The sequence below is a fragment of the Erythrolamprus reginae genome, chromosome 5 (genome assembly GCF_031021105.1).
Source record: "Erythrolamprus reginae isolate rEryReg1 chromosome 5, rEryReg1.hap1, whole genome shotgun sequence".
Taxonomy (NCBI): Eukaryota; Metazoa; Chordata; class Lepidosauria; order Squamata; family Dipsadidae; genus Erythrolamprus; species Erythrolamprus reginae.
Genome location: NC_091954.1, coordinates 85,032,345 through 85,098,789, shown reverse-complemented (window position 1 = coordinate 85,098,789; position 66,445 = coordinate 85,032,345). Strand labels below are relative to the sequence as shown.

General features: G+C 36.6%; 1 protein-coding gene across 1 annotated transcript; it reads right to left on the bottom strand.

The window, feature by feature from the left end:
• Window positions 1-33,355: 33,355 nt before the first annotated feature.
• ATP1B3 (ATPase Na+/K+ transporting subunit beta 3) lies at window positions 33,356-61,181 on the bottom strand. Its single transcript, XM_070753348.1, has 7 exons — window positions 60,806-61,181; window positions 47,302-47,430; window positions 45,366-45,479; window positions 40,721-40,905; window positions 39,419-39,469; window positions 36,335-36,421; window positions 33,356-34,418 (listed from the first exon to the last, which is right to left on the bottom strand). The coding sequence occupies exons 1-7, from the start codon at window positions 60,912-60,914 to the stop codon at window positions 34,248-34,250; spliced, it is 846 nt and encodes a 281-aa protein (XP_070609449.1). The 5' UTR covers window positions 60,915-61,181; the 3' UTR covers window positions 33,356-34,247.
• Between the last annotated feature and the right edge of the window lie 5,264 nt (window positions 61,182-66,445).

Genomic DNA, 66,445 nt, shown 5'->3' with positions numbered 1-66,445 from the left:
ATATTTGCCTTCCAGTAGATCGGTGTGGTATGTGACATCAGCAAATAAAATACAGTGATACCTCGTCTTACGAACCCCTCGTCATACAAATGTTTCAAGATACGAACCTCTTCCGAACTATTTTCACCTTACGAACCCAAGCCGCTGCTGCTGGGAAACCCCACCTCCGGACTTCCATTGCCAGTGAAGCGCCTGTTTTTGTGCTGCTGGGATTCCCCAGAGGCTCCCCTCCATGGGAAACTCCACCTCCGGATTTCCTTGGTTTTGTGATGCTGCAGGGGAATCGCAGCAACACAAAAAAGGGTGCTTCGCTGGGAATGGAAGTCCAGAGGTGGGGTTTTCCAGCGAGGGGAGCCTCAGTGAAATCGCAGCATTGCAAAAACGGACATCCGGAGGTGGGGTTTTGAGGACTTTCTTGTTTTTGCGAAGCGCCCGTTTTTGCAGTGCTGCAATTTCGCTGAGGCTCCCCTCACTGGGAAACCTCACCTCTGGACTTCTGTTGCCACTGAAGCACCCGTTTTTGCGCTGCTGGGATTCCCCTGATGAGATTCCCCTGCAGCATTGCAAAAACACGGAAGTCCAGAGGTGAGGTTTCCCATGGAGGAGAGCCTAAGGGGAATCCCAGCAGCACAAAAACGGGCGCTTCGGCTGGCAAAAGGGGTGAGTTTTGCACGCATTAAACACTTTTCCATTGATTCCTATGGGAAACATTGTTTCGTCTTACAAACTTTTCACCTTACGAACCTCGTCCCAGAACCAATTAAGTTCGTAAGACAAGGTATCACTTGCAATCTGAGGGTGACAGGGATGTATAACTTGGGCCCCTTTCACACCAACCCTTCTCTCATGGTTAGGATATCCTTGTTATCATTAAGCCAGGGATTTCTAGGCAGGGCTGCCTTAAATATCTCACTCCACTCTTCCTGGCTTCAGCCACTCGACGGTCTGGCCTCTGGTGAGGATAGGGGCTACTAGTTCCCCATTTGAGATGAGAGTGCCTGCTTCTGCTTTTGATGAGGTGGGAATCACAGATTGGAACTCTTCTTCTCTTTGACTGTCATACTGCAGCTTCCTGGAGAATGCTAATAAGTTCTTCCCTGCAGGGATGGGCTTCAGTTCAAATTTGAACCTCCTAAAGCACTGCACCCATCGCATTTGCTGGGTTGAAAGTTTCCTAGGGGTCTTCAGGGCCTCGACGGTCTTATGGTCTGTCCATACTTCAAAAGATATCTTGGCCCCTTCTAGGAATTGCCTCCAGGTTAGTAGTGCCCAATGAACAGCAAAGGATTCTTTCTCCCAGATGGCCCATCTCCTTTCGGTTGCTGTCAGTTTTTTGGAGATGTAAGCACATCGCAGTAGGTGGCCTTCATTCTTTTGCAATCCCACCACCACTACAGCCATATCACTAGCATCTAACAGAATGATGAATTGTCATTCAGAGTCGGGATGTTGTAGGATTGGTTCCTGGGAAAAGTGCCACTTCAGCCTTTGAAGGCTTTCTTGCAATCCATTGTCCAACTGATTGGTTGGTTTGATTTTGGCTTGGTGACCATCAGGCCTGTTTTTAGCAGCTCTGTCAGCAGCAGGGCTACTTCAGCGAATGCCAGGATGAATTGCTTATAGAAGTCCGTGAAGCCCAGGAAGCTTTGCAATTGCTTGCGATTGCACGGGGGGCTGCCAATCAAGTACTGCTTTCACTTTCCCCAGATCCATCTCTATCCTGTCTTTGAGATACGGTATCCTAAATAATCCAGTCTTATAGAACTCTCATTTGGAAAGTTTTGCATATAATTTTGGGGCTAAACGTTTTTTCAAGATTTGTCATACCAGCTTCACATGTTCTTCCAGTGTCTCACGAATGATGAGAATGTAATCTAAATAGATGAGCACCACCCTTGTACATGTTGGGGTGGAGCTTCTCATTGATGTACTGCATGAAGACTGTGGGGGCTCCCTGCACTCCAAAGGGCATCACCTTGAATTGGAAACTTCCCAGTGGGCAGTTGAAGGCAGTTTTCTATTCATCCCCTTCCCTGATTTCTTAAATCTAGCTTGGTAAATATTTTGCCTTTGGATAAGTAGTCCACCAAGCCTTTCATGAGGGGAGGGGGTAGGTGTTCTGCATACACACCGCATTTATCCCCCAGAAGTCAACACATAATCTGACGCCCCATCTTTCTTCTTGAATAGCACAGGGTTGGCGACCCTCGATTTTGCTGGTTGGATGAACCCACTCTCCAAGTTGACATTTATATAGCTCCTCAATTCTTCCTGTTTCTTTGGGGACATGAACTACATCTTTGGCTTCGGGAATGTTGCACCTGGTTCAAATTCTATCACACAATCCGTCAGCTGGTGAGGGGGTAGCTCATTACATTCTTCCTTGCTAAACACCCCTCTAAATCTCAATATTCTCTTGACACCCTCTGGGACCCGGATGGAATGGCCTCCCTCACCAGGGCTGCCAATTGAGGATTGGTTACCTTGCCAGCCGCCATCTCATCCCGGTACTTCTAGCTTCCCAAAGGGGTGTCGGCCTGATATGGATGGTTAACTTCCAGTACCCATCCTCCCATCTTATGGTGGGTGTCCACTTGTCTAGCCACACCAGGCCTAGGATGATGGCTTCTGACATTTTGGGGCTACTATGAATTGAATAAATTCATGATGTCGCCCCATCCTTAACAATGGGCTCTGTAAGGAGAGTGGCAGGGACTCCCCTAATCAATTATCTGTCCAAATGTTGGAACCGGATGGGGCTTGCTAGGGCTCTGGTGCGAATCCCTAGCTTTTCCATTACTATTTTGCTGATCAGGCACCACAAATAACCCGTATCTATTATGACAACTACCTCTACTTCTTTCCCATTATAGGCACCATAATATTTGATTTTATTAGGAAAGAGTAAACAGCTTCACTCACCATTGGGTCATCTTTGTCACTTCCTCCTTCCCAGCAGGTTGCTGATTCCCCCATTGGCAATGTCTCATAGTTGTCCAGAGGGTGAGGGTGCCTCCTGGGCTCGCAGGGTGGCAGCATCGGTGCGGCTGGCGAGGCAACAGCCTGCTTTGGCCTCCCCCAACTTGACTCCCTCACTGCTTCCTCTGTTGGCCTAGGTGCCATGTAGCCCTGTCTTCAGGGAGGGGTCCACCTGCTTGTGAAGGAGCAGGTGTCCACATAACTTGACATCACTAGAGGGCAAAGTGAGGCAGAATAAAGAAAGAAGATCCACCGGGGCGAGGGGCACACGGGACAGTAGCACAAAGCCCAGTACTCTGGCACTACAAGAATAAGACACTTACACAAAAGAGGGTGAGGTGGTGGTGGTAGACATGGCAATGGAATACAGTACTGTAGTACAGAATGGGGCAAGTGAATTGGGGTGGCGAGAATTGAAGTAAATTGCACTTTATGCAGATCTGAGAAGGACCAAACCAGGAATGGTGTGGTTTAGAGTGGGTCCTTGCCTAATGATTGCATGGAATTTGATTAACAATGGCAGCCAGGATTGCTGATATTACTGCATTTTATAGGCAGTCCCCAATTTATAACCTTTTGTTTAATAAATATCTGAAATTATGATGGCTTCAGAAAGGGTATTGGGTGGCCCATAAAGCACTTCCAGCCATTGCAAAACATTGTGCCACCATCTCTGAAGCCACATGATCATAACCTGGGGTGCTTGGCAACCTGTTCACACTTACAACCATTTACCAAGTTCCCCATGATCATGTGATCACCATTTGCAACCTTCTGTGCCAGTTTTCTCAGAAGGTCAGTAGGAAAGAAGGAGAAGGTTGCAAGCTGCTACTGCCTGCCGAGGGAACTCACTCTCATGTCTGGAGGCTGGATAAAAGAGCTGCCTGCCCAGGCAACCTGAAATCATCTACTGGGGCTTAGAAATGAAGCTCAAATCCTGAAGATCTGAACTCTATTCCTCCACCTCACTGAAGGAGTTTCCGTCTATACATGGAGGAGAACTTAACTCCTTCGGTAGACAGCTCTTTCAACTAGTCTCCAGAGTCAAGAGGAAGCTCAAACTCAAACAGAGAGCAGAAAGGCAGCATGAGCCGGGGTGGCGCAGCAGGTAGAGTGCAGTACTGCAGGCCACTGAAGCTGACTGTAGATCTGCAGATCAGCGGTTCAAATCACCGGCTCAAGATTGACTCAGCCTTCCATCCTTCCGAGGTGGGTAAAATGAGGACCCGTATTGTGGGGGCAATAGCCTAGCTCTGTTCAAAAGTGCTATTGCTAACATGTAAGCCGCCCTGAGTCTAAGGAGAAGGGTGGCATAAAAATCGAATAAATAAATAAATAGTAAGGTAAAGAGTGTGGAGTGCTACAGTTGGGCAGGATAGCACAAGTCACATGTGAATGTTTTTGCTCAAGTCCTGGTTGGGTTTCAGCAGGGAGGAATTTCAGATTCTGGGTGGAGCTCCTCAAGTCTCCAACATCTCCCTGAGGTACCTCATGCTCCTTACCTGAGACTGATCATTTAACAAACCTGTGATATCGCTTATAAATTATGATCAGGAGTCCTGGGATTGCAGTCATTGAGTGATGTCTCACTTAAGCGCTTCACTCAATAACGAAGATTCCAATCCCAATTGACAGAAGTCAAGGATTGCCATATAAACACATTGCTTACTGATGGAAAGTCTAGTCCCAATTGCCATTGTTAACCGACAACTACCTGTAACTGAGGTATAATCAGTAATGGGCAGCCAAAATTTTTACTGCCACACTATGGGTGTGGCTTATTTTGTGGGTGTGGCTTGATGGTCATGAGACTGGGTAGGAGTAGCTTGACGACCATGTGACCAGGTGAGAGTGGCTTGAACGATCATCATTGTTCAAGTGAACTGTTAAGTCCTCGACTTACAACCTCACCAATGTCGCTCTCTGGGGTGACAATTTGCTTTGTGTTTCCCGCGCTCTCCTTCCTGAGTCGCCCCCTGTCTCAGGCTGGGTAGCTAGGCGAATGGGTGCCGATCAGCTGTTGAGAAAAGAGGGGGTAGGAAATGGGCCCCCTGCAAGTCCTGCTGGTGCTGGTCTCCCTGCCACTTTCCGGAGAGGAGGAAGAGGATGGGAGGGAGGAATAGTCAGCTGGAGCTGAGCACATAGCTTCATTTCCGCTGGTGAAACTGCGTTCCACCCCGTACTGCCTGCATAATTATAGTATAGTTGTTAGCTGAAAATAAGGCAACTTTCCTTTAAGTCGCATGTCTTTTACGATGTTTTCTTCAGATTCATTTCTGGTTATCATAGAGCACATATTATATATCATGTGATCAGATTTCTGCTTCTCCCTTGGTACAAGCAGTACTATAAAATGTTTGACTTAACAACTTGTACTTACAAGTGGGTTGCTTACTACTAAAAATTGTGTACGGTGTTCTTCCTTGAGCCAATGAATCACTGAAGCTATGCATTGTTTTTATGTTTCATAAAAACTGCTGAATATACAATCTGCTTTCAGTGTTTCACAAAAATACTGCACAATTTCAACTGTTTGTCAACTGGAAGATGGAGAATACCATTCCATTCGTAGTACTAGACAGGCTGCATGTAAATATGAGTTCTGTCTTAGCGATAAATTTGAGTTAAAGATAAACTTAACCTGGGGACTGTCTGTATCTTCCGTTGTCTGTTTCTTCTTGTACTCTACTGCAGTGTTTCCCAACCTTGGCAACTTGAAGATATCTGGACTTCAACTCCCAGAATTCTCCAGCCAGCATTCGCTGGCTGTGGAATTCTGGAAGTTGAAGTCCAAATATCTTCAAGTTGCCAAGGTTGGGAAACACTGCTCTATGTATGCCTTTTTAAATTCTCTACAAGATAGCTTACAATAGAAGTCTTAATTATGTTATCCCCACAACCTCTCTTGTGTTTGGAAGTATTTTGAATTATTTAAATATTAAAAAGTTGAAGGCCCCAAAGGTGTATTTCTTATTTTTGTCTTAAAATCTGTATAATACATGTTTCCCCTTTTTCTTTTCTTTTTTCACATAGTGTTCAGTGTTCAATGTTTTTCTTGTAAATATATATTAACAGCATATAATGAGAGTTTTGTCTAATAAGAGTCAATTAGGAAAGTTTTTTGTATATGCCAAAGCCAGAAGTAAGGAAAAAAAGTAAAACAATCCTCAGATTTTTTTTCTATATCCAGAGGCAAAATAGCTTTCTCTTAATAATTATTAATAAATACTTATAATGATGTTTATAACTATGTCAAACACATTCAGGTCTTTTGAGCATTCTGCCTGTAATTTCATCTAATTTTAATCCCAATCACTTGTCCTATTTATACAGCCTCTAAAAATAAAATATAAATTAGCATTTATCATTAGACACTTTATCTTGTTTGGGATACCAAAACAAATGATACATCATCTTTGATATATGTGATGAATCACAAAGCAACAAATCAACAATAATAACCATTGATGTGCAATAGGCTTTGTTTCATTAGACATGAGAAATGAGAGCTACACTTTATAATAGGTTACATCTCATTTCTCACCCAGGTTTATTTTTTAACATTGTCAACTTTAATCAAAGACTTCAGCCCTATTGTATGTATCCAATACAAAAGGCTAGTTTTGCACATCAAAAGAAATGGCTTTGGCTCAAAGGAAAAATATGATTTCCTGATCTTCAAAAGGAGGCACAGACTGCCATGCTAAAATGCTAATATCACTATTTATTTGTTTGTTTGTTTGTTTGTTTATCAATCATTTATTTATTTATTTATTTATTTATTTACTTATTTACTTATTTATTTATTTATTTATTTATTTATTTATTTATTTATTTATTTATTTATTTATTTATTTATTTATTTATGTGATTTATATGCCGCCCAACTCCCGGAGGACTCTGAGCGGCTTTTATTAAAATGTTGATAATAAAGAATAAAATTCTACATACCGATTATAGTCTACCGGTAGGTGCATAGTGCAAAAACTAATGTCAGCATTTTTTTAACTAAGGGATTTTTAGGTAATGTATTTTGTTTGACTGAAGAGCACATTTATTAAAGATCCAGTGTTCAACGTGCCTTATCTAAATTAGTATATATAACAACGCAAATTACTTGAGATCATAAGTAAACACTATTATCAGAAGCAGCTTACCATTCAGTAGCATTGTATGGGAAAGAGGAATAATATTACAAAGAGCCATTGAGCCTCCTTATGAAAAAAATGATTTCATTTAAAGTTTAGGTCCTAGTCTAATACTGTAGACCTTTAGGTTAATCCAGAGGATTTTCCTTATATTAATCTGTGAAAGGATTCTACTAGTTTGAATAGATAATGCTAAACTAGTCTAATTTGACTTAAATATTTGTTGGGTTTACCCAAATCCCTGATTTTATAAAATATACTGTAATCTTATGAATATTGTGTTTGAGCTTATGATGCTTTGAGGTAGCTTACATTCAAATCATAGTAATGATTGGTACAGTCCTTTTTAAATTGAAAATATTTTGATTTACTTAATTTCAGTTAAACTGATTAAATTCCAAAGCTGATACAGTATTTTGTACTTATACAGTACATCTATTTAGAAGATTAATGTGAATGTATAGCATTTATTGTAAACATGAGCATTATGTGAGCGTTTGTTTGTGTGTGTTTGTATGTATGTGTGGGGAGAAAGAGAGGGAGACAATTTGTTTTAATTTTTAGGCAGCCATTAGACATCTCAACATAATTTCATGCTATCAACAATAATCCTTCTGGGCTGGCTTTGAAAGTAGCAGAGGTGTGGTAGTAGGATGATTAGAGGCAATGAGCCATAGTAGTTCCATTCCTACCTGAATGACCGATTCCAATCAGCAGTTGTTGGGGAAGAGCAGTTGAGTGCATAGTTGATCCATTGGAAAGCATTGCAATGTTCAGTCCTCTCCCCATGTTACTTTAATATTTATTTGAAATCTTTGGAAGAGATAATGTCTACTATAGTAATGATACATAACTGTTCATTACTGTTGTGCAACAGATTGGAGATGCTTTGAAGCTCTTAAGCTGATGTTTGGAGGATATTGGACTGAATAGAGAAAAGCAAGGTCATATTGTTTTACTAGCAAAATGACATGCTGTTCATCATAAACCTCTTGGGTTCTCTGAAATGTTATAATTATATGTTTGAATCATACTACATGAAGGAGTCAATCCCTAAACAGTTCTCTGTATCTTTATAGCCTGAATAATAGATTGTTGATATGCTATCCTGCCTTCTGATTTCAGGCAATCCAACTTACTGGCAAAATTTTAAGCCAAATTAAACATAAGTGTGTTTTGAGTCAAAACTAATATTCTGTTTTAAGTGCTATGAATATTTTCTTGTCCATATAGGCCACAAGCCTAGACTTTGACTGAGTAAAACATACCTTGTAAGCAGAGATTCTGATTTTTAACAATAGCAGCAGCAGCAAAAGCTCTCCTTACATTTGTCTCATTTCCAGTGAAATAGGAAACATTTTAAAGCCAATTTGCATGTTGGTTAAATTGCTGGCCTAGAAACCCAGGAGACTGAGTTCATGTCCCACCTTAGGTATGAAAGCCAGCTGAGTGACTTTGGGCCATTCACTGTCAGCCCACCTATCTCATTGGTTAATTTAATTTATTTGACTTCTATGCCATCCAATCCCGTAGGACTCGGGGCAACTAACAATAAAAACAATACAATAGTACAATAATAAAAAAGAAGTCGAACAACAACAGTAAATAAAACCCCATGACCCTAACAACCCCTTAGAAACCCCAAGCCAATCTAACAAACACACATACCAAACGAACATAATTTGGGCAGGAAATTTCCTAGGAAATAGGAAGCAAGAGTATTATGTATATTTCTTCCCCTGAGCTGTATATTAAAATAATGGATAAAATACATAATGATTAAAATATAAATAATAATAACAGTGTATCAGGTTCTTTGGAAGGACTTGATAATTGTATACATATGCAAAATATGCAATGAGTTATAATAATAGTTATAGTTTATTGCATATTTATTTCTGTAGCAAACTTAGAAACAATTTATTTTAGTCACATTTTTCCTTCATGTTGCACACTAGAAAACTAACTAGACATACTGTATTAATCATAAAGTGGCTTTTAAATATATCATCATGAAAAAAAGAGTTTGCTATTTCATGTAATTATACTTGTAACTTTCATTTCAGGCCTTTCAATAGTTTTGTTATTTATAGTTATAGTGTGTTTATAATAGTTTTATGAAAGCTTATTTATATAATTATATTAAATGGCTTTTAACTATTTTAGGCATTTGTAATGAGCTGCTGATTTATTTATAACTAGTGTTTTTTTAAAAAAAAATAGGCTTACCATCAAAAGAATATTAGAGAAAAAGCAATCAAATGAATAGAGCTTCCTATAAATTCAGCTACAGAATGTCAAAACGCTCCGGGGAAGAAATAGAGAATGTAGTTTGTTGAATAAAAGTAATTTCCATAACAAGGAGAGGTTAATATGAATTTTATATTTCATTTATATATATTGATATCATAGGAGCCATAGGTATAATAACTTAGATAATATTCTTTAACATCTTGATTGAACTATATTTTATTTATTTAATTCTTTATTAGTTTTTTTACATGGCCACCCAATTCATTCATGGTTATATTTATTTATTTATTTATTTATTTATTTATTTATTTATTTATTTATTTATTTATTTATTTATTCATTCATTCATTCTTAGAGTTGGAAGCGACCATGCGGGTCATCAAGTCCAACCCCCTGCCTAAGCAGGAACCCTATAGCATCCCAGAAATATTTCTCTCTCTCTCTCTCTCCCCCTCCCTCCCTATCTATCTAATCTATCTATTTATGTATTTATTTATTTTATTTAGTTTGTCAAACGAGTCTACGGAAAGGGGCGGCATACAAATCTAATAAATAAATAAAATAAATAAATAAATAAACATGTACAAGGTAACAGGTATAAGTATAAACATGGACATGAAGACAGGAAATTAGTACAAATAAATGGGGAAGGTAGGACAGGGATGGTAGGCACGCTGGTGTGCTTATACACGCCCCCTTTATGAACCTCTTAGAAATGGGATGAGGTTCACGCCAGATAGTTTAAGGTTGAAGCTGTGGGGTTTTGAAAAGTCAATGTGTATGCAATATGTTTTGTCTTATTTATATAAGAGCCTCGGTGGTGCAGTGGTTAGAGTGCAGTACTGCAAGCTACTTCTGCTGATCACCAGCAGCCAGCAGTTTGGCAGATTGAATCTCAGTAGGCTCAAGGTTGACTCAGCCTTCCATCCTTCCAAGGTCGGTAAAATAAGGACCCAGATTGTTGGGGGCAATATGCTTTCTATAAACCGCTTAGAGAGGACTGTAAAGCACTGTGAAGCGGTATATACGTCTAAATGCTATTGCTAAAGCTAATGCTATTGCTATTTTCTATTTCACTAATTTGTACATAAATGCCACTACAGTACTCTTCAATTCAAAATGAATTATCCTTACGGTAATGTTGTTATTCTCTGAAATTTGCAACAGATTTACTATGGTTCATATTGCTTAAAACCACTTTGTAATGCAAGTAACCTAATTTAAGAAATATTCATATCAGTAAATTAGGGTGCTTTCAAACTGAGCAAAGGAGCTCTGTGAACCTACAGTTGAAGACCCATGGCTCCCTGAACTAAAGAAGCTGGTTGGCAATATCTCCGCAATAATTTTGCTAGGGTTGCGGTTGGGCAAAAATTAAATGTCTGAAATAAACCCACATAACAATAAACAATACAATGTACAAGAACCAACTGTAAAATGTCAATCAAGCACATAAGAAATAAAAGGGAGACCCATTCAATTGGTCCCCTAATACCCAGGGCAAGAGTCAGATCTTAATGGGTTTTCTAAAGGTGAGAAGAGTTGGGAGTGGTATGTGGGGAAGGGGGAATCAAGCATTCCAGAGAGCAGAGGCAATCACAGAAAAGGCAACCTTCCGGGGTTCCTTAAGATGACAACCTTCAAAAGAAGGTACCAGTACCTGGAGTATGTCCTGTGCCAGGTAGGGCTTTAGAGCTTTAAAGGTAATAGCCAACATTTCCATCAGCTGCCTAAAGTAACCATGAATGAATTATGTTCATATAGCGAACATAAAAAATTTATAATCTTCTGTTGAAGGGCCAGGCTTTTGAGATGTAAAAAAAATCAGACTCAGAATTATTTCTATAGTATAGTATAGTATAGTATAGTATAGTATAGTATAGTATAGTATAGGTATTAGTATTAGTACAGTACAGCACAATACAATACAATACAATACAATATATACTTCTCAACACTCAAATAACACATCCTAGACCTGAATGAATGAATTATTCTGTACAAAGTTGAACCGCCTGCTACCGCACGAATCCCAGCGGCCGATAAGGTCCCAACAGAGTTGGCCTTCTCCGGGTCCCGTCGACTAAACAATGTCGTCTGGCGGGCCCCAGGGGAAGAGCCTTCTCTGTGGCGGCCCCGCCCCTCTGGAATAAACTCCCCCCAGAGATTAGAACTGCTCCCACCCTCCTTATCTTTCGTAAACTACTTAAGACCCACCTATACCGCCAGGCATGGGGGATTTGAGACACCTTTCCCCCAGGCTTATTATAATTTATGTTTGGTATGTATGTGCTGTTTGCTTTTTAATTATGATAGGGTTTTTAATTTTTTTTTAATATTAGATTTCTGCCAGTATAATATTGTTTTTATCGTTGTTGTGAGCCGCCCCGAGTCTTCGGAGAGGGGCAGCATACAAATCTAATAAATAATAATAATAATAATAATTATTATTATTATTATTATTATTATTATTATTAATTAGATTTATATGCTGCCCCTCTCCGAAGTCTCGGAGCGGCTAATGTGCATAACAGCCTGTGAAATTGTCAATCAGTGTCGCTTCCTAAGTGGACAGTTTGATTTCACAGAAGTTTGATTTACTTGGAAATATATTGCGTTGTTTAAGTGTTCCCTTTATTTTTTTGAGCAGTGTAGTATAGCATAATAATATAAATGGAAATATAATGGTTTTATTTTCCTCCTTGAATGAAATTAATTTGGTAACATTCCCAGTATGAATTAACACGTTACTCAAACTGACTTTGCTTTAAATGAAATCTAAAAGCAAGAGAAAACTAGAAAAGCTAGAGCATGGTGACCTTAAATTATACTGGGAATTTTGTAGTGTTTTATAGTGTTATAATATTTCTAATAATGTGGCCACTAAAAATATTTTTCCAGAACAGATTCTCTTAAAGCAGTGAAGAACTATTTTCGTCATCAAGATGAAAGGAGGAGAAAATGTATTTTGCTGCTGACATTTAAATCCTTTGGATTTAGTTCAAGAAAAAAGTTTTGGCCTAACCAAGTTCCTTTTTATTCAATTTCAAACTTGCTTAATGAGGTAGAAGAGCTTATCAACTCCTATTGCCTGGTATGAAAAATGTGTTTTAATTGGAAAAATAGCATTTGAACCTGCTGAGATGGCAATTGCAGAAATGCATGTATAGCTTTAGCTGAACCTAGTTATGTTTTAAATATATCTTTGAGTTATGAAGTAATCAAGAAAATATAATTGTATTTGGGCATGTATTAATGTACAATTTAGAAAATGTAGCTAAGTTCTATAGGAAGTATCCTCTGCTACTTTTTCTCTTTTGCAGGTTTGGATACTTGGTTCAATTTTAACAATGCTTTTGAAATCGATTATGACAATGAAGTGTTGAAACAAAGAAGGATGTCACTTAGCCTAGGGGCAGCCAAATGCTGGAGATTTAAAAACAGCTAGTGCCTAAAGCTTTAGAAAATTACTGTTGCAGGTAAAGTGACAGTTTTTTGCATTCATAGATTCAGTACAAAACCTCATGTTAGTGAAATATTTCTAATGTCAGATTAAATGAGGATGAAAGTATTGAGTGATTTATAAAAGCTGGCAGATTATACAACTAATTGGTACTTTGAAATTTCTGAAATTGGAGATTTAGAACTCATAAACAATCTGTGATATTTAAATTAGCTACTATTCCAAATGGCCTCCTCAGTAATTCTTCCAGTCCTCCTGCTAATTAGGAAAAAATGAGCTATCTGCATATTTTAGCAGTTCTGTGAAAAATCTATATGTCGGTCAGACAGTTTACTTCAATTCTTTACTCAAAAACCTGTATGAGGGCTAGTTTTGAAATCTAATCTAGCCACAAATAAAAGAAGGTAGTCAGAGTGGGTCTTCTCCGGGTCCCGTCAACTAAACAATGCCGCTTGGCGGGACCCAGGGGAAGAGCCTTCTCTGTGGCGGCCCCGGCCCTCTGGAACCAACTCCCCCCAGAGATTAGAATTGCCCCCACCCTCCTTGTCTTTCACAAGCTACTTAAAACCCACCTCTGCCGCCAGGCATGGAGGAATTAAGATTACTTCCCCCCCTAGGCTTTACAATTGTATATATGGTATGCTTGTATGTATGTTTGGTTTTTTATATTAAGGGTTTTTTAAATTCGCTTTTAGTTTTGGATTATTACTGTATATTGTTTATGATTGCTGTTAGCCGCCCCGAGTTTTTGGAGAGGGGCGGCATATAAATCCAATAAAACTAAAAACTAAACTAAACATATATTTAACAAATAAGAGGGTATATGAAAAAGTTGTTCATGTCTGATTGTCCTGAAAGTGATAGAAAAAAAGATATTATATATAAATAATAGAGATGTGGAAAATTCTGGTCTCCACTGAGCTATTCTTAAGTTACACTTTTTATAATAAGCATATTTATCTCGATGCATATTTCATCATGTCAGTGTTTTCTCTGCTTTTGCAGATCCTAGAATAATCACATTAAAAAAATATTATATTAATGCAACGTGATATCCAAGTGTCATTTCCCCCCCCCAAATGCAAGGAATTAAATCTTATCTTTGTGAAGTTTTAAGAGTTATGCTTTTGTTTTGTTTTTCCACACCATCCCTATGCTTAAATTAAAACTACATTTTTCACTGGAGTCAGTAATTGACAGGATGTAATAGAATAAAACTTTCCATTCCTATATTTTATTCACTACAGCACAGAGCTTAAGAGAGATAGCAAGAAAACTGTGCATAAAGTTTCTTCAGTAAATTCTGTTACTGAGAAATGACTATTTGTATTTGTTTAATTAATAAAGAAAGAATGCTAGTAGCTCTGCAAGGAACAGAAATTGATAATAATTACTGTATTTAGTTAATGTCTTCCATAAAATAATATATGAAAGTCTCATGTCTGGGATCATAATTATATAAATTAGAAAAATTGAATTAACATTGTATGTTTTAAGTTTTCTATGGAGAAATATGCTACAATTTCTTTCCATAGTGTAGCTGAACACAAAATGTCATATTTTGCATTTGGAGAAAGGATGGGTTTGATAAATGCAGCTTCAATGATTGACAGGGCATGCTCCTAAGTAAAAGTTGAGAGCTATTTTTTCAGAATTTTAGATATCTATATTGCTAAATTGAGGATTACAGAAAAAAATGTTTTGTTTTTATATTTGTATACCATAATTTAGGTATGCTATGCTGGATTGTATTTTGTTATTTCTTTTAGATATGCCTAAAGGAATGTATTGCCTGAACTAGTGTTAAATTCTGTAAAATCAGGTTCCACTGATAATAAATGGGAGCACTGCTATTTTTAAGTTAAGGTAATATATATGTCGGTATATTGCATATGGACAGTGCATGATGGTCATTTTTCCACAGTTTATAATTCGTCTGAGTTGATGTCTATGACGACAAATCATTTGAAAATTCTGTCTAGTAATGCCTTAATCACACATGCCACATGGATTTGATCTTTTTTTGTTGCCAGGCTATGAATATATGTGTTCGAATCAAGCTGGCGATGATAAAATTTAGTGAAATGTAAGTTTTAGATTTTACATGGAAAACAGTTTTTGCTGCGTAAGTTGATACTTTTCTGTTTTATGTTGTATTGTATATAATGTATGCTGATTAGTGTACATTTAAAGTGACAGTAAAGTTTTATTGCATTGGATTGCATTGAATTCCACTCTATTCTTAGTGAAAATTCTATGCGTAGATCAGAAGGATTCTAAAACCAGTTGCAACTGGTTTGTGCACGCGCTCATGCTTGTGCACATTTCTGCACATGGGCAGAAATGTCCTGGGTGGGTGGGCACAGCCTCCGTCGGCTGCTGCTACCGCTTCGCAGAACTGGACTGCACTGGGTACAACCCACTGCTGATATAGATGCTGAAGCAGCCTTAGCAATAGGGAAGTCATCCTCTAGCAGCCAACAGTTCAGCAAAGCAACACTATGCTTCTCACAATCACTGTGCTACCCATCATGCGTTTAATGATGAGGATGAATATAACTCATCTTCATCTCAATAAATATATACCACCCATTGAAATTTTGCCCTTATGTATTTTCATAATGAAGTCTTATTTTACTTCTTTAATTACGTTTAAAGAGGTATAAAGAAAAGATTCATCTCATATCAGAGAGATTGAAAGCTGTTTATAATTGTGCACAGAATGTATGCCAATACAAAGCAAAGAAGCAATATGGTAAGTAATTAAACTGTATAAGGGTGCAAAGCTTTTCAGAAGATTCATTATCATTGTGGCATGAAGGTATTTGGCCTTTCTAATACTCTAGGGCTAGGCCCATGTCTACACAAAAGATTGTACAGAAAAAATGAAAGTCTTATCACTTTAATTGTATCACTTATTTACCTTTTGTTTGATTTAATCTTCACATTGTTTGCAGACTTAACAGTTAAGTATATGTATTTAACTCTGGCCTTTATTAAAGTGTTTGAGGAAAAACAAGTAGTGCAAATATTTAAAAAAAACTACAGAGCTATTTAAAATAATAAAAAAGAGAAGTAGATAATAATACATTCCTACCACTTTTTAAAAATATATTTTCAACTTTTTAAAAAATGTAACAATAAATCCATAACCATATGTCTTTGTAAATTATGCAGAGCTAATTAGATAACAAACTTCAATTTCTTCAGAGAAATGGTCTGGATAGGAATATATCATTGCTCTTGATTAAAGTATGTTAATGAAAGAGTAGTAGATACTAAAAGAGTAGTAGATGCTTGAAACAAACTTCCAGCAGACGTGGTTGGTTAATCCACAATAACTGAATTTAAACATGCCTGGGATAAACATATATCCATCCTAAAATAAAATACAGGAATAAAGAAAATAGTATAGCGGCAGACTAGATGGACCATGAGGTCTTTTTATGCTGCCAATCTTCTATGTAATGATTTTTTAAATATACCATTTGAACCAAGATGGTTTATTTTGTTTATAAATGGTTTATTATGTGCTTTGTTTTAAGGCTATTGAAATAAATATTTTGTATATTAGATAATAGTTTTGTTCTATAGTGATTTTTATTTTATATATGAACAGCAACTGCTACATCTCAGCAGGTGTTAAGAACTGTATCTGAAGCTAAGCAGGGCTGGGTGTAGTTATCATTGATCAAAGACTGTCAAAGGTTTCCAAAGAAATAAACTACATTGAGAAGTTTAAAAAATCCAAAAGAAACTATGGTTACTATTTTTGTCCTCTTTGCTGCAACTCCACACCCCCAAAAAAGTATAATTATGTCAATGTTCTGCCGGGCTTTCTGATAGGAGCCTCCCGAAAATTCAAGGATACAAATTTCAGACACACACACACACACACGTTTGAAAATTCAAAACAATGTTCTTTATCACAAAAGTCAAAATAAACTAAGCACTCTTTTTGTATTTCAAAGAGCACTCTTCCCAAAACAACAAGGTAGTCTGTACAATTTCCCTTAAGCAGTCATTAAGAGCTTAGCCAGCAGCTGTGGAGAAACTTCGCACCCCTTCTTCTTCCAAGGAAGGGAGACAGACACAAACACGCTGCTCTGCTTTGGTTTCAAAGGCGTGAACAGGCAACAAAGTCCAGCACACAAGATTCCTGACAAAACTGCAACAGATATTCTTCCACAATGGCCAAACCCACATGCTGCTATTTATAGCAACAGCCCTAATTACTGAAGCCCCAACACAAGTTGCCTCCCTTATTTCCTGTAATATATTCTTACTTGGTCTCTTCTACGCATAATTCTGCGCTTGCGTGGGTCCAAAATGTCATCATCTGAAGCTATAGAAGATAAGGAAGACTGACTGCCTTGGCTGTGTGCCAAGCCCTCCTCTGCCGAGTCACTCCCACCTTCTTCTTCGTCCAAGGAAACTAAACTCTGAACTGATTCTGTCCGTAATAACACAAGCCTGTGACATGTTGAAGTTTCCCCTGCATCCACCTCCCCATTCCCTGGGGTAGGAGCTGGGCCAGAGCCAACCACAACAGTTAACAGGTCTTGACTTTAGGATTTCTTTTAGCCCAAGCATAGAGGATTAAAGAGAAACACCTTTAAGTGATGTTTTATGTCAGAATATTATCCAATGAGATAAACAATACTGAATCTTTAAAATGTTACACATGGCTTAATAGCATGCATCACCTTTTTAATTTTGTTTTTAAAAACAATAGAGATAATCTGTCTTTATCATAAATCCTATTGCAGATGATTTTGACCCAAGAATGTGGCTATTATGAAGTACAAAAAATAGCCAGTACAAAGTCTGGGGTGTAGCTAAGAGTAGATCTCTGAACTTTGTTGCAGAACTTGTTTTTAATTCTTACTTGGAAATGAATCAAACATTTTGTTTATAATCGCTCAATTCTCTGCAGAAAGCAAAACTACAAAAGGCACCGCAGCTAAAATATGAATTTATTACAAAATAATAGGAAGTGCAATCTGTGGCCAATGTTCTGATACTCCACTTTAGATTTTAACAAACATTTGATACAGCTTTAGAAAAGAGCTCTTTGAAACAAAGCTTTTACATGGAACTATTGGCTGCTTTTATGATTCAAGAAGAAATAATTTCTGTAAATGCTACGTTTAATGTACATTTTACATACATACATACAATGCTAAGTTGGTTACATTTTCATGCTCTGCTTTTTTTGCATGTATTTACTCTTTTGTATGATTTTAGTTGTGATAAAGTGAGGTGCAAAAGTGAGGTAGGGCAGAAGAGTCCTTAGTTCTATTGTCTATTACGTTTCTGCATGCGCAGAAGCAAAGAATGTAGCACTGAAATATGTAAAAAGATCTAGTGTATTGTGATGAGCTGTGTGTATGTCACAAATACGGTACATTTGCAGAAGTCTTAATGCTCTATTCTATAATTATTAGCTGCTTTTACTCGCCCACTTATTCTTCTTTTTTAGATAAACTATTTTTCAATAATATTGTTATTGCCCCTTAATATATTGAGTTTATGTGGCTACTTAAAGTGAAAGATTGGATGTGTTTGAGTACTGTAATACTTTAAAGAGCTATGATGGTGCAGTGGTTAGAATGCAGTAGTAAACTCTACCCACAGCCCGGGGTTCAATTTTGATTTGCTCAAGATTATCTCAGCCTTCCATCGTTCCCAGGTCTATAAAATGAGGACTCAGATTGTTGGAGGCAATATGCTAACTCTAAACTGCTGAAAGTGCTGTAAAGGACTATGGAGTGGTATATAAATTTAAGTGGTAATATTGCTATTAATACCTGGCTAGACAGGAAAAACACTTTAATTTTGAAATCTTTGCTAATAGAATAATGTGGCTTTAAAAATGTTATTTTGTGGTATGACACCAGATATGTATATATGTATGTATGTATGTAGGTAGGTAGGTCTTGGCATATTTGAGTTTCTTCCTGTGTAAGTTTCAGAGATTCCTGGTGATGTTTCGGCGAGGCCCCACTCATCATCTTCAGGCTGGTGCTTTTGGCTTTGTGCTAGGGTAAACCACAATATATATATATTGGGCCGAGAGGTACCAGGGTGATTCGACACAAAATGTAACCCTTCTCTTGTACAGAGCTGAAAGGATTAAATACTATAGCCTAGAGGTTAATTCTCTGCCTTCCAAGGCAAAGGTTGCAGGTGCAAGTCCCAGTGAGGGTATGGCTAGCTGATGAGGCCAAAATAAGGCTGAAATAGATCTATCCTAGTCTCCCTTAATTTTCAAATTCAGCAAAAACATGATATATATATATATATATACACACACACATACATACATACACACACACACACACACACACACATACAGTATATATATATATACATACACAAGGCCGAAATGGTGCCATCCTAGTCTCCCTTAATTTTAAAATTTCAGAAAAAAACATGTGATATATATACAGTATATATATATATATATATATATATATATATATATATATATATATATATATATATATATATATATATTTGTTTTCGTAGATTTTCACGGGTACAGGTATGACGGTCTTGGTATATTCGGGTTTCTTCCCGTGTAGGATTTGGAAATTTCTGGCGACGTTTCGATGAGGTCCCACTCATCATCTTCAGGCTGGTGTTTCTGTCCTTGTTCTCAGGCGAACACTGTTCGCCTGAGAACAAGGACAGAAACACCAGCCTGAAGATGATGAGTGGGACCTCATCGAAACGTCGCCAGAATGATTTCGCCGAAACGTCGCATAGACATGCAAAACATTACACAGGGCAAAACCCGAACTCAGAACAATCTACATACATATACCCGTGAAAATTTACGAAAACATATATATATATATATATATATATATATATATATATATATATATATATATATATATATATATATATAATGGAAAATTTATATAAAAAGACACCTGTATATTTCAAGTTATTTCTATATTATTAGAAAGTGAAATGAAGCGTGCAGAAGAGGGCATGTATTTGCATTTGACTGAAGTAAAAAGCATGCATATTCTTAGGAAAAATAATATCCAGCTGCTTGGGCCTTGAGAAGTAAAACTAAACTGTAGAGCGGAATAAAATAATTTAAAGACAACTGGGGTTGCTCTTGTTTTCAAGCAAAACACCATGGCAGAAGAAAGCAGTCAAAGGTTAGTGTTTGTTGCATGTGTTCTCCATCTCAAAAAATTATCTTACAGAGTAAACTACAGGGGAAACGGGGGTCAAGCCAAATGGATATTTTCAAAATAAATAGAAAGCTAAATTATTTTCAACACTTCATAAGCTCTTGCACACCATGCAGTTGATTGTGGTTCTTAATTATATGATTCCACTTCTCGTTCCATTTTACTCACTGCTTGTAATTTAAATACAATAAAAATAGGATATTTTCTAAGAATCTAATTCTATTAATTTTTTACTTGAAATAAAGTCCTGTTGAGATTAACGAGAGGTGCTCAGAATAGCATTTGAGAGTGCAGCCAAAATAATAACTTGGTTGGGAGCAATAAATATGCAAAAGTTAAGTGGTCTAAGGCTGAGCAAAATACGCCATTAAAAATGTTTGAATCATATAGTACATTTAATACCATCTACAGATTCTATTTTTTTGTTGACTTACGACTGTAGTATTTAAGTTATGACCACAATTGGGGCCAGAATCTGTCTTTCAGTATCCACGTGACTGCTTGCCTAGACAACAGCAATGCCAGTTGCGGTCCTTAAGGCAATGGAGGAAGAGTTACCCCGTGAAGGAGGGCAGAAGGGATCTCTTGTAATGTGCTATAGGAAAATACCCAGGATCCAAATTTCCTATCTGCAGTCTGCTATGGGAGCTCAGCTCCCCTGTATGTGTACAAGGGAACTCCTGTTACAAGCTGCAGAAACAAACCTTGGATCCCAAAGATCTATTTCATTTGTGCAACCCACCAGAGGAATTTGACTTCTCTTCATGTTCGGAAGAGGGCTGCTTAAACAGAGCTGGAATCTTCAGGATCTCTCTTTCTGCAGCTCAATGGAGGAGTTCCCCTTCTGCCAGTAGGCAGGCTTTTCATTCTTGAAGGAATACCTATTTTGGGAGGCAGAGCTAATCTGCATAATCCCAGCTGAGATTCCCTCCGGGCAGGCAGCTCTCTCCTCAAAGAGGTTGCCAGGAGGAAATCTCAGCTCTACAATAGGTGGCATCTTCTCCACTGACTTTCTGGAAAAGTCAGCAGAGATTACAAATGGCAATCACATGATCACAGGTTGCTTGGTAACTGTGATAAGTGCAGGTTGTAGCCACTCAGATTGTGATCTGTGTGTGTGTGTACACAAAATTTTATGACAACCAAACATGCTTTATGGGCCATAAAGCATCCTTTCCAAAGCTGTCATACTTTTAAATAGTCATAAAGTAACTAGTTTTAAGACAAGGAGTACCAAAGAAAGTCTTATGTCTATGATCAAACATAAGGCAGCTCCTTCGTCGGAAGCTCTCATTTGATTATTCCTAACCAGGAATTGTCAAGGTTTCATTTGATTTGCTAATGAGAATTATAAAAATGGTTTCTCAAATAACCACTTTTAAAAAAATCTTTGAAATAAGAAAAAATTCCATTCTAGTTCCATTCTTGTAAAAAGTAGTGGAAAAGTACAAGAACAGAAATTGAACAATACATGCCTAGATGTGTTTACTTAATGATCAGTTCGTTGTTGTTGTTGAATCAGTTTTGGGCAGACTGTAGGCTTCACTTTTTTGTGAGATTGAATCCATCATGCAAATCTGGGTGTAAAAGGCATAAATCTCTAACTCCCTTTTTCATTATTCTTAATTCGGAAGATGAATAGTTGGAATGAACTACTCGTTCCAAGATACAAAATATTAAGTATATATTTCTTTCATTTAATTAATACAATTTTTCTCATTATCTAGGAAAGAAAACACAAAATTTGTATATGCATTTAACTTTCACTAGCTTTTCTACAAACTACTTATTTGTGATGTAAAATTTTCATTCTTAGTGATCTGTGTTAAAGTTGTGGCTCTTTGGTTGCTGGGGACCAGTATAAGGCTGCTGTAAACACAGTGAAAAGACTCCTTGTCTAACATATTAAAAATGACATATTGCCATTTTTAGCTGGCTAACTGCCGGTTAGCAATGTGTTGACTAAGTGAGGCTTTTTGCTCATAGAAAGGGATTAGTGCCATCAGACTGAGTCCTCGGAGTGCATGTCAGTTTTGTATAACTACCCAAGCTTATGAAATAATTTCAGTTAAAATGACTGATTTGCATCTATTTAATTCAAATAAAAACTGGGATTTGTTTATCCCAGTTCCAGAGAACATGGGAATTATAGTCATCTTTATAGCAGCTAAATTCTTTTTGTCGTATTATTTTGTTAGATAGACGGCTGAATTTTGTATGTGGAATAATTTTGTATGTGGAATAATAAAATTAAGAGCGGCTCCATTGGTGCTCCTAAACTGCAGACATAGAGATACAAAGACAACAGAACTCATGCTGTAGAAATGTATAACTTCTGAACTTACATTTTAGAGTTTCTTAATGCAGGGTAGTAGACAAATCTCTTTCCAATCCTCTATCAGTTTTGTTGTGTCAGTACAGACTACTGATCTATTAATTGCCATGTCAAACAAAATGTTAGTTGCCACATTGAAGAAAATATTTCTTGAAAAATGGACTTAACTGCAAGTCATTTCTGGATTTTATTTCAGGACTATGCCTGAAATTACTATAAAATCCTTTCTGCAGATGGCAGCTGTACATATGAACTTTGATAATTCCTAAAGTTTATATTTATAATCTTTGCTGATATATTTACGTTTGTGAGTTGTACTTATTTTTTTAACCGGAAATGGTGGTCCCTATGAACGCCAACAATGTCAAACAGACATTGCTAAATAATAAATACAAATATATTTGTATTTCCTTCTGGGAATTCTCTTTTGTTTGGCAATTATGAATACTGTAAAGCTATCATATTGTTTTATTGTAGTGAAAGGAAAGACCTTCACTAAGCATTAAATGTGCAGGAAATGAGTCAGAAGACTTAGCTCTAATTAGTGTGTGCTTTTGGGCAATTGTTTGCCTTTAATTTCACTACCCCTGCTCAGCACTACCTAACTCTCTAGGCAGAAGCAGGTTGGGACAATTATTGTAGCCGCTAGCATGGGCAAGTTAATTAGATACACTAAGAAAAAGTTACCATAAGGGTGTGTACTTCCTGGAACATTCTGAAACCAGTACCAATTTAGGATTTACTTTAAAGTTTGATGCCAGAGTATGCCCCAACCTGTAGATACAGTTTTGGCTTTTGACATCTTACAATTACCCACACATACTCTAATTAAGAAGTCAAAATTTCTGTCGTCAGAGATGGGGATTTATTATTGTGATAATGGAAATTGCATGTCATAAAAACCCCTTATTTGCTAGACAGTCTTTTTAAAAATGTGCATCATTTTAATATCTTTTTAGCGGGGGAAGAAAAAAAATATTTAAAATTGATTACCTTTGTAGACCTTGAATTTACCATTTGAATGCTAGAAATTTATGGAATAAAGATTGTAATACTGGGAAAGAGGGAAAGTAAAAGAGGGAAGGGAAAAGAATGGAATGAAAGAGAGAAAGGAAGAGGAGGGAGGGAGGAAGGAAGGAAGGAAGGAAGGAAGGAGCAACCAGCAGCAAGGTGGCCGGATCTTTGGAACATATCTTCCAGAATACAAGGTTAGGGATAGATGGTCATGGAGAAAAAAACTATTCAGTCACTACTAATGGTAGGAGTTGACAATGACATACCACTTAGTCAACCACTCAACGATTCATTACCTTAAAATATTGATAGACCTAGCCAAAATAGCTAAAGCACTATTTTGCTTCCAAAGTCTCTTAGGTTTTTTTTCTTTTAAGGATCAGCAAATCAGTAGGTGAAAATCTTATCAGTGTTGATTTATTTGTCTGGGATTATTTTGTTTTTACTTCTTTGTTTAGAAGAAGATAATTAAGAGGAACTTACCTTTACTAGCAGTTATTGAAAAAAAAAGTCACAACTGCTAGAACTAAAGTTTTGATTCAGGACTTGGAGGATAAAAATGAAGAGTTGTTCTGAATATTTTATTCTACATTGGCCTATGATCCCAACATTATTTTCAAGGAAACTCATGTCTAATAAATATGGCAAGCTTCCAAGTTTTAATTACTCACTAAAATGCTCTATCATCCATTCAGGCAAAACAACACAAATCTACATTTCCCCCATAATTTTTCCTTGTGCATTTTTCATTCACAATCTGTTGGGAAACGTTCTTGTGTCATTTTTTCTAGGTTGATTGTAAATCTTTTAGACTGTTTTGTACTATGTTCTGGTTTTGTCAGAAAGAGATAGGATAAAAACATAATGTAGAAAAGTACACATAAACAGAGGCAACAAATAAACCAGAATTTACAATAGTGATTCAAATGAAATACTTGGGAATAGGGTCAAATGACTACGGTACCTGAATGGGGAAGGGGAAGTACATTACTGCAAGGCTTTTATGTCTAATACAATAAACTGGGGTCCCCCAAACACTTTTTCTATTAGCGGGATGAAACTTTTTTGCCTTTATATTTTTGCTAAAATAAATTTGTTGTCTAGAACTAACAAGGTACTGCAAATAAAAGGGTTCAGTGGTGCTGAGTCATCGTAATACCCGGTGATCTAAGCCATAAATCTGCCTACACCTTAAGGAACAAAGTAGAGTTGTAAAACAATAGCCTCTTGTCTGGTCAAGTTTCTATCATCCCGCTAAATTGTTTTCTTTCCTTCCTAAATGAGAACATATTATTATAGGGTTTTTTGTCTGATTATACTTCATCCTTTTCCTCCAGCATACTTTGACTCATTTGAGATGAATCTTAAAGGCTTCTATATTTTTTAAAAAGGATTTTTAAAAAAAAATGGCAATGGAATTATGTTAAAAAAAAAGGCATTTATATACAGTAATGAACAAAAGAACCCCCCCCCAAAACAAATAGAATAGAAAAAAGAAGGCTTAGAATAAGTAGTGCATTCTTAATACTCTGTTTTCCCGAAAATAAGTCACCCCCGAAAGTAAGACATAGGAGAGGTTTTGTAGAATTGCCTAATATAAGGCATCCCCCGAAAGTAAGACATAGGAGATGTGCAGGATTCCTGAACAGAACTTTAACACTGCTGTCCATAAATTGCATCCCAAAATGCTACATCAATCAGATTTAAAACACATCCAACACACATCTAACATGCGGCTGCGTTTTTGGATGCGTTTTTGCTGCAGCAGGATACAGGATACAATTCATTGGGGAAAAAATAAGACATCCCCTGAAAATAAGACACAGTACATCTTTGGGAGCAAAAATTAATATAACACGCTGTCTTATTTTCAGGGAAACACAGTATGATCTGGAGTAAGAGCTTGGGTTCTTCTGAGAGTTCGGAACACCCTTTTCTGGGTGAAGCATGAAAAAGTACACCTTTTAAAGACTGGTACTGTTGCTAGACTCACTTGCAAGATTCAAATAGCTTTTGAACTTCTCTTCAAAGCAACTTTTTCCCGTTAGCTGAAAATACTTTCATTGCATCACAGAAAGCAAGTACTGAAACCATATACTTGGTGGGAAAGTCTTATGGGCTAGACTGATCTCATCTGTTCTCATCTTTGGGGATAAATACTGACAGCACTCCCTCGTGCTGTGGGATACAAAGGGAGGGAAATTAGCCTGTTTATGTATTAGTATAATTATGTCATCTTGTTAAATAAATAATTACATCAAGCCCAAGTAGAGTGATAAAACTATGAACAACCATTTGTTTTCTTAGTAAATAAAGTTGAAATGGCTTACTTTCTTAAATAAATGTATGAAGGCAGAGCCAGAAAGAGGGCTGGGAAAATATCTACACCCCTAACATCTAGACATAAACTGTTTCAACTTCTTCACTCTATAGGACATTGCATGTCAAAACAACTAGAAGCAGGTTTTTCCTCCATGCCAACACTCTGATAAACAACTAATTCTCACACCATTGTCTTATGCCCTGAAAAGTCAAACCACATAGTAGGGTCGTAATACTATTATCTGTCTTATCTTTCCTATTACCTATTTCCTTAGCCTCTTATGTGCATAACTTTGTTGTTTGTATCTTATGATTTATGTTGATTGCTTATTTAGTATCCTTCGACTATCATTGATTTATTATTATATTTTATGATTATGACCGTGATTTATCACTCTTTGCTTGTATATACCTCTTATGCACTGAAGACAAATTACTTGTGTGCTCTGCCTTAGCCAATAAAGAATTCAATTCTATTCTACATTGCTGCCCATTTAACCATTTCACTGGGGAACAGTGAAAACATGATATAAATAGGGTGCAAAAATATTCCTTAGCATCCATTTGGGCAACATCGTATTCCTAAGAGTTTTTCTTCAATAGTCAAATAGAAAGAAATGTAAACAATAAGACTAAGCAGCCAGTAAATTGTGACAAAAGTACGTAAACTTTGAAAATGTACAATACTATACAAAAATGTTAGGCAATTGCACAAAAATGTGTACATTAAGAATGGTTTTTGAAGGAACTTACAACTTCCTTCAACGTGCCTAGAATTGGAGCTGTTTTGAAGGCAAAGGGTGGTCACATCAAATTTTGATTTGATTTGGATTTCTCTTCAGTTCATTTACTTTCTATTTTGTTAATTGATTAAAAATAAACTATTAACACTTCTATTTCTAAAAGCATTCTTTCTGTACAATTCCCTAACACTTTTGCACAGTATTATTAGCACACTGACATCTTAACAACAGCAGTAACTGTTAATTAAATATAAGCTGGTTTTGCATTTAACAGCTACAGTTGAAGAAGACGCCAGTTTTATTTCAAGTCTAAAATGGAATCAGACTTACTGATAAGTTTTTGTGCTGTAGTTTCATCTTGAAAATTAGTTTTGGTGTGGAATGATGACTTATATTACCAGCAGGATAAACTTGGAAATTGAAATCTGACAAAATGTAATGTCCAAAAATGGTTATGGAAAAGATAAACCTTTTAAGAAAGCTACAGAATAAAACTGAAGATTGAAAATCTTCAATCCCAATAATAAGTTCCTGCTTAGTTTCAATAACTGAACTAGCATAGTACTGGATAAACTGCTTCAGTACAGCCCTAAAAGAAAAGACCTTTGTACTGGCGGTGTGCAAAAACATTTTAAATTCAAAATCTTTCAAAAACTGTTTTGTCTGAACTGCTCTGACCATTCTGGAAGTCTTCCAAGCTCAGAACAGTGTCAGAACATTTCTGGTAAAGTTAGAACAACTTTGTTGTTAGTTCTTACCTTATGATTACTGGCTCAGGCATAGTCCAGTATGCTATTTTAAATCCCTATTTTTTGCTTCCTAAAATGTATATCTCTGATATCTGATTATCACAAAAGTTGTATGAGGGTTAATATTAAGATTTCAGCAGTAATTACTAGAACAGGGCTCCTTGACAGCAAATTCTAGAAAGAGAATAAATAGTTAACAGTATAAATATATTTAGTCAGCTTTCAATGGCCAAAACAAGAAATATCAGCATAAGAGATAATTTTATAGGAAAGGCATAAAAGAGCACATTTACACTTTTTTTGTAGAAGTAACTTACTTCTACAAAAACACAGAAAGTGTATACGAGAGGGTATATTTTCTCAGCGCAATGTGTTCTGGAGAGGAAAGGCCTTAAAAGATGGCAAAACCAAAGTTAACTTAACTTTTATTCACAATATTCCTTAAAGTTTTAAAAAGTTTCAGATGCTTTAAAAGTCTTGGAAAGTTACTGATAGTTACTTCCATGCAAGGTAAGATTCTGATTTATGACTAATTTCTATTAAGCAAGTAGTAACTCCATATCCCATGTGTCTTTATTAAGAAGATGCAACCCTCTTACAAATAATCAATATACATTTATTTAACTTCAAAGAAGACATGTTGGAAAACTGGCTTTTAAATATTTTAAAATAATTTTTCTATTGGTGTTTTCTATAGAAAGTATGAACAAATAATGAAAGATTTCAAAGTAGCTTGTTTTATTATCATTATAATTGCAAATGGGTGAAAATGCATTTGTTCCATGTTTCAGATCCATAGCAATTTGAAACTGGCACTTTAAGCTTCAACTTGGATTTGATTACTGTGTTCTACAAATACAATTGTAAATCTACTGTGATTCTCTCTCTTCACAAATATTGGTGCACATAACCAATGAAATAACCTACTGAAAATTATAAGTTGCCTCTGGCAATTACTAGATTTGCTCTTCAAGGATGTGTTACCAAGTTTTCATCACCAAGTTGCCTAATGAAGCAAGATCTGATTACAGCCAATCAGCCAAATAAAAATGTTTTGTTCAACCCAGTTTATTTCATAGCAGCAGTTGTTAATCTTGGGATGGAGAATTTAAAATATGGAGAAATTCTTTAAAAGTTTGCAAATTGTTCTAGAGCAAGATTAATGCAATCGCATTTAAAGACAAGTTAGACATTGTTTGTTTTTGCAGTAATAACAATGTTGTATTGTCCCGAGAAGGCGTGGCCGTATGCTGCGGTGACCCTGATATCGATGTCACCTCGGGGGGTCTGGTTCCATTGGAATCAGACCCCAACCACCCTGGAGGGGTGGTAAGGAAGTGGGATGCTGTTGGTGATCTGAGAGGGGTGGCAACCCCTCTGCCCCAGGAAGCCAGCATAGAGTCCTTGACTGGTGGCACTGGAAGACAACTTCAAAAAAGCCATCCAAGCAGCTACAAGCGGACTGACTTGTTTAAAGATCGGAGAAGGTCACCTGGAAAGGAAAATATAGGAGTATGCTTGAGAGTGAGAAGAAGGTAGTAAACAGAAACTGGTGAGTGTTTGTTTCGCCGATAGAAGTCTAAATGGATTGTTTAAAAAGAAACTAAAGGGGAACAAAAGGACAGAAAAATTTAAAAAGCAACTATGTAGCCTACAGAAGATCATAGAGAAATCGGTGGGGGGGGGGAAGGTGAAATTGAACTGATGCCTAAGCTGAGGATTTGGAATTTTATTAAAATAGAAATGGTCGTTTAATAGTTTGGCAAATAAATTATTTTTTCTTTTCAACGAAAATACTTTTGTTGATAGAACCGAGTAAAAATACATATCAATGTTATCACGAGGGTTCCATCTACAGATTTGTAGGTATAATTGCAATGGTGGTAAACTTTCATGGATGTTTTCACAGCTGTTGACCTTCAACAGGGAAACTTTTTTGATATCAGAAATACTGTGCAAGGTATAATTTGTACTGAAATACTGAAAGACAACTTGGTTCTATTTGAATTAGACTGAACTTTTAAGACACTTCAATGTTGAAAAGAATAAGTGACTGGGACCATAAAGGTACAAAAAGATACCAAAAAGGCTGTGGAAGCAGACATCTGTTAACAGCTGGATTTTGTAATACTAATGAATTCTTGATATTGATGACATGGAGATAAGTAATTATGAAGAATTACTTATTAACTTAAGTAATTAACTTAAGAGTAAGTTTAAAAAATATGAGACAATATGGGAGAGAAAGGGGAGAGAGTAGACAGAGTAGGAGAAAGAAGAAGTGAAAGGTAATAGAAGGATGGAGTAGGAGTAAGAAAGTAGGTAGTAGAGGCAGAATAGCTACCTGAGATAGAAAGAGGGAAATGGAGAGAAGAAAAATGGATACAGATGAAATAATATAAAGCAAACTTGGAATGTGTTCTAGTTTATTGTATTTGAAAAATGATATATGTATATTAAGTCTGCGGAGAGGGGGGACATACAAATCTAATAAATTGTTATTGTTATTATTATTATTAAGATGTATTGAAGGTATATGAAGTTATATTTTGAACATGGAGAAAAATAAAACAAAAAAATTGTATTCTCACATATTTTTTAACTTACTCTTAGAATGATGGCATTCACCTGAAGTTTGCTCCAATGGCAATTTTCAAGCAAGAAAAACAGGAAAGTCTCCTGCTGTTATTTCCACAAATTACAAATAAAACATGAAGAGAACTGAATGCCATTTATGACTGTGTTCATGACACCCGGAACCAAACTAATCAATGACATTTCTGCTCAAGTTGTGTAAACATAGCCTATGTAGTTTAGGTGTCATATAAACTTAATGAATGAAATAAAGATTAAATAAAATAAGGGTTAGCATGTTGTGTGAATAATTATGTTGTGTGAAACCACATTGTTCCTATCTGGAGTAGGATTGACAGTGCACAAAAATAAACATATATTATTTTTTTCTTTATAAGAATGTCCTCCAACTTGACAACAAACAGAATTTTTAGTCAGCTCAAACATAGTTCAAAATACTTCAAGTATCAATAAATTAGAAGTGGCAAAATTTCATGTTGAATTTTTATCACTTGATCTACAGAAACACTGACCAACTTGCTAAACTTTAAACAATTAAAAAACACATCACTTACAAAACTGCAATATGCCTCCCCAAAAGTAACAAAAATGGAGTGCCTTCCTTATGCTCCTACAAAATAACTTCTATAATTCTATGAAGGTTCTTACAGTACATGCACATGCAGGTTTTTTCAACTGACAAGCTTTCTGACAAATAAAACCCACAACAGTCAGGGAATTCAGAGGGAAAGCAGCATTTCATATAATTACCCTATAGCAAGAAATTTTAAAAGCCACAATAAACTTCTCTTCCATCAGATAGAAGTCTGACTTATATTCAAAATTATTCTGACTCACTGAAGAGATAATTAACTCACACTCCCTATACAACCCCACCCAGCCTTTCTCTGAACTAGGGCCAACCAATATGCTAGCAACAATGTAATCTTTGCTCAATGGCTAATGAACTCTCAATGGCTTGGAGAAAATAAAGGAGAAGCAAAGAAGTCAATTACAGGATGTCAAAATACTTGAAACAACAAAAATCCCATTGTGTCTTAAGACTGGTACAAAAAATCAGAACAAGTGTCTGTTCCAAGCTTAGAACAAATGAAAAAGCCATTTTGTGTTTGAAATGTTTTGCTCAGACCTTATAAAGGGTTCTGCAGATTAGCAAAATGTGTATCTTTTTATGGAATTATCACTATCTTATTCTAAAGACAGAAGAATATTCACAATTCGATTTTATGCCTTTAATAAGCATTAAATAAACAAACAAATAAATAATTTAACACCAACTAGATCTCCATAACTTGTTACCTCATATTTTGATACTTGAGGTCAAAATTGTGTCCCATTCCTTCCTACCAGAGAGACACCATGTGTCTCATTCATGGTTTTAGAAAGCAGCTTGATAAATTGATAGGCTATTAGACTTCAGTGAACTGGAAACAGTATGTCTCTGAGTATTAATTACAATGGCACAAAAGCAGGAACTCTCTCCATATCCTGCTTGTGAGCGCATTGGAGAATTCAGTTATGGTGGGGAAAGGAAGCGCTGGGCTGAGACAAGTCTTGGTCAAATTTCTAAAAATCACCAGTCCACCTTGCAGGACGATTCACTTTTTTTTTTTACCCAGAGAACCTTTGGGGGCCCCAGAACATGATCTTTCTAGCAATAGTGAACTCACCCATTATTCCTTTCTTGCCCCTGAGAAATACCAACTTTGCCCATGTTTGTCACTCCCCAATGCCACATTTTTTCAGAGATGATATTTGTTATATTCTAAGCAGCCAGTGTTAAGGGTTATGTTCATAGCCAGAATTCTTTTGCCGGCTTTACCTGCATCTTGATTCAACTTAGATTTTATTTAGGTACTCTCTGTTATAGCAAAAGGCCGAGATATTTAAAATATTACCTCTGAATAAAAATTCAAACCATATCTCAAGCTTTACTGTTTTATTCTAATGCTTGACCTGATCAAGTCTATGGCTATAGTACCGTGATGGCAAACCTATGGCATATAATAATAACTAATAATAATAATAATAATAATTAATAATAATAATAATAATAATAATAATAATTTACTAGATTTGTATGCCGCCCCTCTCCGAGCACTCGGGGCGGCTCACAATAATAAAAGCAATACAGTACAATACAAATCCAATATTTTAAAAAAAACTAAATTAAAGCCCATCATTACTAAAAACAATCAGGACTACACAATCACAACATTCTCAAATGCTACAAGTCAGGGGGGGGATTAATCCCCCCATGCCTGGCGACATAAATGGGTCTTCAACATCTTGCAGAAGGCGAGGAATCTCAGGAGCAGTGAGTTCTGTGTAGGCTAATAGTCACCTTAGCTATTCCTCCCCCCCTTCCCTGGGGGCGTGGCTGATGCCATACCTGAAACCCGGCTGGACATATTTCAGAGAGAGGAACTCCTCCCTCTGGGCCCAGCCAGGTTTCAGTCACACATACCAGGTCGTCTCCTCCTCCAGGATCAAATCCTGGATGAGGAGAGCCTTGTTCACAACCGACCTGGCATATGTGCCGGAAGTGGCACACATGCCATAGAAATTTGCTCTCTGGGAACGCGAACTGTCAGCCGTTGCTCTTCCGGGTTCTGGCATGCCAGCCGTCTACACATGCGTGGGAGTGCCGGAAACTGGAAGAACAGCAACCCGGTGTGCATGCATATTCCATGAAGATGATCTTCCAGTTTCTGGCATATGCATGTGCACCAGCCAACTGGTTTTCCAGCACATATGCATGTCAGAAACCAGCTGTCTGGTGCGCACACATGCACAGGAAACAAGATAATCTTCCCAGCCTGTGCAGGCATACAGGTCAGCTGCACTTATGGTTTCCAGCACACGCACGCTTCTTGTCTTCGGAGAGGGGCGGCATACAAATCTAATAAATTATTATTATTATTAATTATTATTATTATTATTTTGATACTTGATGCCAAAAAGATTGACCAACACTGCCATAGTAGAACCAAATATAGTTTTTACAACAGATAAAAGTTCTAACAGGCCAAGAATAGCATTAGAATTCTCAATTTTTTTAAAAAACCCAGCAGTAATAAGTCATACAGCATTGGGGTTCCTCTTTAAGTGCTAGATAATTTTATTTCTTTTTTTAATTCACTATTCTACCTTCATTGAATGTCTTTTCTAACTACCTTGGATATGTTCAATATGGATCTTAAATATTTAAAACAATTCCAAACTTTTCCTGTCAGAACGTGTTCTATTGTTAATAGAGTTGTCCTTACTGTTCCTTTTTTTTTTTACAAAAACAAATGATTGCATAAAAGTTAATTGTGTACTTTAATACACATTCTGAACTACTTATTTTTGGTTTTTAAATTGCCTGGAGTGAAGAGAAAATAAGAAACATCAACAACATATCCTGTAATATAGAGAGATGTTTAAAATACATCTTGAAATGCAGAGGATATTAATCTTTAATAGGATGATTAATAGGAAAAAAAACCCCAAAGTTTAAATACTACTTACAGAGGACAAAACTCATGTGAAACTATATAAATTAAACAAAGGAATGTTTAATCGGGACAGTTCTTACTGAGTTTTAAAATGTTTAAACAGACATTTCTTGATTCTGGAATATTTTTTAATTGGAAATTGTACATCTAGTCCCATATTGTGAGGTCTTTTTTTTATTTCAAGCAGCTTTGTAATATGACTGTTATCAAATCTCTCAACCATACACATTGTAAAGGACATTTTTCACGTTGATAATTCTCAATTAAAAAGTGTTAAAAAGTGACATTGTATTGGTTTTATCTGTGCTCCATGTAACAGCAATTAACACAATAATTTTGCAACTGAAATATCAAATCTAGACCAAACATTGCATGTACACATAATAATACTTGCACAATAAGCACATCTACTTCAGTATTTAAATAAAGTCAAAAATCAATGCTAACATTTAAAATCCACATAAAGCTCCCCAATACCTCCCACCCAATACAGGATTTAAGGCATCTCTGCACAAACTTAATTTATGGTGTTGGATTGAATAGCCTGAAATATCTTAACTCTCACTCTAAGACTGTTGGTATTGATATGTTACTTAACCAGTGTTAAACCAATACAATATTTACATAGCACAGCACATACATTACAGACATTCACTTGGGGATAAAGCCCACATTTTGAACATATCAAAGACCACCATGATTACATGTCTGGAATCTATTTACAGGTCGCTAAAATGATTATATATGTACAGTGTTCCAATAGGCAAAAACATGATGCGCAGTTACATTGTGACAAATTGAAATCATGATTTGGAAGCACATTATGCTACCCTGAATGCCTTGTTCCACTCTAGGTTTCTTATGGGTGGTCTCATCTTTCAGAATGGCAGGTCCTGCTGATAAGGTTGACTTTTTGGTGATATTGGTGACTTTTATTCAGCTATCTGAAATTTGAATGAAACCCGTCCCAGAAATTTGTCACGGTCATCGTTATTTTTTAAGTTCTTGGCTCCCATGATCTTGCATTCAATGGTTACGTCTTCTTTGGCACTGGTTGTATTAAATGCTAGCTGAATAGCTACAAGCGGCTGTAAGTAGTCAGGCTGGTTCAAAAGAGGCAGAAATAAAAATTGGGTTTTTTTCCTAATACAAAAGTAGATTTAATATAACTAAAACAAACCATAATTATTTGGTTAAAAACTAGGCATTGTAATTATACCAAATGCATATTAGTACAATATAGTGTCCCCAAGTAAACATGTATAAATACTACGTTCCTCAAGTATCAAAGCGATAACAGCTATGGCAAAAGGTAAGAAAGAAAGGAAACGATCAGTCCTCCTAAAAGGCCAATGGCTTCTTTTCCAGCAGTCATTTAACCATTTTTGTGTTCAAATAAGCTAGGATCTTTGTAATATTAAGAATCTGGCTTATAAGTCATCTTTTTTTTTGCCGTCCCTTTTTATTTATTAATTGGATTTATATGCCGCCCCTCACTGAAGACTCGGGGCGACTTACAACATATAAAAACACTTTTTCTTCCTGCACTGCTCACAAGTCATCTGTAAGAATAGGAGTTCTGTGAGTTATACTGGGAACCTTTTCAACTGAAATGTAGGATATAATTATTTTAAATAAATAGAAATACAAAATGAAAATAAGTACAGTGGCACCTCTACTTAAGAACTTTATTCGTTCCATGACCAGGTTCTTAAGTAGAAAAGTTTATGAGAAGAAGCAATTTTTCCCATAGGAATCAATGTAAAAGCAAATGTCTGCAAACCCATTAGGAAAGAAATAAAAGCTCGGAATTTGGGTGGGAGGAGGAAGAAGAGGAGGAGGAAGGGAGTGTTTCTTTTCTCTGGCCGCTGGCAGGTTTATTCCCTCTCCAAGCGCCCAGAGAAAGGAAAATGCTTTGTTCACTCTAGACTGCCAAAGCCTCCTTAAGCACCACCGAGAGGCTCCTCTGGCAGCCCAAAAAAGTCTGAGATGGCCAGGATTAAAGGGGGAATGGCAGGAAACTGCCCGGGCCTTCGTGCCGCTCTCAAATTTCCTGGGAAATTTTTCCAGGCTCGGGTTCTTAAGTAGAAAATGGTTCTTAAGAGGCAAAATTTTTTTGAACACCTGGCTCTTATCTAAAAAAGTTCTTAAGTAGAGGTGTTCTTAGGTAGAGGTACCACTGTATGTATTATTTAACTTCTTCCTACAATTTTGACTGTCAAAACACTTTTCTAGAAAGATATATCAGATATTATTATCTGATTTCAAAAAAAACCTTAGGCTAATGGGGGTACATAAGAATTATTTTACAGGTTAAATGTATACATGAAAAAGAACATCTGTAAAATGTTTCTTCAGTGATCATTTTTCAATTCATATATGCTTGCGTGCCTTCTAGAGTGACTTGGAAAGGGTCTTTGTAATTACTGTTCTCTGAGCTTGTAAAGATGAACACAATCCACGTCACTTCTATGCCCAATTGGATGAAAGGGATCACTTTCTCTGTAGTTTTACAGCCTGCTTCTTTGTACACAAAGCCAGGTTCAGATCCCTATTAGGAATAGGAACTGTTTCTTTGCTAGAGCCTAGTTGTGTCTGCACCAGTATAGCAGCAACAAAAGCTTCGCAATCTCCATGCCCTCTTACTCACGCAAGCCAAAGCATAAAGTATCCTTATGAAAATCCTGCTGATGTGTTATTAGGTAAGAAGAGAAGGTAAGATAAGTCAATAAGATAAAGAAATTGTTCAAAAGCTAAGGCTTCTCTATAGGGATAAAGACTAGGAGCTCCAAAACTGGATTGCTTTGCTCACAAAGTAGAAGTTGGGAATTGGGCCAGTCCCATCTCCTCACCCGGCTTCATAGAGAAGCAATGAACCCTGCCTGGTTGCTCCAGAAGGAGAGAGCCTCCCACAGCTGCACATACTAATTTTTAGAAGAATGCAGTTGAGTAGAATGACACTATTAGCAATGAACATGAACAAAGCAAATTCACAGATGCAGAATTAAGATAAACTCACATGCAGCTGTTTTCCATAATATGGGAAATACATCAAATCTATTGTTCCATTAGTAGGAAAATAACTTATTGTAGCCTTGCCTTCTTCCTATAAAGGAAGAAAATTTGTCAAAGATAAATCTAACATTAAAAAAAAATCATGTGGAGTACATGGACAAATGTATAACAAGAATTTTAAGAGTCAAGATTTATTCATTTGCCTATTAAAACTATAATAAAGTGAACTATGAATTAGCAATACTAAATAAAGATCCTTACATGTCATATAAAAATAAATAATAATCAGTTAATCAGCAAAAAAACCCTTTTAACAGCATTACATCTATATATTAAACTAGTATTGTCTAGGATACAAATTCTTTATGAATATCTCATCTTAAACTCAAATTGATTTGAAACCCAAGTTATCAACCTGAATGTGCCAAAATAGGGCTATACAGCACCTTATAAAAGTGTTCAGATTCCTCACTTTTGAGCATCTGTATATGAAATCTTATAACAGTTATCAATGAAAATGAAAAAAATCACCATTAATATAACAGCATTATTGTAGCCATTATAGGCAATTTGCAGTTAAAAAAATGAGTTTTAAAATTTCAGAGAGAATTTTGACAGAATCAATGTGGTTTAATTTTTATATTTAATTATTTTAATAAAATGTCTGACTTTTATTTATTAAGTAAGTGTATTTACTCACTATCTCACTAAGTGACTCTGGGCAGTTTACAAGTAACACAAATTCTGTTCAAGAGATATTAACTTGACTTTGAGAGGTAAAGCTACAAGAACAGGTAGTTCTTGTAAGTCATTCATTTATTGATCATTCAAAGTTACAATGGCAATGAAAAAAGTGACAATTTTTCACACTTACAACTATTGCAGCATAGTCAAGTGATAAAAATTCAGATGCTTGGCAAACGGTTCATATTTATGATGGTTGCAGTGTCCCAGGGTCATGTGATCCCCTTTCACAACCTTCTGCCAATCAAAACCAATATGGAAGCCAGATTCATTTATCAACTAAGTTATTTTTTAATTTTTTTATTTGACTTCTATGCCGCCCTTCTCTATTAACCTAACAACTGCAATGATTCACTTCACAACTGTCACTCAGAAATTTTTGGCTCAGTTGTGTTCATAAATTGAAGAATTCCTGTATAGTAAGTAAAATTAAGAATAAAACTGTATATTTTGATGTGTAATTCTATGACTGCTATAATAAATAAATTACATTGCCATTTTCCTCAATTTTTCAAGCACAAATAGATTTTAAATATCTGGATAAATGAGTCATTTTTAATTGAATAATGGAACATATGCAAATTATGCCTCCCAAGTATTTGTGTTAATGGGACTGACAAATTTAACATTCAAAACAAATGAGACTGCTTACATTTGAAATAATAAGATTCTAAGAATAAATATAAAAATGCTGCATTGAAATATAACATGATACTAAATCTGATAAAATATTCTCAAACAATTCTCAAAGCAATTTGCATTACAGGAGTAAATGCAAGATTTATATGTAATAATAAACATTCTATAACATTATTTAAAACTCTTTAATTAATTTGGATGCATAAAACTTAACAGCAGGTATTAAAAATTCCAATTGAAATACCCTCAGATATAATAAAAGTTTAAAGAGTGTAACCTCAACCTTTTATATCTATTTTTATGATTGAAAGTTCAAGAATACAACAAATTCTATTAGAAATAATTTTGATCAACAGGAGCTATATACTATTTATTAATTTGACTTCTGTGCCACCCAATTCCAATGGGACTCAGGATGACTAGCCAGATCATAATAGCCAGATCACATAGAGTAGATGCCATATTTCAAAATAGGAACTTCATAAAAGCTAATGCCATAAACTATGAGTAATTATGCATGTATTAGTAAAAATCTATACTAGCATTTAGCTGAAGTAGATACAATCCCAGGGGCAGGCATTTTTTGAGAAAGGTTAATACAATGGGATAGGCCTAATAGCAAGTGTTCCTTGTGGGGGCTTCCCTCCTTTAGAAGAGCTCACCTCAAGCAGAGATGATTTCTATGGGATTCTGAAGGGTGGAAAAAGATGCTGGTTACAGCATTATTTTTGGTTTTGGTTTAATAAAAATAAATACAAAGGAAAATATTTTTAAAATAGTGCAAACACAGGTATATTCAACAATATTTCAGTATGTAAGCAAAATATGCATTTTGATTTAAGTATCATAAGCATGTATGACAAGATTTAATACCTTTATCTTTTCATCTTATTTTAATAAAAATAAAATTTAATAGTCAAAAGATGTGATACAAACCACTTAATTTTGGTTTTCATTACTTGATTGCAACAGATGATTATTGCACATGTACCCTACACTCACTTGTCTTTTATCAGTAATGGTACTGTATGACTCCCAGAGTTCAAATTAAAATAAAACTAGCCTGATATTAAATTAAACATCTTCATCTTAATACAGTTTGACAAATATTACAACAATTCTAAATGGGACATATTTGGAAAGTATCAGTATGTGATCTTGAAACCCAAATTCATTCAAATATATAAATCAGTAGACATTATATAAATTGGAAGACTACCCAGAGTCATGTAAGTGTGATAAGCAATGTAGAAATTTGATAATAAAAATATTTGTTTCCTTAAAAAATATAAAAGTATATGGTAAGATCATCTACATAAAGGGAAACATTTTAAAACATATAACTTTTATAATGAATAATGAATGGAATGCTTACAAGTGAACAATTTCACAGTGCAAACATTAAGATTTCATATTCTGCTTCAGTGCTCATTTTCTTACCCATCATAAAAATATTGTGTAAGATGCATTTGCAGCATGGAGAGAAAAACAAAATGCCGATTATGAAATGAAATAAAATAAAAAGCAAATAATAGTGAAGAAACTAGCATCTATTTTTAAAATGGAGAATGTAACATAAACATTTAAAATTAGTGAGCGGAAATCTAAAATACAGGAAAATATCATAATTAAGGCTAATTTGTATTAAACCACTTGCTACTTTAATGACATAAAAGTGGGAGTGTTTTTATTTTAAAATGCTTACCTTAGAATTACACGTTATATATGGTTCTCCACTAGGCTTCAATCCAATTATCTGAAATGTACAAACAATGTTATGCAACTTGGAATGGAATATTAAAAATAATTTAAATAAAGTAGCACTTCCTAATAGCCCAAATTTTTAATTTTAATATAATTAAAATATAGTTCATTATATAATTATTTCTGTGGTATAACTTTACCCAGAAATTACTGTGTCCCATATTAGAAATTAATATATTCAAAATATAAGACAATAGTAATGAAAATCATTTTTTCAACCACATAAAAGCTGTTTATTTTCAGTACAGGAATGGATATCCATAATATTCATACATTGTCCTGTGGCTACTTGAAATACATATGCTGAATGTATATACAAAATCCATGTTGAGCTACCCATTCAATTTGAACGGTTTAGTAAGATATACCACAAATATACACTTTATCCATTAGATATATTATGTCTGCATTTGTTGGTAGGCAGAAAATTCTCAGCAAGGAAGGAAAATAATTATCGGAATTCAGATGTATGTGTTTTAACATAACCCTGTTTTAAAATTCACTCACAAAAATATTCAAGAATGTTTCACTTCCATCTGATGATTCCAACAACAGCCATTCATTATTTCAATTTGGGCACATAACATTAATGGCTGAATTCAAAAGGCACATAATAATAATAATAATAATAATAATAATAATAATAATAATAATAATATAATTTATTAGATTTGTATGCTGCCCCTCTCTGAAGACATACAAATAACATGTCACATAACACATAATTAATTACTTAAAAAGAAAAATATTTAACTATAAATGTACATCAGAATTTTTTAAGGAATCAAATGAAACTCATATTTTTTGGCAGAGATATATAGTATATCCTTATGATGAACATTTCTGATCAGTGGATAGATTCTTGCATGATATATACTTAGATGAGTTGTTCTTTACTGGCTATAATAATATTTGTTCAGACCAAAAAACATACAACTGGAATTTTTCTTTTATAAGCAAAAATGTAACAATTTCTAAACAATTGGGAATGGTAAAATGTCATCCAACTAACATAAAATGGCTGAATTAGAAACTCTAACACAAGCAGACAAAATCTTTTCTATGAGTTTCTATCTTCAACATAAAAAGCAGCAGGGATCAGAAAAGAAGGAATTCTAAGAGCATCCAGAAACATACACAGAAATTTACCTTCAAGCAAATACTATCCAGCTACAAATTTTGAACAGTTTTCCACAGGAAAAACTGAAAGCCTTATGAAATCCAAAAGAGTAACTGGACTTACTCTATTCATTTTTATAATAACACATGGTGTTCCTTTGTCATAACCAAAATTTTCATCTTGTAGTCCAGAGCAAGGTCCCAGGCTATCACGATTAAACTGGCACGCTGATTTATTTACAGACTCCTGGTCAAAGAGCTTTCCTGGAGAACACCGAATGTTTCTGGTTTGCTTTGATTCATTATATGCTAGAAAAAACAATTCAGTGCATGACATTAACTACTTAATAAATATACAGACTAAAGAATCATTTAGCAGGTAAAAATCTTTGGAGAATATTCATTTCCAAATTTTGAGAAAACAAAATCTCTGCGCAGAGGTGTTCAACTTGTCAAGGGCTGGGAACCATTTGAAGCGTGAAACAAAACCCAATTCCAAAATTCATGCATTTAAGGAAATTTACCAATGAGAAAAAAGCAATTCGAAGTGTTGCAAAATAGACAGTTATAACGAGATTAGCTTCCAAACACTGCAGTATTTGCTTTAGTGACTACACTAATTGAAAATTTCTGAGAATTCAATTTTTTTTCTTTCAATGTTTGATTCATTGTACTTTTCAGAATACAGTGAATTTGGGTTTATTTATTTATTTTATTCATAATAAAATGTGCTATTAAATCAGCCCTTAATTTTATTTGGCATAGAATACATGCTCAAAGATAAGCTGAATTTATCTCTCTATATATAAGCCAAGTACCACTCACTCATCATGAAATCTTCAGAACTGTAAAGCCTACAAACTTGAAACTTGGCAAGTATGTTCCTCTAAAATATGGGTGTGGCTAGCATGTGATTCATCTGACCTGCAGGCTGGGAGTTTAGACATTCTACTTCCCATCCCCACCTGAAAAGAACTATGTTTCAACTGCCAGTTGCCTTATATTAACACACTCTGATGCTAAGGAGTTATACATTCTATATAATTTTTCAAGCTTTACATGTCAATGTATCAAGCCAGATCGTAACTATTCATTAATTTTCAAGCTTTAACTGTTACTTTATCAAGTCCGATCACAGTTTCATAGTGAAGCATAGGTATCCAACTACTAGTTAGTAGAAGTGGTCATAGCATCACTTATCACTTTTATTAACAGAAATCCAAATGTTCAGTAAATTTTATTCCTGAACTTACAACTTTAATCTTGTGCATAAATTCATATAAGTTAAGAGTTGAGAACATTTCTCTTCAAATAAACTCAGACTTCAGTATGTCTAAATCCACACGGTAGACAATTTTACTTCATTTCATATCTTCACATAAATTCTGGCATAAAGGTATCAAACTGGTCCACATGTTGTATTGCTTCTCCTTTGTGAAATTGTTCTAGCATTTTCTTGACCAAAAAAAATATAATACAACCAAGACTCATGACATTATTTTGTATATTGATATATTAACAACTAAACCTGTTTACAAAGGGTGCTGGTTTCAAAACCAGAACTTGTCAAATAAAAAAAATAGCCAATGGTTTGTTTCACAATATTTTGTACAAGAAATCTCAAAATTATAAAACTTAATGTTAATGTTAAAAATCTATTTGTTTCTATATTTGATTATGATTATTTGTTTCAAATAGTTTTCTGTATAAGAAGCTAATAAATATATATTAAATTTAATAATACTGAGCAAAGTAAATCAATAAACATAATGACATAATTTTGGCAATTTTTCTTTTTCTATAATATATTTCAACTATGCAAGAATAATACAGATAATCCTCCCTTAATATATATTTGTTTAATGGCCATTTGAAATTATGATAACACTAAACAATGGGACGTTGCCTATCCTTAAAGTTCCACCTGTTGCTGCATCCTCCTGGTCATGTGAATAAAATGGCCATCCACCTACCTGCTGCCACCAATGCCTCTTGCTGCACTGCACTACTGTACCAGCTGGAATCTTCTTTCCCACTGGTACAGCTGGATTTCCCCTATGCATCAGCCAGGGTCTCCGTTTGAACCCTGTTCAGGCTCTCCTTTTGCGCACACCCCCTTCTGTGCCTCTCCTTCTTTCACAAAAGAAGGGCACAAATGAAGGCTATTTTCAGGGTGCTAAAAGAGGTTCTGGCCAGCAGGCAAGACAAGCCCCAGCTGCACTGATGGGAAAGAAGGCAACATGGATACAATGTAGTATCTGATGCGATAGGCATCACGGTGGCAAGGGCACCAAAATGCAAATACTGGGGAAGAGATAGGGGAATGGGGTAAGCTGAGGTTGAGGCAAACCCTGACATTTTTCCAAAAATAATTTGAATCCGGATAAATCTTTACTTAACAACTGTGTAGGATTCACACAGTGACAGCAACTATGATTGCTCAAACTGCCATCGCTAAACAGATATGTTTCTCTTCATGGCTGTATTGCATAGAATAGAGTTGCCAGTCAATTAGGGTCATTAAGTAAGGACTATCTGGACACAATATATATTGATTCTTTTTAATGCATTGCAAATGTTTTTGTTTTTATATGCTGATTATCTACAGCAGCCTTATTCAACCCGCACTTGTAAACAGCCAGCTGAGGCCCCAAAAGACAATTAAAAATATTTAAAAATCAAGGAAGTTTGTCTTTATATACATTAACTATATTGTATGTTTTATATGTGGCCCAAGACGATTTCTCTTCACGTTGAGAGCATATGCACCAAGACAAATTCCTTGTGTGTCCAATCACACTTGGCCAATAAAAATTCTATTCTATTCTATTCTATTCAATGCAGTTTAGGCAAACCAAAAGGTTGGCATCCATGATCTACAGCCTTAAATCACTGAAACTGTTCTCAGATATTTGTTTGTGGCATTCAACAAAAAATCCTGCTTAGGCAGGAAACCCTACATGACTTTAGACAAAAAGTTCCCAGTGTTGGAGCATTCACAACTTCTGGAAATGCTCTACTGATTAATTGTTCTGTCAGGAAATTTCTCCTTAGTTCTAAGTTGTTTTTGTCCTTGATTTGTTTCCACCCCCCTCAGGTGCTTTGGAGAGTAGTTTGACTCCCTCTTCTTTGCGGCAGCTCCGGAGCTATTGCTATTGTTTCTCCCCTAGACCTTCTTTTCATTAAACTAGACATACCCAGTTCCTGCAACCATTCTTTATAGGTTTTAGCCTCCTAATCATCTTTGTTGCTCTTCTCTGCACTAGTATCAACAGTCTTTTTACATTGTGGCGACCAAAACTGAATGCACTATTCCAAGTGTGGCCTTAGCAAAGCATTGTAAAGTGGTATTAACACTTAATGTCATCTTAATTCTATCCCACTGTTAATGCAATCATGACAAAGAAAGTTTGCAATATAAACCTTTTGTGTTTAGCTCACAAGTGTTCAATTTTTTCCACATGAGACTGCAGAGTTCTACCACATTTAAACTGTGGATTCTAGTGAAGAAGTTGTAAAATACAGCAATTTTCATGCGAATCTCAGGGTTCCATCTATATATTTTTCTTTAAAAGCCTTTTATAGCTAGAATGCTACTTTAACAGCTTTTGTGGTTTTAATATTTGAAATGTCATATTTGCCAATGTCTAATATAGAACTCACACTGTGGCTTCGCTATCTACTTCTTCCAGCACAAGTAATTCTGTATTTAATGTCAATTAAAGAATTATTTTCACATTTGAATTTTCTAACCAAAGAGGCACCTGTAGCTACCAAAATCTATTTCATTTCTTTTGTTTTTAGTTTGCTTTCATTTCTTTTCTTTCACTTTTTTCTTGTTTACCTTTTCTTCATCTCTTCTTTCACCTTCATCCTACCATGACCTTTGCCACTTTTGTTCATTTTTATGTATTTTATTCTCTGACAATTTCTTTCCCCCCACTTTCTGTCACCTTTCCTTGCCCTGACTTTCCTCTAGCCTCTTACTCATGCCTTCAATATGTAAAATACAAAATATGAGGTTGCCCAAACAAATTAAGTTGATGGCAGTCAAACGATCTGCTTTCAATGAAGTTCTGAACCAGATTTTTGATGCTGATTTTCACCTACATTCTGCAGTTCAATCTCTGCACATTTATTTAAAGTAGGCTTCTATTAAAAATGTGTGATTAACTTTTCTATAAATATGCATAGGAAACAGTGAGAGTATATTCCCTGAGAAAGAATTCTACAGAAAAGCTTACTATCTCATCTATGCATGCTTTTGGTTAAACTGATCAAATGGCTGCTGCATAATAAAGCCCTTGTACAGCTTGCAAAGGCCTGTAACACAAAGGGATGAGTGGGATTTTATTATCTCAATTCCTCTTTTTCCTTCTTGCCTCTCTTTAAATATATACACCAAAGATATTCATATGTAGAACAAACAATATCATATTCTACATCAAGCCATAAGTGAATAGATATTCATCTAAGCAAATTTAGTAAAATGAATAGTCAATCTAAGTAATCTTCCAAAGCTCCCCAAAAGAATTTATTTTTTAGCAGAATATAAACAAATGTGGGTACATTTTAAATTCAGGATCTTTACTTGTTCACAAAAAAAATTGCTTTTCAGATGTCTGTTAAGTCTGGCAACCTAACATTTTTTCATAATCTTCACAAAAATAGCTGCATTTACCAACAATTATTGTTAGTGCTAGAAAAACATTACAAGGACCCTTAGTACTTTATATAAATTTCTTGGAAAAAAGAGAAAGTATACATACCTCCTAGAAACTTATGAAGAGCTTCTACATAACGATTATAATGATTGTTTCCTGAGTTATTTTTGCTTATTGAAAATTCCAGTGCAGTTTCTGGTTTTGGTGAAATCATTAGTCCTACAAAAATTAAAAAATGAATTATTTATCCAAACTATACCTCAAAAATGATAATTTCTAAATGTATAAAAATAGTTTGAAGAAAGAGTTTAAGAATTGGGTTTTGCATAGTTGCATATAAGATTAAATACTGTATTTTTTGGAGTATAGGAAGCACCTTCCCTCCCCTCCCCCTAAATGTTGGTGTGTTTTATACACCAAATGCAGCCATGTTTGCTGTCCCAAGCCCCATCCCTTTCCTGCAGAGAGCTTCTGAGTGCTGGCAAAAATGCCAGTTTTTGAGAAAAACAGGACCGGTTTTTTGGGTTGGTTTTTTTTTTTTTGTAAAAATGAGGTGGGAAAAGAGTCTCAGGAACCTGCAGAGAGTTCCTGGAGACTGGGGGGAAGGCAAATTTTTGTGGGAAAATGGGCGAAAAAGTCCTGGGTTGTTTTCCCCCCAGAAATTGGGGTATTTTTTGCCATCCCCCAGCACCCAGGAGCACCCTGCAGAAGTACAACGGAGTCCGCTTTCTATCATTTCAGTGTTTATTTTCTATATTTTTGCATGAGAAAAATATTTTACTGTTCTATATTTTATTCCACTGTTCTATATTTTTTGTGTGTTCTATAAAATTGCACAAGAACATTTTAATGACAAATAGAACTTTTTACTGGATAAATTGTACCTTATGGATCAAGTTGCAGGACATGGCTAATTTACAGACAGTCTGATATCTGTCATAGCACATGACTATCATACATAGAATTATATTTACAATAGACACCAATCTTTTGTTGACATTATCTATATGGACAATTGAAGGCAGAGAGAAGAATGTTGAAGTTCCTAAATTATAAATTTTAATGTAAAATAAGGGAATCATTAAATCGATTGTATGTGTGTATAATCATATTAATATTATTTAAATGAAATCAACTTTGACTTTTGTTATGCTTCCATCCATTACTTTTGAGAATAGTGTAGGTAGTTCAAAAACCAACATGGCTTTCAGAATGAAGAAAGTTTATATTTCCACAATCCAGATTTTATTTTAAATCAGCCCATTAATAATATATTCATCTTTAGCTCTGGTTTATAATTTCAGTTAAGGATTTTTTAGTTTTTTTAAACTTTGCCCTTCTGGGCATGCAAACTGTAAATGCCTGAAACACATTATATTCTGTAGAGCTTGTCAATTAAACAAAGTTCATTTGAACTGTGTCATTAATTTGCACTAGCTGCTTCAAAGAAGAGAAAGCTGAAAAGGTTTTGTATTAATTCCATCATAAACATATATTAAGAAGTCAAACCTTAATGATCCATTCAAAAATGTGTTTATATATAGAATATGTACTGAAGACCTACATTAATCAGAAATACACTCAAACAATTTACTACAACAATGGGTAGTATAAAGTGATTTTAATGGGACTCCAGGTTCCTTGCCTTACATGCCAACAGCTCTACCAAACATGTCTTTTTTTGCCACAGCCTGTGCTTTGTGCAACATCCTTCCCTAGGGATTCCATAAGCCCCATCCTTTGGCTCTCCGAAACACTATAACACCTGGCTCTTCCACGAACCATTGGAATAAGGTAAAATTGGAGCTGGAGATTGTATTGTTGAATTTTAGTGGAGAGTGCTGCGTGAAGTGCCCTGTTTTGGTTATATTGGTTTCTATATTGTTGTAGGCCAGGCAGAGTTATATTTCAGAAAGAATTAGAAATTAATTATTATGATTACATGGTAAATGTTGAGAAAATTAACGTAATTAAAATATCTTTTCTATTAATTATTAACATAATTATTAATATAAATATAATTTCATTTGGACATACTTACCTGGACTAGGAATCCGGTCACGATACGTGGGTATATCACTGCTTAATGTCTGAAGCATAACCCACATTGTGAATGTGAAAAGTGCAGCTAAGAAGCCATAGAAGATGAGATAAAATAGCAAAATCAAGCCTAAAAAAAATAAAAAATATAAACAATGTGAACAAAACATGCATTAATAATTTAGTTTAGTCACTTAAATTGCAACGACTGACATTCAGCTGAAATATGACATGAGACTCAATTTTATTTTAAATAACATTAATAGTATTTAGACAAATATTTCAATTGGTTTATCTTCTAAATAATACTAGCTTCTAAATGGATAGTCGTTGTAACCTTCTGTACAAGAAACAGAGAGAATTTTGTTGTACTTTCAAAATTAAACAAATTTGATTATTACACATTGTGAAATATGATATAATTTTAAAAAGCCACCTGATTATTACTGAGGTTGCTCTAAATCAGTGACGGCTAACTTCTGGTACCAACTACTGAAATCTGCATTCCCGCTTTGCAAGCACGTGAAAAAGCAGATAATATTCTAGTTTTCGGCACGCACATGCGTGCCAGCCATCTGCTCATCAGGTTCATGGCACACAGGTGCATATGCACCAGTTCTGCCTGCCTTTTGGAGAGCTTTGCCCCAATTCTGGCTGGGATGAAGCACTTACCCAGCCCAACACCAAAGAAGCCAGGCAGCCCCTCCCCTTCCTGGTCGATTCCTAGCTGGCATGCCTCTTACCCCTCAGTGGTGTCGCCCTGCTGCATTCTCCTCCGGCCCTTCTGGGGCAGCTCGCCCCGACAATTTTCCCTGCTTTTCCTGCTCTAGCATCTTGGCCAGGAGCAGCAGTGCAAAAACTGCAGCTGCTCACTCGCAGTGGCAGGCGCAGCAAACCCTGCTACGCTGCCCATGCACCCAATCCGGCCAGCCATTCTGGACCGTGCCACGGCAGTGCCACGGACTGGAAGTCTGGGGCCATGCAAAAAGACTGCTTTGACAGAAGGCCCAGTCCACCCTGGCTGGCAGCTCTGTTCCCCTTGTGGATTCTGGGGAGCGCGTGCGCACTGGCCAGTTGGTCTTCATGCATGCCAGAAACCGGACGATCATATTTATTTATTTGTTTGTTTATTTAATTTGTATGCCGCCGTAGACTCAGGGCGGCTCACAGCAGTGATAGAAACAATGTGCAATACAAATCTAATAATACGAAGTTAAAAACCCATAATTTAAAAAACATGCACACAACACACCATACATAAATTATATAGGCCTAGGGAAGATATTTCAATTTCCCCTTCCTGGCATGTGCACTGTATGGCTGCTATTTTGGTTTCGGGAGCCCCCTTATGTATGAACACTAGCTGACAACGGCTCTGTGTGTCACTTCAGGCATTTGTGCCATAGATTCACCATCATATCTCTAAATGGTCTGGTTTTAAAAACAAAAGCCCAGATATTTTTCCCTCATAGGTACAAAATAAATATTACACAAACCCTGTTGATTAAGTGATCCTATTTCCAAGATATGAATTTTGAAAGACAAGTTATAATTAAATCTGTCTGTGCCAGCAGAACACAACTAACCTGTCACAGCAAAACAATTATAATGTATCTGACTGTTATATCAAAGGCATAAAAACGAAAGTAGAGCTAATTTGCATCTTATGGCTTTCACAACAGTTGTTCCCACTACCTATATATCAAAATAATTAATATGTGATTAGTATCTATGTTAAGGTTGTTTAACAGTTTCAATAAAGAGGTAAGAAGAAAACAAGACGCACATTGAAGAGTTGCAGCCCTATCATATCATCACACCTGTTTTAAAACCTAGAAAATATTGAGCTTGTCTAATTTGCATATTCTAATAATTTTCCTATGTGGGTGCATGGACTCCTGGAAAAAATATGGTGATCTCTGCAAAAATGGAGTTGACAATCGCAGCAAAGACCAAAGAACTGGTTGTTAAAGACTTGCAAGATCCTTCCCAGATAATCAGACAGTAAAACCTAATTCAATGTACTAATTCTACTTTATTGTAAGGCTACATTAACAGAATCTTGCAAATCTGAAAATCTTACTGCCGCTAACTGCTTGATCTATTAGGGCAAGTTCTTTCTAAGTTTCTTCCACTAATTCTGTGGTTCCCAACATAGAGCCCACGCCCCACAGGGGAGAAATCTGATTTTTAAGGCGGGCAATTGGAACTTCGTTTAAACAAAGTTATTGTCTTTTTAGGCTTGCGCTACGTGAGTAGGAGTTACTTTTTGAATAATAAGAATTATATGTCATGGGGGGGGGGGCATCAGGATTTTAGAGATGCTTAAGGGAGCATGGCCAAAAAAAGGTTGGGAACCACTGCTCTGTTAAAGCCACTGGGGTTCCTGTTTCTCTTGTCTGATCCTAGGCAGCATCTTTTTCCCTCATCCCCCAAGGCCATCCACACATTCCTTTACAGTTCCTGATACCAGTAATTGCTGGGATTTTCAAAATGTCGTAATATGAGAAATATTAGAGGCTCTTTGAAGAATGGAGCCAGAAATATGTCAGTAATGGCTTTTCTATGGGTAGACTATCTCCAAAAAATGTCAATAAATAATAATAATAATAATAATAATAATAATAATAATAATAATAATAATAATTTATTAGATTTGTATGCCGCCCCTCTCCGAAGACTCGGGGCAGTTCACAACATAACAATAATACAATACATTACAAATCTAATAATAAAATTTAAAAATTAATTAAAAAACACTAATAAACATAACCAGTGTCATAAGATCACCAACTACACAATCGTACACATTCAACCCAATTCATCATACAACGGAGGTCAGAAAACACAACGAAGGGGGGGAGGTAATCATCCCCATGCCTGGCAACAGCAGTGAGTCTTCAGCATTTTACGGAAGGCGAGGAGGGTGGGGAATGTTCGAATCTCTGGAAGGAGTTGATTCCAGAGGGCCGGGGCCACCACAGAGAAGGCACTTCCCTTGGGTCCCACCAACCAACATTGTTTAGTCGGTGGGACCCAGAGAAGGCCAACTCTGTGGGACCTAATCGGCCGCTGGGATTCATGCAGCAAAAGGCGGTCTCGGAGGTATTCTGGTCAGATGCCATGTACAATGACAAATCTAGCAAGACACAGAAGTAATCAAACTGGAACTACAAATGACAGACCAAGAGAATGATTTGCAAAAGGATGCTATACTGGCTCTACAAAAGAATTTGGCTGAAGATTTAAAATTAAAAGGAAAATACAAATGATAAATCAAGAAAATGACTTTGAAAATATTTTTATTGGATCTACAAAAGAGATTTTTTAAAGTCTTGAAATTTGTGATGGGATAAAATATTGAAGTGAAATTAAACCCTACAAAACTATTTGATTGGATTTAAGACTAAGACTGTTAAAGGAAGAAATATAAAGGTGGTTTATTTGATCAAGATAAAAATAAGACCTTTTTTGCAAATTTCTGGAAATCCTTTATGGACTTTTTGCTGACACTAGGATTTAAATATTGATGTAATATTCTGCATTTGGGAAAGTAAGATTAGGGGTTATTAAGTAGGTGATCATGTGGTCACCTCACTTAACAATTGTAATGACTTATGACTGTAATGGGCAAGTTATCTCTACATTCTTCCATCTTCTCTTTTGCATGAAACTATTCATGCAAAACGTGCAGAAAGTTGAGCACAACAGAGGTAGAAGGCATCCAGCAAGGCATTTAATTTTAATCACTGACTAGAAAATTCTGAAGCAACTATCATACACTACACATATAAAATAAGTATGCTTCTAAGCGGCAAACTTTGCCCTTGCATTTAATTGTATCCTTATTCTACTTTTCTGTAACATTAATAATATTAGAGTGATTAAGATTTTGGACTAGAACAGGAAAGATCAATATTCAATTCCATTCGTAGCCATGGAAATTCAAAGTGATTTTGGCTTAATTACCGTACCATTTCTCAGGATGTTATTTCAGGAGAAAGTACAGGTATATCTTTTGGCTGCTGGAGAGGAGATGGCATTGCAATCAAATTAATAAATATTAATAATAGCATTAGCACTTAGACTTATATACTGCTTCATAGTGCTTTTACATCCCCCTCTAAGTGGTTTACATAATCAGCATATTGCTCCCAACAATCTGGGTCCTCATTTTACCCACCTCAGAAGGATGGAAAGCTGAGTCAACCTTGAGCTGGTAGTGAGATTTGAACTGCTGAACTACAGCTAGCCGTTAGCTGATGTAGCCTACAGTGCTGCACTCTAACCACTGAGCCATCCCGGCTCCAATAATAAAGCATCATAAAAACTAACAGTATATTTACTAAATAAAATAATGTAAATACATTATAATGGTATCAGAAGGCAAAATATTAAAAACTGTATATCAGATTTTCTTAAAAATAAAGGACATTAAAAAGCAAAAGCAAACTCCCATCAAACCATCTGCTTTTCCTGTGGTGGTAGAAACTGAACTACGGTAAGAAAGTTGAGAAAGCTCTAAATAGATAGAAGTCAAGTGGAGAAAGCACTTCAAATCCCCCCAATAATTTTGGGGGGGGGTAGTTGTTCAAGACTTTTGCCATCTACTCCTATACTCCACAAAGAGAACCCAAAGAGTATTGGTTATGACCTATAAAGCCCTTCATGGCATTGGACCAGAATATCTCCGGGACCGCCTTCTGCCGCATGAATCCCAGCAACCAGTTAGGTCCCACAGACTTGGCCTTCTCCGGGTCCCATCGACTAAACAATGTCTTTTGGCGGGACCCAGAAGAGCCTTCGCTGTGGCGACCCCGACCCTCTGGAACCAGCTCCCCCCAGATATCAGAATTGCCCCCACCCTCCTTGCCTTTCGTAAGCTCCTTAAAATCCACCTCTGTCGTCAGGCATGGGGGAATTGAGACATTCCTTTCCCCCCCAGGCCTATACAATTTATGCATGGTATGTTTGTGTGTATGTTAAGGGTTTTTAGTTATTTTAAATATTAGATTTGTCATATGCTGTTTTATTATTGTTTTAGCCACCACGAGTCTACGGAGAGGGGCAGCATACAAATCTAATAAATAAATAAATAATAAATAAATTGTTTCTAACCTGTACTGTATTCACCATTACATGTAGCTTCCCTGATTCTGGACACTGTGAGAACTTGTTCCAGATATAATAATAATAATAATAATAATAATAATAATAATTATTATTATTATTATAATATTTGTCAAACATATACGAGATAACAGATATAAGTATAAACATGGATATGAACATAGGAAATGGGGACAAAGAAATGGGGACAGTAGGACAGGGATGGTAGGCACGCTGGTGCGCTTATGCACACTCCTTACAGACCTCTTAGGAATAGGGTGAGGTTCACAGTAGAAAGTTTAAGGTTAAAGTTTAGGGGTTTGAGTATATAACAACAGAGTCAGATAGTGCATTCTAAGCATTGACCATTCTGTTGCTGAAATCGTCTTTTCTTCAATCGAGTTGGATGCAGTTTACCTTGACTTTGTATCTATCGTTTGCTCATGTATTATTGTGGTTGAAGCTGAAGTAGCCATTGACAAGTAGGACGTTGTAGCAGATAATTTTGTGTACAACACAAGTCAGACCATAGGTGGCGAAGTTTTAGGTCGGGTCGGCAACCTTAAACACTCAAAGAGCCACTTGGGCACGTTTCCCACAGAAAACAAAACACTGGGAACCACAAAACCTGGATGGACGTGAACAAGTCAATATCACCCAATCCCACCCAGTCACATGACCCGCCCAGGTTTTGTGGCTTCGTGTTTTCTATGGGAAATAGGGAACTTCCTCTCCCTCCCCTCTCATCTCTTTCTCCATCTCCCTCTCTGTATCTTTATCTGTATCATCTCTTTCTTTTTCTCTATCTCCCTCTCCCTCCCTATCTTTCTCTTGTCTTTGTTTTTCTATCTCCCTCTCATCCCTCTCTCATTTCTATCTGTCTTTCTCTCTCTTTCTTTCTCTCCCACCCTTCTCTTTTTGTGTCTCTGTTGGTGAGTGTGTCTCTGTGTGTGTGTGTTTGTGTCTCTCTCTCTCTCCCTGCCTCTTTGCCTCTTCTCACTGTCAGAAAGGCCTGCAGCCCTGTGTGCTCTCTTTGGAGCTTTTCGCCAGCTGTTTTTTTTCCTTCCTTTTGGAAAGCCGGGCTGGCAGAGCAATGAGTGTAACTTGCAATGGAGGCTTCCCTGCTCCTCCCCCTCTCCCACCCTCTTCTGGGCAGCTGTAGTGGGGCCGGGAGAGTGCATACGAGAAAGAGGGGGACAAGGAAGCAAACCTCTGCTGCAGGTTGCACTCATTGCTGGGCCAGCCTGGTTTTCCAAAAGGAAGAAAAAAGCTGGCGAAAAGCTCCAAGGAGAGCACGTAGGGTTTTCCGACAGTAAGAAGAGGCAAAGGCAGGAAGATATAGAGAGCAACACACGCACACACACTATCTCTCTGTCTGTATCTTTCTCTCTCCCTCTGTATCACTGTGTCTCTTCTGTCTCTCTTACCTCCTCTGTGAATCACTGTTTTCTCTCTCCCCACCCCTGCTCCTGATGGGCCAAGCCAGCAAGTTCTTTTTGCTTCACTGTGTCTTTTATTTCTTCTTTTTGGAAATCCGGGCTAACAGAGGAACAATTGCCAGCGACAGCAGAGGCTTTCCTTCGGCTGACCATGCAGTTCTGGAGCTGCCAGTTGCTGACCCCTGTTCTAGGTTATCCAAGCCCAAAATTTCATGCCTGGTGGCCTAAAGTATTCTATTGTGAGCAGAGGAGTGGAATACTATTCTCATAAAAGATCCCTGAACTTGCTCAATTGTATTAATGTCCAATATATATAGTACAGATTCTAGACAGATGAGCTTTATTCAAGAATTAGTCTACCCAAATGCTGCACTGCTTATCAATAAATGTAGATACCCTTTCTATATTTCTCACATAAGATGACATGAATGTAGTCTCAAGGATAAGAATAGCAATATTTAGCCAATTATAGTTGGATTCTGAGGTGCTTAGTATTTGGTTGGGAAACCATTTGGGAATTCCAGGCTACTAGGTAGGCCGGATAACTGAAAATATATCGGAGGAAAGCAATGCATACAATGTCCGCAATACCGTCAAGACAACTGCATGAATGCAATCAGCAAAAGTTGATCTAAACACAAGTGATACTTTCCTTTTATTTTATGAATAGCTATCATCCTTTTCAAAGTTACTACTTCAAAATTTTAGCTTCTGCACAAGAATTCTGACTATTTACATATTGTTGTGAGGTGAATGCGAATTCATTTGTCATATTCTTTCAAGTAGCATGAACATGATCTTACTTTTTCTTAATTAGCAAGACTTTCAACTTTCTTCACCCATCTCAGACCATACAGGAAGAAGCAAGATATAAAGGTACCCCACTGCCAAAATGACAGAAAATTCTCTTTTACATTGATGAAAACTTATTTTGCTTCATAAGTTAATTGGGATCTATAAAACAGGATAGAATAATTATGTTGCTCTTTTCCCAGTGGTAGAGTTGATTCATGATGAGAGAATCTCATTATTATGATTGCTGTCCCACAACTTTGGAAGAATTAGAAGTACAGTGATACCTTGGTCTTACGAACAAGGTTCGTAAGATGAAAAGTTTGTAAGACGAAACAATGTTTCCCTTAGGAATCAATGGAAAAGTGATTAATGCATGCAAGCCCAAAATTCATCCCTTTTGCCAGCTGAAGCACTTGTTTTTTGCACTGCTGGGATTCTCCTGAGGCTCCCCTCCATGGGAAACCCCACTTCCGGACTTCCATGTTTTTGGATGCTGCAGGAGAATACAAGCAGGGGAATCCCAGCATTACAAAAATGGGTGCTTCACTGGCAATGGAAGTCCGGAGGTGGGATTTCCCAGTGAGGGGAGCCTCAGTGAAATCGCAGCATCGGAAAAACACAGAAGTCTGGAGGTGGGGTTTCGAGGACTTCCTTGAAGTCCTCTTTTTTATGAGTATTTAAGAGCCTCTATTTTCTCCAGTGGACTTTTTTTTCCCCAGAAGCCAGAAGTAAATGCCAGAAACACGCACAAAACACTACAAATCATGGTAACATGACCTCAAGATGCCGCAAAAATATATAAAGACGAGTTGGTTGCTTGTTAAGTCCCAGAAAAAAAAATCATGTGACTGCAGGTGTATATGTGTGTGTGTAACTTTGACCTATCATTAAGTGACCGGTAATAAGTCAAGAATGTATAGTAAAATGTAGCATTTCATCTTTGCATTATCTATAATTTATATGCTTTCTAACACTTCTGGCTTCCAGCCTGGGAGCAATAAGATGTCTGCATCATCAGTACGTAACTTTTCCTATATAAGTCTCCTAAAAACTCCAGGAATCCTAGTTTAAGTATATACGCAGGTGGTTAGAACAAGCCCTGATCAGCAGCTGTGAGGTACAGTCCAGTGTTGGCTGCAACCCATTCGGAACCAGGCAGCGGAAGTGGTGCGCAAGGGTGAACAAAGCTGCATTTATGAAAATGGCACACTTGTGTGTGTGAAACCATTTCCTCTTCCCACCATTGCTCTTGTCGTCACCACTGCCGCCTCCACCAGTCTGCCAAGCCAAAAGGTTGGAGATTGTTGGATTAAAAGAGTATACATTATTTCAAATTGACCATGTTAAAAGGTCGTATATTTAGCCAGTATAGTTTCAGTACAGAAATCACCCATTAGGTAGGATCTTCCACAACTATTGAAACATATCTTAGAAAACCAGGGCCCTGGTTCCATGAATAGTCACTTATTATGGATGTGCAAAATTTGTCAATTCAAAAACAGACTGTTTTCCCCAGTACATTCTGTTCTAGGGACAGTTCAGTAGTTTCTACAAATATATCCTTCAAACCAGAAAAGGTTTGAGGCATTCTGGTCAAAACAGGACTGCAGGACATTCTATCCTTGGAACACCTCAAGCAATTTTTTGTTCAAAAGACATATTTGCAAAAGCCATTGAATGGCCTGGTCCAGAAGGAGTTGTAGAAAAGCCTAGAGAAATGTAACACTCAGATCTCAAAGAATTTTGTATGTATTAAATGAAATCTGGCATTTCGTCATTCCTTAAAATTTCTCAAAAATAATTGGCAATGGTCAGATCATTTCCTTCAGTACCATATAATGCCAGTTGACCATGTTTTTGTTTATCAACGTCAAGTTTCAACTCGCTCTATCCTGCTCTTTCTTTCCAATTGCTTTTGAATGTACAGTATATATAAAAATGTTTAGATACAATTAGATAGATAGCAATTCTTCCAACCTCAGCTCATTCTGAACTTTTGCTATCCTAACACATCTAAGGTTGTGGGGCTACCTGTTATGTCCTCTTCCTTTTTGCATTTTGCATTGTACATTCTTTTTTGTTTCAGATATCCACTATATTACAATCATATTTGTTTTAGTTGTTTTTCCACATTAGAATTGTTTGCAGGTATGCTTTTAGTCTCTCTCTCTCTTTTTTTAGGAATTTCAACTCAGCTTGAGGCAGTTGTCTCCATTAGTTTGAAATATTTCTAGCCTTGGAATTCTAACTATCACTAAAATGAGTTTATTAATTCTTTTTGGGGGAGTTCTATCTTGAATATGATTTTGATAATACATATAAATCTCAACTTACAACAATTGAGCCCAAAATTTATATTGTTATGCAAGACCGTTGTTAAATAAGTTTTGCCCTTTCTTGCCTGAATCAATGCAGTTAAGTTAGTGACATTGTCAAATGAATCTGGCTTCCTCATTGACTATGGTTTTCACAAGGTAGCAAGAGGTAATCACACGACCTGGAACATTGCAACTATCCTAAATACATGCAGTTGCCAAGCATCCAAATTTTGTAATTTTGAACTCTATATGAAAAGTTGTAACTTGAGGACTATCTGCATTACAGCAAGCTTTAACATGTAAGTAGTACATTCTGCCAAACCACTGTGCCCACTCTAGATCCACATTTTTATAGACTGAATTCCAATAAGAATTGGAATGATGTAATAATAAAATAATATATTTTTATTACAATACTGTTATAAGAATCTTTCTCAAGGATATTAAAATATTGTTCGTAGGTAATCTTGACTATCATGAAAGAAAACAATGTTTTATAAATCAATTTGCACCACTAACCACAATTTAAATGAATTAGCTTATTGAGTCATAATAATAATAATAATAATAATAATAATAATAATAATACAAACCCTCCCCGTAGCAATACTAAAAGCAGAAGAGAAGCCTAAATTATAAATTATTCTCTTAGATTTTGGATTTTAAGTGTTATATTTATTACAACCCACATTGTCTTAGACTGATATAAACATATAAGTGAAGGAAGGCATATGTAACAGATTACACACTCCAGAAATAGAGGACATATACAGGTAGTCCTTGACTTATGACAACAATTGCGCCCAGATATTTCTAAGTGAGAAATTTGTTGAGTTTTGTCCAAATTGAAGACTTTTCTTGCCATACTTGTTAAGTGCAGTTAAGTTAGTAACATGGTTTGTTCAGTGAATCTGCCTTCCCCACTGACTTTGCTATCAAAAGATCACAAAAGATGGTCTAGGAACATGGCAACCATTATAAATATAAACCAGCTGTCAAGCATATGAATGTAAATCACATGACCACGGGGGTGCTGCAATGGTCATAAGTGTGAAAAATGGTCATAAGTCACTTTTTTCAGTGTTGTTGTAACTTTGAAAATCATTAAATGAATGTTGTAAGTCAAGGGATTCCTACACTGCACTTTTTGTAAAAGGCAACTACTAAACATTCACTGCATTTTAAGCTTCCTTGTGATCCAAATTTTAATTTAATATATTTTTCATTTATCTAGCCTAGTGTAGGAGAATCTGAAATCATTATATTAGTTCTATGATGTTTGGTAAACAGATTTATACTTAATGGTTTGGTTTTCCAAAAAACCCCATTCATATTATTTTAGTGTGAGGAAAAACAGATTAATTTTCTGTATAATTATAGGAGGGATGTCTGTCTCTTGATTCAGGAATCATATCAGATGATTAGTGGGCAGCCCTACTAATTCAGAGTAAATCTGGTTATTTCAAAAACTCAAGATCCAGGCCTAAAATCAAAATGACTGACTTCTCAATCATCCTAGCAATAAATGGATGGAGCTAATTATTTAGGATATTCTTTCCTAGATACAAGGGAACTATATAATCAGTTTGCCCTAACTGCTTGCTTTCCATGAAGTTGATAACTATGGAAGATAACAGCTGAATAACATTTAGAAACAAGTAAAAAGAAGAGCAAAACTATGATTAAACATAGTAGACCTACTTTCCCATTTTTATGCATTCATAAATTTTCATGGTGGCATATTGTTTATAAATTTAGAGGTCAAAAAGGAGGGGGAATTTTCCTCTATGGTGTTCCAGAACTTTCATGCTTCTAAATCTAATTTAATTCCAACTAAGACTATTACATTGGAATTTACTTTTAAATAGACATATATTATACAATATTGTACAAGTTGTGTGTTTTTTTCATAGTGAGAGTAAAGGGCTTTTAAATAATCATGTAATTAAGTTGATAATATCTAAAAGTATTGAAGCTACAAATAACATAAAGAAATAAGAACTATCATAGGTCCTACTGGCAAAACAGATTTCATAATATGTGTATCTGCTTTGTCCTCAATTTTTTTAAGCTTCTATAAAAAATATTCCTTTGATATTTCATTTCATAGCCAAAGCAATAAATATCTCTCTACAACTAAATTTTATTCACTTCAGGTGTACAATAATTTATACTTGAAAAATATAAGTATATTACGTTAAAAAAGTTTACTGTACTTTAATACACTTTAGAAAATCCAATTTCATCATTATTTTTATTTAAAAAAATAAAATATTCAAAGATTTAATTCATTACAGTTGTAAAATATCTGTACAAGACTTATTTTCTCTTGAAAAAGATATCCATTCCATTGGGAATAATCAAAGGAAATCCCATTTATATTACTCTGAAAATACACACATAACCAAGAACTTAAATAGCAAAGAACATTGCACTATTTATCAACATACATATATTCCTCTATGTTCCTTGTTGACATTTCACTTGTAAGTACATACACTTTTAAGGTAAACCAGGGAAAGGAAATCATTAGGGCAGAATGGAAATTTCCAGTCCACTTTTAAAAAAAGAGAGAGAGCAAAGGATCCCATTTCTGTATGAATGAAGAAAAATTTACAGCACAGTAAACACTGTGACAGATGGTCTTGGCAATAGAATACACATGTGTGCTCTGTTTTCAATTATTCCACATCATTTTGACCATGTGCCTAAAGCACAAAAAGAGCAAAAAAAAAAAAACCCCAACAAAAAACCCTCACTGCACGGAAGCTGCAAATTATTCTTCAGGCAAGCGCGTCTTTCAATTCCATTGCATCTACCGTACTGGCATATTTTTCTTTTAACCTCCCCCATGATGTTACCCTTCCTTCTCGATGAACTAATGCAATTATTATTATTTGCATTCGTTCATCGAGAAGGAAAGGTAACATCGTGGGGGAAGTTAAAAGATGCCCGTTTAAAAGCAACACCCACGCACCCATTTAAAGTTTCCACGGGCAAACCGCGGATTCAGACCTCGTAACGTTTCAAAACACTTAAGTGTTAAGTGGCTGGTCAATTCAAAAGCATCGTGTCCAAAAAACATACACGAAATGGGTGGGGTGGGGTTGAAAACGGACGATCGGGACGGTAAAAAAAACCCCGGGCTGTGGAAAACCCAACCTACAAAGCCCGGTTGAAGCATGTTGAGGGGTTCCCCCTCCATCCCCGCAGCTTCCCAACAGCCAAGAAGCGAGCGAGGCATCTTCGCACTGTGTAGCACGTGGCAAAGCAACAGCTCCCCGAAGGCAAAGCGAGGCGAGGGGAGAAATCTTCTCCCTGCCTAGCATGAGGGGGGAAGAGACGTGTGAGGAATGGGGGGGGGGAGGATACAAAGCGCCCCCCCGCGCACTGACGCAGCTACTCAAAAAGGAGGAGCCTGCGGGTGGCAGGGGGTGGTCCCTTTGTAACCCCGACGGGGGAGCGGGACCAGCAGGAAGAGGAAGGCGGGCAGGCAGATGGAGAGACACGCGTTAAGAAAACACCCTCCCTTTCCCTCAACCGAGGAGCCCCGCATCTGCTGAGGCGCTGCCCTTTCCCGCCCTTCTCCCTGCAAAGAACCGGGAGGGGAGGGCCAAACCACTTCTGTAGGGGGGGGATGTCCAGCCGCCCCTCTCTCTTCCCCCCCCTCGCCTCCCTCAGCTCCGCGCTGTCACGCTTGGGCTATTTTTAGCTCGGTGCTCGCGGCAGTTCCCGGCCCGCCGCTCGCCTCGTGGCCCCCCCTGTCAGTCCAGGTTCGAACGAGCCAGTCCCGCCGCCGCCGTCTCTCCCCTCCCCAATTCCACGTCCCGCCACTCGCCCTTACCCCAGCTCTTGGCCGTGCGCCCCAGAAACTCTCCGCTGTTTCGGTTGTAGATGAATTGCCGCCACTCGGCCATAGTCTGGCGGAACGGTTTCTTCTCCTCCTTGGCCATAGCTGGCAGATACGAGAGAGAGAGAGAGAGAGAGAGAGAGAGATTTGGGGCAGGAGGGAGCGGCTTCTTCCCGGGCACCCGAGCGGCGGACGGCCAGAGATCCCGTTTGCCGAAAGAGAAAAACGGATCTTCCGAACCGCTAAGAAACTACCCCTCAGGCGCCCGGCGGGAGAGCAGAAGAGAGGAAAGGAAAGAGGGGCTGGGCCAGTCACACGCACTGAACTGGCTCTCCTCGCGCCGCCCCGGCAGAGACGTCGGTTTTTGGAGGAGCCAATCGCTGCCCGCGTCCTCTGGTCGTTAGGATCAGCCAGAGCGCCATCTACCGGAGGGATGGAAGGCGGTCGAAAGGGGGGGGGGGGGGACACTTGTTCTACTCCAGAGCGAAATCTTGAAAGGAGAAGCGAGGAAGGGGGAGGAGAGGGGGAGTTGCTACCAGCCTTTCTCGGGTTTTCTTCCCACCCTGCTATGGGGGGAGGCGGGGGGGGGGGAAAAGAGGTGGGATCTCTGCGTGCGGTGGGTCGCAGTACAGCCGAGGTTATAAGTTCCAGGGGACAAAACAAGGCTAGAAGAACAAGGCATCACTCTGCTCTTTATCACACTTCTCAGCCATATATGGCATGAAATGTTGCAGGACTTACTCCGAAAAGATCATAGTTGAGCACACGCTCTCTTCTATGCCTAAACTCGGCATATTAGAACCTAAAGCAAGAAAAATAACAGTATTCAAACAAACTTACAAGGGATTTTTTTTACACTCGGGATTGTACTTTCAAGTAATTTTTATTGGCTAGAGTTCCCAGTGGAAAAGCCAAATCAGTTCTGAAATCCTGATTTTGCATATGCAAAGGTTGGACGGCTTCCTTGCTAAACATAATTTGCCTGTACATGCAGGTGTAAACGGAACTCCATTGCAAAACAAAAGTTGGCAAGACTATAATGGTTGTGTAACTAATCACTAGGAGGCAATTCCAGGTTGTGACCAACATAAGAGTGTTTGTCATGTTCCTGCCTATAACAAAGCTGAACACCCAATACATTTCTATACATCCATGCTACTAGGAGAAGGCTGTCTTTGCCTTTGGTAAAAAAGTAAGGCAAAACATAACCATGCCACCATTGAAATGGTAAAATAAAGATGGTAAAATAAAAAGTGCCATAGACATTCAAACTGTCTTCAGACTACTTTTAAGTTTGTAACCCCTACCCCCAGTTATTCCTGGTGTTATCTCAGGGAAATTTGCTGAAATAAAATGCTTTGGTGCTAAACCTATTACTTTAAAACTCTAATTTCTCCATTTGAACATCACTTTCTTCCTGTACATTTGACCTTTTGACATAGCTACTTCATCTTGTTGCCTGATACAGTCAGTCCCAGCTTTTTGCACTATGTCATGGCAAAAGAGGAACTTTATCATAAAACCAGGTTGTCATTCTCATGAGTTTGCTATGAGATAGTGTTTACTGCGTAACAAGAAAAACAACAACAAGCAAGTAGCAGTTTGGAATATCTTAGATCAAATGTTTACTCGCTAAACATAGTAACATTAAAACTCAGAGAAGTGGCTTGCTGTTTACAGCATCATAACCCAAAATGGAATAAAGGCAGCTTCTTTTCTGTAACATAAAATTAAGTCAATAAGTGCTTATTGTGAATGTTAGGTCCTGAGAAACTGGGAAGTTTTCACTCCAGTCCGACAAGGAAGCGGAGCAGGGAAATTCTGATTGGCTCCTTCTGAAAAAGGGCTTCCCATTTAAACCCCTGCCAAAAGCAGGCAGGGGCTAATATGTGTTCACTATAACTAAAAAAGAGCTGAAGTCTCACTGCCAGTATCCTGCTTCTTCAGTATCTGAACTCAATAGTGAAACCAATTGTAAACTTCATTAAAAAGAAAATACAATAAGGGTTTGCTAATAGCCATTTTCAGTCTCAATACTCTGATATGAATACTATGGAAATAAATGCCCTGAAGAGCCCTGAAAACTATTGGCCTAAACAGCCACATACCAATAAATATTTCTAGCTGTAAAATATAAATTTATTTCACTTCTCAAATAAAGGAGTATCCAAAATATATTTTGATCACCGATAAGATGGAGCATTTTTTTGTGTTTCTTTGGAAACATTTTGTAATATCTATGAGATCACACTGTTAGAGATAATCTAGGCAGAACATAGTATTTTATTTCTAGGGAACTGACCCTTGGAATTTATCAAGACTATAAGCCTCTTGTCCTGAAAGCTAGGTCTTGACCTATTTCTTGGGCAGCTTTTTATCATGTTTTCTTCTGTTTTGAAATAAGGAATGTCCACACCCTGTAATTTCTTACATGACCAGGTATACAATAAATGTTTAGATTAGTTTCATAGTTCAACACAACTGAAAGGCTATGTGGAAATGATCACTTATCTGCTTAAAAACGTATTACTAAATGTAAACAAATATTAAGATCAGAATAATATTTCTGTGATACCAAATGAAGTCCCCTGATGATTATCACCTTTTCCCAAAGAAATTAGAGTACACATAATTTCATAATATGCACCCCCTTTGAAGCCTCTCCATAACCCCAAAATCAAACCTGCAATCACAAGCAAGCTAAATTTCACTTAAATTACAGCACTCTGGACCAAAGTTCAGCCTCTCAGATAGAACTGAACTACAGTCACATTCAAGACCTGAAAAAGCCTTAGCAACTATGAAAAGACAACAACAGCACAGCAATACAAATGCATTTTCTTTTGAATAGCAGGCTTTCTGGACTGTTAATTTAAAGACTGAAAAATATATTTTAAAATCTTTTAAGGTGGATACCAACCACCTTAATCCTCAAACGTACGACAGTTCATCTAGTTAGTGTTCAAAGTTACAACAGCACTGAAAAAGTTTTTCACACTTGCCACAGTTGCAACTTCCCTATAGTCACATGATCAAAATTCAAACATGTGACAACTGACATGTATTTATGATGGTTACAGTGTTCTAGGATCAAGTAATCATCTTTTGCAACCTTCTGATAAGCAAAGCCAATGAGGAAATCAGATTCACTTAACAACTATGTTACTAATATAACAACTGTAGTGATTCACGTAACAACTATAGCAAGAGACGTTGTAACATTGGGCAAAATTCAGTTAACAACTGTCTCACAGCAACAGAAATTTGGGGCTCAATTGTAGTCTATATTCAGGTAAGAAGTAAAACCAACCACTTACCTATCAGAGGTCCTTTACAGGAGCATAAAGGGGGCTATTCACCATTTCACAGACTCTGATAAGTACAGTGGTAGCTCTACTTAAGAATGCCTCTACTTACGAACTTTCTAGATAAGAACTGTGTGTTCAAGATTTTTTTGCCTCTTCTCAAGAACAATTTTCCACTTACAACCCGAGCCTCCAAAACTGTAACCAGAAAAGGCGGGGAGAAGCCTCCATGGGGCCTTTCTAGGAATCTCCTGGGAAGAAACAGGGCCGGAAAAGGCAGGGAGAAGCCTCCATGGGGCCTTTCTAGGAATCTCCTGGGAGGAAACAGGGCCTCCACCCTCCCTGTGGTTTTCTCAATCACACACATTATTTGCTTTTACATTGATTCCTATGGGAAAAATTGCTTCTTATTACAAACTTTTCTATTTAAGAACCTGGTCATAGAACAAATTAAGTTTGTAAGTAGAGGTACCACTGTACTATATTATATTGTTCTCATGTTCTATTACTGCTTCATGAGAATTGGTTATGGCAGACAAAGATCTGGCTGAAAAATCAATGTTTCTATTTATCAAAATATTGATATTAGATTTCATAAGAGACGGTCAGCATTTGATATTCTTTCCATGTACCTTAGAAGATACTGAAGAGCATCTCCAGTGATATAAAGAGTTGTAAAATGTTAAGCTCTTTTGTAATAGTCATGAATTGTCAACATCAAAATTATAGCCTTTTATTATTCAAAAGCTTGTGGGACTTTAAAAAGTCAAACGTGATCTCCGCAGGTATAGCATGGCACATAAAGCATGCTCCCTTCACTAAGTGTCATTTTACCTTTCCAGAATACAGTATGTTCTGTGCATGCCTAGAGTATTTACTTTGAATGTGCTCAGACACATAACAAGCTTTCTCGCAGAACATGCTTTGGGCATGCCAAGAATATTTGTGCTGGACATGCCCAGACCCATAGTAAATCTTCTTTTGCATTTTTTTTCATTGTTCGCTGAACGGTTGGAAGACTGTGTATTTTCAATTAAATTTGGCAATTCTTTTCAAAAAGGTTTGCCTTGAATTTATGCAATTGAATGAAAAATAATGCTTCCAATGTTATAAGTCTTATACTTCCCCAAATAAATGCAGCATCTAATACACACTATTGATAGCGTGGAGAAAAAAATTGGTGAGCTTTTCAGAATGAGGAAAGATTGCCAGAACAGAAATTAAAATTAATAATAATAATAATAATAATAATAATTTATTAGATTTGTATGCCGCCCCTCTCTGTGGACTCGGAGTGGCTCACAGCCAAATAACACATTATTTAATAACACATATTAAAAAACATTTAAAACCCGAACATTAAAACCATGCAACACACTCATTCCATGCATAAACTATGGTTTTCAGATGTCCCTAACTCTTGTTTGCTGCATATTTTTAACCAATACAGTATATGCTATTATAAAATGCTTAAATTAACATCTAATCTGACATATTTTTTCTTGTAGCAAGTAATCCTAATCAAACAGTTACTTGTGTTATAAGTTTTATTTTCTGATAGAAAAACTGACAGTCCTGACCTGTTACAGGTCTCTTCTGCTCTTTAGCTCTCTTCTGCCACAGCCCTCTTGTAAAACTCTGAAACTAGATATGAAAACAAATGCTGTTTATAGTGGAGGAACATATATGACAATATTCCCAGAAAGCATAATCTTCAGTCTATTGTTTTGTCCATAAACGTCTGCAACTGTTCTTTGTGTGTGTGTTTTTTTTAATCTGCTTTACTGGAACCTACTCAGAAAGCAGAAAATATTATTAGATGCTTTCCTGTTTCTTTCTTTATAGTAGTGTGAATATATTTCTCTCTGGGTGTGTGTGTGTGTTTATATTTAATTCTTTCCATAGCCTTCATACCTTTTCCTATGAAACATTTAGCAGGAGAAAGATTAAGGCCTAAATGTATCTTAATTGAATCCTCTTTAGCATTATCTTGCTGCTACTGTCGTATAGAACATTTTACTGAAACTAAAAAAGTAAATGTACAGGCCACTTCCCAGGATATAGAGCTTATTATATTCCATAGAGTTGCTTTTGTAACAAATCAATGGTCTGAAGGGAACATATGTAGGTTTACAGATCTAGGCAACTGGCAGACTTAAATTCTAGCCTTGGGATTGCAGGACGACAAATGCATCTAGGGGTTAAAGCATGAATTAAAAATAGAAGATGGTCTGTACCTCCCCCAATTCTTGACAAGGAGACCTTGCAAAATCCCTCGTTCTCCTTGCTAGAAGGAGTGCACATTTTTAACTAATGATACCCAAAAACA

What these genes read in the sequence shown, in the direction of transcription:
- ATP1B3 (XM_070753348.1), bottom strand. Translation starts at nt 60,914, where the DNA reads ATGGCCAAGGAGGAGAAGAAACCGTTCCGCCAGACTATGGCCGAGTGG. An exon ending in TCTTCATAAGTTTCTAGGAG is followed by an intron (nt 40,906 to 45,365) that starts GTATGTATACTT and finishes TGTTTTTTCTAG; the next exon opens with CATATAATGAATCAAAGCAA. An exon ending in ATATAACGTGTAATTCTAAG is followed by an intron (nt 36,422 to 39,418) that starts GTAAGCATTTTA and finishes CTTCCTTTATAG; the next exon opens with GAAGAAGGCAAGGCTACAAT.